The 72,089-nt window shown below is 47.7% G+C and overlaps 1 protein-coding gene across 2 annotated transcripts; it reads right to left on the reverse strand.

The window, feature by feature from the left end:
• Nucleotides 1-585: 585 nt before the first annotated feature.
• On the reverse strand, nt 586-34,651 carry TRAF6 (TNF receptor associated factor 6). Of its 2 annotated transcripts, none has more exons than XM_088459022.1 (7): nt 34,474-34,651; nt 14,538-14,871; nt 12,996-13,146; nt 11,822-11,980; nt 5,130-5,204; nt 4,603-4,680; nt 586-2,447 (listed from the first exon to the last, which is right to left on the reverse strand). In XM_088459022.1, exons 2-7 carry the CDS (start codon nt 14,837-14,839, stop codon nt 1,533-1,535), a joined length of 1,680 nt encoding a protein of 559 aa, XP_088315148.1. In that variant the 5' UTR covers nt 14,840-14,871; nt 34,474-34,651; the 3' UTR covers nt 586-1,532. The 2 variants fall into 2 exon arrangements, with proteins under 2 accessions (XP_088315148.1, XP_088315147.1); XM_088459021.1 differs by having other exon boundaries at nt 34,459-34,650.
• Nucleotides 34,652-72,089: the final 37,438 nt, after the last annotated feature.

A 72,089-nucleotide genomic window follows, 5' to 3' on the forward strand; every position in this document is an offset into this window, starting at 1 on the left:
CAGTCGTGCGCATGCGCGAGACCCGGGGAGCGACGGGCTTTCCATCGCTCCGGGTCTCGCACCAAGGGGGGCGTGCTGTCGATGTTGATTGACAGCACGCCCCCTTTGGTGGGTGTGCCTGCCAGACGGAGGCGTTCCCATGGGAACGCCTACCGTCTGAAGCCGGCCCCACTGACATCACTAGTGATGTCAGTGGGAGTGATTTTGGCTCTGATAGAGCCAAAATCACTCCTGGGCTTGTGGCAGGGAGACCCTACCGCAGGGTCTCCGTCGCAAGTCCGATGGTCGCGATGGTCAAGACCATCGCGACCATCATCATGGACGCTCGCTATAGCTGTGGGTGGTCACCCAAAGCTATACGAGCGTCCAGGAGGCCGCTCCATTTTCATGGAGGAGGGCCCTGATTCAGAGCGAGCGCTCTGGTCAGAGCGTTCAGCTCTGAATCAGGCCCTCTGTCTCCTAACACTGCTTAGTAAATCGACCCCTTAGTATTTTCCAGCTACAAGGAGTTCCTTAGACCCGGTAGACGACAACAACAGCAACAGTCAGCAGCTAATACAATATAAAACTTAGATTTAATGACACTGTACAGAATAATCTACAGGTAGAATATCAGGCTTTTCATGCCTCGAGCACTTGTTTATAGGTTCCTGCCACCTTCGCACAACAGGAAAATCCACATTGCGATCACCTCAGTTTCCCGGCACCGAGGCCAACGCAATAAGAATTAGGCATATTTATCCATGTAAGAGGGAGAGACCTAGTGATGTGTGTGTTATATAATGACACACTGATTGTGCCTTCTAATCCGTAACAACCCACATTTATTAATATAAAGCCTACTGAAGGAGGATACAGCTTTGCAGGGGAGGGGAACAAAAAAAAATGCAGAGAACAGTTTGCAATTTATAGTTTAGGGTTAGTGGTCCTTTAATATCGGATGGTTTGCTGTAGCTTACAGTAAAAATAATTATCATATGTGCATTGTAAGCGGCGTATTTCTTTGTATGTAGTGCGAAACGGGAAGACTGTGAAGATAGATAGGAATGAACAAAACAAAACAAGAAAACCTTTGGCATAAAAGAGCTGATGGTAACAACTGACGTCCCATACAATAAAGTCTATTACTGTGCCCGCCAATTATTACACTCACGGGATACTTCTGAGCTGAACCAATAATGTGACTTTCATGTCACTAGGAACTAGGGACACAACAGAAGCCATTAAATGCCTCCTGGAGAACTTTATCTGAACGTTCAGTCCACGCCATAACGGCCGCCACCAATGTCTGTAAAGCCGTGGGTACAGTGTGTACGGTTCCCCAATCATTTCAGTGCTAATCATCATATTAAATACATAATGTTCATATAAAATTTTATTTGGTTTTTCCCTGCTCGGGAATATCTTGAAGCCTTGTGTGTTCCCGGATGGGAAGGTTTAGCACGGGCGATATAATACGACATGTATCCTGTTCAGACTTAATAACATCTTATAAAGACAATGGTGGTCGCCAAGGTCCACTGCACAGCTGACTATAAGGTCGCTCCGTCACTGTTGCGTGGCTGGACGCCTTCACGACGTGGGCTGTTGAAATCCCCCTGAGTGGTTACGACGCAGCGCACGAGAAGCGTATTGTTTTTAACATACAGCCGCTGCTTTAGGGTGTGGAGGGGCATAAATGTAACATAACCAAAGCCCTTAGGGTTCCTGGGCAAGATGGGCCTCTGAAAGGCCAGCAAGTCTGGCTTGGTGTCCATAATTTCCTCCTGGTCCTGAGCGACGGAGCCTTCCGTCTGGTCCAGGATAGACAGCCGGATCGTTCCCTGAAACGGCCAGTGAAGTAAGTTGTCGAACTCGCCCTGCATGGTGTGCACAAACAGGGAGATGTAGTTGGAACAGCGCGGTGCGCTGGGGAGCTGCAGGTGCAGCCTCAGACAGAGCTTATATCCTGGTTTGCCAGTGTAAAACCCCGGACTGTGAATGACCACCGGCCTCTCTTCCTCCTGGTTCTTCAGGTAAGCATTGAAATTGTGGATCTTCCACACAAAGACGCCGTTGTGCTGCTGAGCCTCCACCTCGACCAGCTTCTCCTCCAGGGTTCGGATTGTCTGTTTCAGTTCCGAAACGTAGGTCGTCTGAGTCTCCATTTTGGCTATTAGCTCCCGGATCTGGTGGTCCTGCTTCACCAAACGCGCCTCCAGTTGTTCCACGGTCTCCTTTATCTGCTGGGTTTCCTGGCTGAGATCGTGGTGGGAAGGCACGAGGGAAGAGGGCGCCCGGAATACAGACTCAGGACCGGCCGCGAACTGGCTGGGGTCCAGCGAGATGTTGGCCATGTGGGAGACTGGCGTAATAGAGCTGCTCACGCTTCGCAGCGTCTGCGCCATCATCCGCATGTGAACCTGCGTAAACTCCTGCAGGTGCCGTGCGAGGTCGTTCCTCTGCATCTGGGGTGGGGAACAAAAATAAGTTAAATCTTCAGTCTCAAATAAGAAAAAAAAATACAAATCAAAGAGCTTATGACAATATGAGCATTTGCTTATGTAAATTTAAATGTGTAAAAACATAATGAATTAGAAAACAAGCAGATTAGCCTAGAAGTAAAGGAACCATAACAAAATCAATAGTCACATAAGACTGGAACTCAAAAAGAGATTCTCACCTTGACACAGGACTACAGAACTATCAGAGTGGAACAAGACTACTTTGTACGGATAAAATAGTGTACTGACCCTAACTGGACACACTACATTGGCGAGTGCGCCTGTTTTTAGAAGCAACACTACGGGTGTGTGTTATGGGGAGAGCTGGGCGGACCGGGAACTCAAAAGAAACTAATGCGCTAGATCAGCGCTGTCAAACTCGGGCCCTTCAGCTGCAGTGGAACTACATATCCCAACATGCACTGCCAGAGTTTTGCTATTAGGGCATGCTAAAACTGTGGCAGGGCATGCTGGGATATGTAGTGCCACAGCAGCTGGAGGGCCCGAGTTTGACAGCACTGCGCTAGATTAATTTGTGCAAATGGTCACGATTTGCTCTTCACGCGTTTCGCCGTTTGGTAAATGTCCTTTAATGTCTGGGGTTTACAATACTCAGCAGCTATAGGGACAGATAATTCCGTAACGCTGAATGAAACAACCGAATGAAACACATATTCCAACTCTATAGAAGATGCCGATTTTGTAGCATCAGACAAAGTAAAACTTTTTTGTGTGTGAAGTAGTTGTGCAAAATGAATAAATAAAAATGTAATACTTCATGTTACGATGTATCTATACATATAGGGAATGGATAGGAGAATCTAATGATTTCAGTTCTACAATCTCAGCACCTGGTGACCGTGATGCCTCTCACAACTGGGAACCCTGGTAAAGGGAAGATTTTGCCCCAATTACACAGTATAGACAAAGCACAACACATGAACAGGTCAAACAGGCGGCAGAAGACTGCCGCAGCATACATTGCGCTATAAACAGAGCAGCGTGTCTGTTGCATGACGGCAATGAGCATGTGTGAGCAGATATAGAAATATGGCAGTGTGCACGGTTTACCATCAGAAAATACAGTGGATACAAAAAGTATTCACCGCTTCAGCATTTTTCACATTGGAATTAAATTGGATTGATTCCAATGTCATCGATCAAGACCATAAAACAAAAACCTGAAATTCTGTTCTAGACAAGTCACAGTTGTGTTACGCTCTCTTCAATTAAGTAGCCCAACAAAAAAAAATAAAAATCTATTTAGTTACTAAGGATGTTTGAACGAATTTAGGGTATTTTGGGGTTGCGCAAATCAAAAATTAAAAGTTTTCTTCGAACTGGCTCTAGTTCTTGAGATAATGGATACCCTCAAGTAAAAGGGAACTTCACCATAATGCGTGCATATGGGATTCTATGGGAACATTCTAGAAAGTGAGATGCACGAATATCCTGAGTGTCCACTCCGCGACAATTCTAGAATACCCCCTTCCCATCCGTATACAAGTGATCATCCACCCAACCAGCAGACGGTTGTCTATTGCGCTTTTCTTGTTTCTCGTATTTGTATCTCAAAAATTACAGCCGGTCTAGCAAAACCGATGTCATATCCAGAATCAGCGCCACAAAGTCGCTCTAATGAGATTGCCAATACAATGAGCGTTGATTGGTGTTATTTACAACAGGACGGACAGTCCTCTGGGGATTGTTACAAGTCTTTCAAATCTCCTTAGATCCTAGCCCTGAATGGTAGTTTTCAGTAACACTTTCATGGCTTCACTTTGAATAATCTTTGATCTTCATGATGAAACAGGGCAACCAAATGAGCATAGTTACATGTATAGTCACAAAAGGGACAGAACACTTATGTAACTAATTAATTATTGTTTGTTCTATATTCCTAGTTAAGCAAGAAAAAAGCTTTAGGTGTTATAGGCAGCTCATGACTGACCACGCTGCAGCAGCCAGTAAGTCATCACGCAGCTTCTGTTTGTCGCCTCTAAAGCTGGGGAACCAGAGTCTCCCTTCCTGTGATCCGTAACATAAAATCACCATATCTGGTCTAAGTCCTACTGCAAAAGTGAGTATAGAAAGTGTGTAATAATGCAATAATAGTCACCATCTCCGTGCAACCAAACAGATTGTACATGCAGGGGATAGGGGCTTTGATACAATCCATGTCATAGTGGTCGGCCATCTGAAAAAGAGACCAAAAACGGATTATTTAGAGTCATTCACAGGTTCTCAAGTGGGAGAAGAAACAAATATTGGATTAAACGCAGTCTAAAACGTTGTCCCCTTCTTATACGCTTTATAACGTAACATTCACAGGACAGATAAAATTCGGAGCCGTCTATTTTTTTTTTCTGCTCTTTCATTCGCTCTCTCTTCTGTGCTCCCCCCCTCCGTAGACAAGTGCGCTATACATGGGGTTACTACCTTCACTCCATATTGATTTAATGACTTGTATATGCCCGCCTTCAAAGAATACTAAATAGATTGCATGGCTGAAGAAAACAAACGCATTTATAAAGAAAAAATATCCTCCTGCAACTTTACTAAAGTTATCGGACGGTGAAAAAGTGCAGGGTTCTACCACCTTCCTGACTGCGCCACGAGCACAGGAAACGCATAGGAGGCTGTTACCTGGTTTCGGACAAGATCGCTGGTCTGGCAGTATTCACAAGTCACGTAGGCCAGCGGGCACGTCTGCTCGTGTTTCTGTATTAGAAAATGGTGCAAAGAGAACGGGTGAAAGTTACATTAAAACATCTTCTAAAGAGGCAGAAATGGCAGCAATCAGCCAGGACTGTACGTACACCTAGGAGCAGACAATCATCAGGTTACGTTGTGATGTCACACTTCATAAAGCAGGCCACTCCCACAAATGAGGTGTTTTACATATGGGTAACGTGTGTTAGTGTAATGACTGTGTCAGTGTTACCAGCATGTATTAGTGTAATGACTGTGTCAGTGTTACCAGCGTTGTGTGACTGTAATGACTGTGTCAGTGTTACCAGCGTGTGTTAGTGTAATGGCTGTGTCAGTGTTACCAGCATGTATTAGTGTAATGACTGTCAGTGTAACCAGCATGTGTCAGTGTAATGACTGTCAGTGTAACCAGCATGTGTCAGTGTAATGACTGTGTCAGTGTTACCAGCGTGTGTGAGTGTAATGACTGTGTCAGTGTTACCAGCGTGTGTGAGTGTAATCAGCATGTATTAGTGTAATGACTGTCAGTGTAACCAGCATGTGTTAGTGTAATGGCTGTGTCAGTGTAACCAGCATGTGTTATTGTAATGGCTGTGTCAGTGTTACCAGCGTGTGTTAGTGTAATGGCTGTGTCAGTGTTACCAGCGTGTGTGAGTGTAATGACTGTGTCAGTGATACCAGCGTGTGTTAGTGTAATGGCTGTGTCAGTGTAACCAGCATGTGTCAGTGAAATGACTGTCAGTGATACCAGCGTGTGTTAGTGAAATGACTGTGTCAGTGTTACCAGCATGTGTTAGTATAATGACTGTCAGTGTAACCAGCATGTGTTAGTGTAATGGCTGTGTCAGTGTAACCAGCATGTGTTATTGTAATGGCTGTGTCAGTGATACCAGCGTGTGTTAGTGTAATGACTGTGTCAGTGATACCAGCGTGTGTTAGTGTAATGACTGTGTCAGTGATACCAGCGTGTGTTAGTGTAATGACTGTCAGTGATACCAGCATGTGTTAGTGTAATGACTGTGTCAGTGTTACCAGCGTGTGTGAGTGTAATGACTGTGTCAGTGATACCAGCATGTGTTAGTGTAATGACTGTGTCAGTGATACCAGCGTGTGTTAGTGTAATGACTGTGTCAGTGATACCAGCGTGTGTTAGTGTAATGACTGTGTCAGTGATACCAGCGTGTGTTAGTGTAATGACTGTGTCAGTGATACCAGCATGTGTTAGTGTAATGACTGTGTCAGTGATACCAGCATGTGTTAGTGTAATGACTGTGTCAGTGATACCAGCGTGTGTTAGTGTAATGACTGTGTCAGTGATACCAGCGTGTGTTAGTGTAATGACTGTGTCAGTGATACCAGCGTGTGTTAGTGTAATGACTGTGTCAGTGATACCAGCATGTGTTAGTGTAATGACTGTGTCAGTGATACCAGCATGTGTTAGTGTAATGACTGTGTCAGTGTTACCAGCATGTGTTAGTATAATGACTGTCAGTGTTACCAGCGTTGTGTGAGTGTAATGACTGTGTCAGTGTAACCAGCATGTGTTATTGTAATGGCTGTGTCAGTGTTACCAGCGTGTGTTAGTGTAATGGCTGTGTCAGTGTTACCAGCGTGTGTGAGTGTAATGACTGTGTCAGTGATACCAGCATGTGTTAGTGTAATGACTGTGTCAGTGTTACCAGCGTGTGTGAGTGTAATGACTGTGTCAGTGTAACCAGCATGTATTAGTGTAATGACTGTCAGTGTAACCAGCATGTGTCAGTGTAATGACTGTGTCAGTGATACCAGCATGTGTTAGTGTAATGACTGTCAATATAACCAGCATGTATTAGTGTCATGACTGTCAGTGTAACCAGCATGTCAGTGTAATGACTGTGTCAGTGATACCAGCGTGTGTTAGTGTAATGACTGTGTCAGTGTTACCAGCGTGTGTTAGTGTAATGACTGTGTCAGTGATACCAGCGTGCGTTAGTGTAATGACTGTGTCAGTGTAACCAGCATGTATTAGTGTAATGACTGTCAGTGTTACCAGCATGTATTAGTGTAATGACTGTCAGTGTTACCAGCATGTATTAGTGTAATGACTGTGTCAGTGTAACCAGCGTGTGTCAGTGTAATGACTGTGTCAGTGTTACCAGCGTGTGTTAGTGTAATGGCTGTGTCAGTGATACCAGCGTGTGTCAGTGTAATGACTGTCAGTGTAACCAGCGTGTGTCAGTGTAATGACTGTCAGTGTTACCAGCATGTATTAGTGTAATGACTGTGTCAGTGTTACCAGCGTGTGTTAGTATAATGACTGTCAGTGTAACCAGCGTATGTTAGTGTAATGGCTGTGTCAGTGATACCAGCATGTGTCAGTGCAACCAGCATGTATTAGTGTAATGACTGTGTCAGTGATACCAGCATGTGTTAGTGTAATGACTGTGTCAGTGTTACCAGCGTGTGTTAGTGTAATGACTGTGTCAGTGATACCAGCGTGCGTTAGTGTAATGACTGTGTCAGTGTAACCAGCATGTATTAGTGTAATGACTGTCAGTGTTACCAGCATGTATTAGTGTAATGACTGTCAGTGTTACCAGCATGTATTAGTGTAATGACTGTGTCAGTGTAACCAGCGTGTGTCAGTGTAATGACTGTGTCAGTGTTACCAGCGTGTGTTAGTGTAATGGCTGTGTCAGTGATACCAGCATGTGTCAGTGTAACCAGCATGTATTAGTGTAATGACTGTGTCAGTGTTACCAGCGTGTGTTAGTGTAATGACTGTGTCAGTGTTACCAGCGTGTGTTAGTGTAATGACTGTGTCAGTGTTACCAGCGTGTGTTAGTGTAATGACTGTGTCAGTGTTACCAGCGTGTGTTAGTGTAATGACTGTGTCAGTGATACCAGCGTGTGTTAGTGTAATGACTGTGTCAGTGTAACCAGCATGTATTAGTGTAATGACTGTGTCAGTGATACCAGCATGTGTTAGTGTAATGACTGTGTCAGTGTTACCAGCGTGTGTTAGTGTAATGACTGTGTCAGTGTAACCAGCGTGTATTAGTGTAATGACTGTGTCAGTGATACCAGCGTGTGTTAGTGTAATGGCTGTATCAGTGTTACCAGCGTGTGTTAGTATAATGACTGTGTCAGTGTTACCAGCGTGTGTTAGTGTAATGACTGTGTCAGTGTAACCAGCGTGTATTAGTGTAATGACTGTGTCAGTGTAACCAGCGTATGTTAGTGTAATGGCTGTGTCAGTGATACCAGCATGTGTCAGTGTAACCAGCATGTATTAGTGTAATGACTGTGTCAGTGTTACCAGCGTGTGTTAGTGTAATGACTGTGTCAGTGTTACCAGCGTGTGTTAGTGTAATGACTGTGTCAGTGATACCAGCGTGTGTTAGTGTAATGACTGTCAGTGTAACCAGCATGTATTAGTGTAATGACTGTGTCAGTGATACCAGCATGTGTTAGTGTAATGACTGTGTCAGTGATACCAGCATGTGTTAGTGTAATGACTGTGTCAGTGATACCAGCGTGTGTTAGTGTAATGGCTGTGTCAGTGTTACCAGCGTGTGTTAGTGTAATGACTGTGTCAGTGTTACCAGCGTGTGTCAGTGTAATGGCTGTGTCAGTGTTACCAGCGTGTGTTAGTGTAATGACTGTGTCAGTGTAACCAGCGTGTATTAGTGTAATGACTGTGTCAGTGATACCAGCGTGTGTTAGTGTAATAGCTGTGTCAGTGTTACCAGCGTGTGTTAGTGTAATGACTGTGTCAGTGATACCAGCATGTATTAGTGTAATGACTGTGTCAGTGATACCAGCATGTGTTAGTGTAATGACTGTGTCAGTGATACCAGCATGTATTAGTGTAATGACTGTGTCAGTGATACCAGCATGTGTTAGTGTAATGACTGTGTCAGTGATACCAGCATGTATTAGTGTAATGACTGTCAGTGTAACCAGCATGTATTAGTGTAATGACTGTGTCAGTGTTACCAGCGTGTGTTAGTGTAATGACTGTGTCAGTGTTACCAGCGTGTGTTAGTGTAATGACTGTGTCAGTGTTACCAGCGTGTGTTAGTGTAATGACTGTGTCAGTGTTACCAGCGTGTGTTAGTGTAATGACTGTCAGTGATACCAGCGTGTGTTAGTGTAATGACTGTGTCAGTGATACCAGCATGTGTTAGTGTAATGACTGTGTCAGTGATACCAGCGTGTGTTAGTGTAACGACTGTGTCAGTGTTACCAGCGTGTGTTAGTGTAACGACTGTGTCAGTGTTACCAGCGTGTGTTAGTGTTATGACTGTGTCAGTGTTACCAGTGTTGTGTTAGTGTAATGACTGTGTCAGTGTTACCAGCGTGTGTTAGTGTAATGACTGTCAGTGTTACCAGCGTGTGTTAGTGTAATGACTGTGTCAGTGTTACCAGCGTGTGTTAGTGTAATGACTGTGTCAGTGTTACCAGCGTGTGTTAGTGTAATGACTGTCAGTGATACCAGCGTGTGTTAGTGTAATGACTGTGTCAGTATTACCAGCGTGTGTTAGTGTAACGACTGTGTCAGTGTTACCAGCGTGTGTTAGTGTAACGACTGTGTCAGTGTAACCAGCGTGTATTAGTGTAATGACTGTGTCAGTGTTACCAGTGTTGTGTTAGTGTGAGGACTGTGTCAGTGATACCAGCGTGTGTTAGTGTAATGACTGTGTCAGTGTTACCAGCGTGTGTTAGTGTAATGACTGTCAGTGATACCAGCGTGTGTTAGTGTAATGACTGTGTCAGTGTTACCAGCGTGTGTTAGTGTAATGACTGTGTCAGTGATACCAGCGTGTGTCAGTGTAATGGCTGTGTCAGTGTTACCAGCGTGTGTTAGTGTTATGACTGTCAGTGTAACCAGCGTGTATTAGTGTAATGACTGTGTCAGTGTTACCAGCGTGTGTTAGTGTTATGACTGTCAGTGTAACCAGCGTGTATTAGTGTAATGACTGTGTCAGTGTTACCAGTCTTGTATTAGTGTAATGACTGTGTCAGTGATACCAGCATGTGTTAGTGTAAGGGCTGTGTCAGTGTTACCAGCGTGTGTCAGTGTCAGTGTTACCAGCGTGTGTTAGTGTAATGGCTGTGTCAGTGTTACCAGTGTGTGTTAGTGTAATGGCTGTGTCAGTGTTACCAGTGTGTGTCAGTGTAAGGGCTGTGTCAGTGTTACCAGCGTGTGATAGTGTAATGGCTGTGTCAGTGTTACCAGCGTGTGTTAGTGTAATGACTGTGTCAGTGATACCAGCGTGTGTTAGTGTAATGACTGTGTCAGTGTTACCAGCATGTGTTAGTGTAATGACTGTGTCAGTGTTACCAGCGTGTGTTAGTGTAATGGCTGTGTCAGTGTTACCAGCGTGTGTTAGTGTAATGGCTGTGTCAGTGTTACCAGCGTGTGTTAGTGTAATGGCTGTGTCAGTGTTACCAGCGTGTGTTAGTGTAATGGCTGTGTCAGTGTTACCAGCATGTTAGTGTAATGACTGTGTCAGTGATACCAGCGTGTGTCAGTGATACCAGCGTGTGTTAGTGTAATGGCTGTGTCAGTGTAACCAGCGTGTGTTAGTGTAATGACTGTGTCAGTGATACCAGCATGTGTTAGTGTAATGACTGTGTCAGTGATACCAGCGTGTGTTAGTGTAATGACTGTGTTAGTGTATTGACTGTGTCAGTGTTACCAGCGTGTCAGTGTAATGACTGTGTCAGTGATACCAGCATGTGTTAGTGTAATGACTGTGTCAGTGATACCAGCGTGCGTCAGTGTAATGACTGTGTCAGTGATACCAGCGTGTGTCAGTGTAATGACTGTGTCAGTGATACCAGCGTGTGTCAGTGTAAGTGTTACTAGCATGTGTTAGTGTAATGACTGTGTCAGTGTTACCAGCGTGTGTCAGTGTAATGGCTGTGTCAGTGTTACCAGCGTGTTAGTGTAATGACTGTGTCAGTGTTACCAGCGTGTGTTAGTGTAATGACTGTGTCAGTGTAACCAGCGTGTGTTAGTGTAATGACTGTGTCAGTGATACCAGCGTGTGTTAGTGTAATGACTGTGTCAGTGTTACCAGCGTGTGTTAGTGTAATGACTGTGTCAGTGTAACCAGCGTGTGTTAGTGTAATGACTGTGTCAGTGATACCAGCATGTGTTAGTGTAATGGCTGTGTCAGTGTTACCAGCGTGTGTTGGTGTAATGACTGTCAGTGATACCAGCGTGTGTTAGTGTAATGACTGTGTCAGTGATACCAACGTGTGTTAGTGTAAGGGCTGTGTCAGTGATAGTGATACCAGTGTGTGTTAGTGTTCTCCCTGATTAGCTTTTGTTATGTCTCATAGGATAAACGTCGTCATACACAGGATCCTATGTCCAATACGCAGTGGCCATATCTGGTACTTGGGACACACGGCCCTGTCCCAAGGGGAAGATCTAGTACGTATGGAGGGCTGGTGACTGTGTCGTATGCCCGGCTTATAACCAACATCTCAGTGGTGGCCTGGACTGAACAGTCTGTGCCAAAACAATGGCAATTATGCCCAGTCAGGACTATATCGGCCTCAGTAAGTGACTGGATTGCGTTATGTGAGGACAGCTTTAGTAACGGCGGCCCCTACGTTACATCTGAACTTACCAACTTCTCATCATACGGCATGGTCAGGACACAGTTCTCACAGGACACTTTACGTCTAGGACAGTCCACTTCCATGTGTTCCTGTAGCTGGCTCCTCTGGAACTGCACCTGGCACTGCGGGCATTCCACGCTGGCGAACTGACAGGTGGCTTGGTGATGCTGCAAAGAACGACAGGTAACAATAAAAGCAAATGGCCACTGTGCGCTATTAGTAGGAAAGAAAGGAAAGATCGGATCCCCGTATACACTAAGCGGCAGCTCTTAGGGCAAAAATACACCGTTTCCAAAGCTTAGCCGAGCACAGGGACGCCCACTGCTGCCTTCTCACATCTGTTCGATGACTTACAACAGCGTAAACATCGGTAACATCGATGCAGATCGGGCAGCCACGCAGCATATGCGGTAAGTGACCAGCCGCAAATACTGCAGCTCTCCTGACGTGCAGCTCTCTGTATAGGAGATTGCAATGTCTAATTTATACGCACCTATAAAATGGCCTTGAAACGGTCAGACACACCTGCATTTGCCTAGCCACTCCGTTACCTCCGCCAAACGCTGACTACCCGTCAATCATTTTGCGAATGGATCTTCTGTGCGGGCTTAATCGCAAAACAGTTGCTGTGTGTGCGCAGCATGGCTGACACGCATCGCAATGGCAAACAACCGCTCGATGTGCGCAAAAATTGGCTGTGTGCGCCTGCCTGAATCAGGCCCTTAGTAGATGTGCAGGTTAGTCAGCCAGTGAGACATCGACAACCTAGACACGCAATATGTATTCTGGCAGCGGATCTACAGGACAGAATGTTGTCGCAATCTAAGCACGCGAGACGTTACGCCAATATTTACTACTATTAAGTTGCCCTAAAAAAGAGTCAGATGTTAATGAGGTCATTGGTCAGCTCTATCGCTTTGTAGAACAATGGAGGCAATGAGACGGAGGGAGAAAAGCTACATAAGTAACTGGAGCCTCAACGTATAAAATAGGACGTTTTTTCAGAGAACAGATCAGTAAAAACAGACTTTAGTGCAAGATGTTATCTGGGCTAAAATTAAATGAAAAACTCCAGTTCTTTATTGCAGGATGTTTTACAGCTGCAGGAGGAGCTGATGAAGAGACTGGGTATTCTATAGCAAGTGCTGTAACGGTACACAATTATGCCGAATATCTGCTGACCTCCAGGTTCCTCAGCTCCATCTTGACGCAGCAACCCTCGCTGGGGCATTTCACCGTTAAGGAGAGAATTTCCCGTTTGGCAAAGTTGTCTGGGAACAGCTGGTTTTCGAGCAGGAGATCGTTATCCACCGGACATTTGGGTCCTGCATCCCTGGAAGACAAAGCAAATGAGAACAGGAAATTACATTAAACACAAATAAATATATAACACAAGCAAAAAAAAAAAAAATAATAATAACCAGAGCACAAACTACGTATTATCGTGTACGGATTTCAGGTCTGGATAGTGCCTACGTTTCTATCATTAGAGTTTATCATTATGGAATTTATGTGAAATACGATTTCAATTTTTTTTGTTTCATGGATAAAATCTTTTACATATACACAAAAAATGTCTGTCATTACTTTACACCGGACACTTTCTAATAATATCACTTTCAGTTGACCGTGGAATATCCAGCAGGGCACAACAACTCATTTGGTATCACAAATGTTTGCAAATGGACACTGCATGGCTAGGTGCTTAATTTTATACACCTGTGGAAACGGGTCTGAATAAAACACCCGAATTCAATAATTACCAGGTGTGGCCAAATACTTTTGTCCAAATAATGCACAGGTTCTCAAACGGTGCATGTTTTCCAGGTCTCCTCACAGAATCATAAGTTAAATGATTGGCTCCACCTGTGGATCTTTTAAAATGTGTCAGTGAGTAAATAATACACCTGTGCACCTGCTGGGTGACCTAGAAAACATGAACTATGTGGGGTCCTGAGGATAGAGTTGAGAACCACTGATACAGTGTATAAGATTAAAGTACAGTATGTTCTTCTGGTTTTCTGATTGCTTTGCTTTCACATTCAATAAACAGGGGCTGGGCGATTGCTTTTTGGCTATTGGTCCTAGTTTATAGAACCAGGGGTTGGACAGATACTGTAAGCACCATCACCGGGGTACAAAATGATGTGCCTGAATAAAATGCTTTTATTGCATTGCACTGACTATGCTTTCTAAATAAGTACTATTCTTCATATACTAGAGAGCATGTCGCAAAGAGTTGTCCCAGAGATAACAGGTGACATAGATGGATGGATGTAATCAGATCACCAGGGATGTCACTGGTTCCTGCCAAACACGTACACTGCGTTCCTTAGAATATTGAGCTTTTTTAGGGTCACCGGGTCCTAGTGACTTTACGGCCATGAAGGTAAATTGTGAATGTTGTGGTGTAATGTCCTAGAGCAGGCCTGGCCAACCTGTAGCTCTCCAGCTGTTGTGAAACTACAAGTCCCAGCATGCCTTGCCACAGTTTTGCTATTAGGGAATGCTAAAAAACTCTGGCAAGGCATGCTGGGACTTGTAGTTTCACAACAGCTGGAGAGCCACAGGTTGGCCAGGCCTGTCCTAGAGAGACGGGTAATGGAAAACACCCTGTGGAAGTCAGTCACAGTATCAGGAATATGACGAGGGGAACAAGATGAGGGAATGGGGGATGGGTCAGGATCGGCTAGCGCAGAGGACAGGCTCATGAGTGCTACCCACCTAATAGATTTCAGGATGCAAGCCTTACAGAAGCGGTGCCCGCATGGCGTCTGCAGGGGCTCCCTTAGTGCCATCAGGCAGATCGGACACTCATACTTGCTCTCCAGCATAGGCTCAAAGTCCACATCGTAGCCCTGCATGTCCTCTATGAACAGGCTGGAGGGGTTCCCGCCAGGGGTCTCCACCGTCGGGCTGGTGACATCGTCTTTGGTGTTCATGCAGCAGGCGCTCGCCATAGCCGCGCAACAAGCGTCGTCCAAATCAGACACCTCAAAGCTGCTCCTGGGATTGACTAAACTCATAGTAACGTGGCTGTTAGACGTCTCCGCACCATCTGAGTAAGAAAAATTAAATAAAATTAGTTTAGATTAGTTTTCCACTGCTTGTTAGTCTCATGTAACGCTTGCCTGTTTAACTACAAGTTCCAGCATGCCCCGTCAGCCTCATCCAACTCTCATTTATCATAGTGAATACAGAATCTTATTTTAGGGAGCATCGATCCTATCACTACTGCACTGGCTTTATTACTATAGCTATAACTAGAAATATCACATTATATCTATACATACACACACATACAGTAAATGATGTTATGTACGTGACTTATTTTAGTCATAAACCCGGAAGCCCTCACAACGTAAAAGGCAGCTCTTATATATGTATCGCATGCAAAAGCGATGCCACCCGCCCCAAGGCTTGATACCTCTCCCCCTAAATACCACCATGTGTACTTTACAACTGCGCTGGGACCATTGGTGGCACAGCATTTCTCAAACTTGTTCCTCAGGACCCAAAACAGTTCATAGTTTCCAGACCACCCAGCAGGTACACAGGACAGGGGCGGATCAATAATAGGTGCAGGGTGTGCGGGTTACACAGGCCCCTAAGTCCAGGGGGGGCCCACAATGCACCCATATTTTTAATACTTACCTCCCTAGAGTCCCATACCGGCGCTATCAGCAATGTAAAAATCTCCTAGAAAATGGCTATCGCTGTAAATTTCCCAGTTTTTTGCGCATGCACAGTAGGGAAATCATCTGGAAAATGGCTGCTGCTGCCATTTCCCCGGGGACCTGCGCATGTGCAGTAGACTCTGGGCACAGACTAGTGCCCAGAGTCTACTGATGCTGCGCTGCGCTCGGTGAGCTCTGCCGGCCGCCAGAGAGAGAGGAGGGGGCCCCGGACGAAGACTGCACAGGGACCCCTCCTTTGTTAATGTGCCTCCGACACAGGTGTATGTCCACCTGCCCCATGACCTGGAAAATATGTCCTGTTTGGGGTCCTGAAGACAGAGTGTGAGAACCACGGCGATAGTGACCACTGTGGGATTTATTTACGAAACCTGTAGAACAGGCAAAGGTCTCAGAAGTTCCCGTCAATGTCGTCCATGTATCCATCCCACAGGGAGGTATCGCACCAGCTGCTATGCTCGGAGGTGGTCTCACAGCCAGGTCTCACACACACTCTGCAAATGGTCTATATTGGCCCAGCTGGGGGCTTTTTAAACCAACTTTATAAAACAATGGTCCATAACTTCTGGCCGCCATCAAACTGGAAAACTGCAAAGTTTTCAAAAACGCAAACCACAGTTTTACATTATTTTTTTCTTTCTTTTAACTGAGATTTGATGACAGCGCCTTATTTCTGCAATACAAGGAATGACAATATCTCACTTTCAGAGCAGAAGTAAAATACTCAGAAAGATACATAATATAGGAGTGTTGTAATGGACCTAAAACTGTAATGCTGCCACCAAACCCTACAAACAGCGGGTGTGCCATTTATGTAGCTCATGCCAAGTCAGTGCAGGATAACAGTGGATATATAATAAGCACTCTGTGCCAGCCCCTGCAATAGGGTAATTCCATGCTGAGTTAGGCCGAGACCGTTATATAAACCAACAACCCATATGGTATGGTTATGGTATAAAAGATAAACCGTTAAAAGGTCGACAATGTCTACATAGACACCAGATGTTAGACAGGCAATAGGTCGACACACTAAAGGTCAATAGGGTCAAAAGGTCGACATGTTTTTTTTCTAACCTTAGTCTTCACCCTAACCGTCTCTTCTAGTGCCTGACCCTAACCGTCCCTCCTACTGCCTGACCCTAACCGTCCCTCCTACTGCCTGACCCTAACCGTCCCTCCTACTGCCTGACCCTAACCGTCCCTCACTGCCTGACCCTCCCTCCTGGTGCCTGAGCCTAACTGACCCTTCTAGTGCCTAACCCTCCCTCCTGTTGCCTGACCCTAACTGACCCTTCTAGTGCCTAACCCTCCCTCCTGGTGCCTGACCCTAACTGACCCTTCTAGTGCCTAACCCTAACCCTCCCTCCTGGTGCCTGACCCTAACTGAATCTTCTAGTGCCTAACCCTCACACTTCTTCCTGGTGCCTAACCCTAACCCTCCCTCCTGGCGCCGATACTAACCGTCCCTTCTAGTGCCTAACCCTTTCTCCTGGTGCCTGACCCTAACTGTCCCTTCTAGTGCCTAACCCTCCCTCCTGGTGCTGACCCTAACCGTCCCTTCTAGTGCCTAACCCTCCCTCCTGGTGCCTGACCCTAACTGACCCTTCTAGTGCCTAACCCTAACACTCCCTCCTGGTGCCTGACCCTAACTGACCCTTCTAGTGCCTAACCCTCACACTCCCTCCTGGTGCCTAACCCTCACACTCCCTCCTGGCGCCGATATTAAATGTCCCTTCTAGTGCCTAACCCTTAATCCTGGTGCCTGACCCTAACTGTCCCTTCTAGTGACTAACCCTTCCTCCTGGTGCCTGACCCTAACCGTCCCTTCTAGCGCCTGACCCTAACCGTCCCTTCTAGCGCCTAACCCTCCCTCTTGTTGCCTGACCCTAACTGACCCTTCTAGTGCCTAACCCTAACCCTCCCTCCTGGCGCCTGACCCTAACTGACCCTTCTAGTGCCTAACCCTAACCCTCCCTCCTGGTGCTGACACTAACCGTCCCTTCTAGTGCCTAACCCTAACCGTCCCTTCTAGTGCCTAACCCTTCCTCCTGGTGCCTGACCCTAACCATCCCTTCTAGTGCCTAACCCTTCCTCCTGTGCCTGACCCTAACTGTCCCTTCTAGTGCCTAACCCTAACCCTTCCTCCTGTGCCTGACCCGAACTGTCCCTTCTAGTGCCTAACCCTTCTTCCTGGTGCCTGACCCTAACCGTCCCTTCTAGTGCCTAACCCTAACCCTCCCTCCTGGTGCCTGACCCTAACCCTCCCTCCTGGTGCCTGACCCTATCCCTCCCACCTGGTGCCTGACCCTGTCCCTCCCACCTGGTGCCTGACCCTGTCCCTCCCACCTGGTGCCTGACCCTGTCCCTCCCACCTGGTGCCTGACCCTAACCCTCCCACCTGGTGCCTGACCCTAACCCTCCCTCCTGGTGCCTCACCCTAAGCCTCCCTCCTGGTGCCTCACCCTAACCCTCCCTCCTGGTGCCTGACCCTAACTCTCCCTCCTGGTGCCTAAGCCTCCCTCCTGGTTCCTGACCCTATCCCTCCCTCCTGGTGCCTGACCCTAACCCTCCCTCCTGGTGCCTAACCGTCCAATAAGTGCATAACCCTAACTCTAAAAAAAATAAAATAAAATTGCGTTGATCATTTTTGCATCAACCTTTGACCATGTCAACAATCTTCAATGTCAACCTTTAGTGTCGACCTTTTTGTCCCTGTCAACCTATTGCCTGTCTAACATGGGCGGTATTCAATTGTTATAGCGCGCCCGATCTTCCGTCTAAAGTGACGAAAGATCGCGGGGCGCTTTTCAATTGTTGCTGTTTTTCGCGCTGATCGCGCCTAAAGTGGTCAGGTTTAGCCACGTAAAACAGCTACCCCCGACCAAAGTGCTGGGCGCGATCGCGAAAAGTGATGTTTGGGCGCCCAAACATGTCACTTTTCGCCCACTTCAGCTCGCACCCCCCTGGGGCTGCGAGCTGAAATGGTGCGCTGGCAGCTGGTCGCGCCTGACAGGAGCAACAATTGAATAACTCATGTCGGGCGCGTACAGGGGCGCAACAATTGAATACAGTCCCTGGTGTCTGTTTAGTCATTGTTGACCTTTTAACGGTCTATATATAGTCTGGAACCGATATGGTATATCTACTGCAGCCCCTCATTATCTTGTGCCCAGGTAACTTCACCAGCAACCTCTGAAAAATATACGTAACATCTTACGGAGGGCAGTACCCAAGCTATATAACAGGGAGGGCCCAGAGAAATCATTGCTCTGCATTTAAGTGGCTGGGTTTAGAATGCGTCTCCCAAACAGCGAATTAGCATCGGATAACATGGCCAAGTGTTAGTGACTAGAGAGGGTATGGCTGGCTCCCAACATCAGAACGATGTGTATCCCAGCCTCCCCGACGCCCCATGGAAGGACATATTGGGCGGCTGTACACACTGCACGATCCGATGTACGACTGCGCGATACACACTTCCATCCCTCGTTCACCTGCACGCGGGCGTGTTTTCCCATCTGACGCGCAGCACGTTAAAGCATGTGGACATGCTATCGGGGGTACACACTGAGCGATATGGATGATCTTTTGTTCCGATCCACGTGTTAAAAATAAAATTAATAAATCAAAAGCTAGGCGTTAGGGGGTGATACACAGGTGGAGGGTGTACTCTACTCTCTCCTGTCCTTATCCATATCAATATCACACACCGTTACGTTGGCCCAGCTGCTCCTCCGTGGTCATCTCATTTATTATTAATATGTTTAAAAAAATGTTTTAAAAAAGGTAAATTAATGGAAAATACACAACGACACCATATAATTCAGTCACTGAAGCAAGAAGTAGATAGGGGAACCCTAACCACACCATTAGGGGGCCATGGCAGAGAACATACCACTAACCACTGCAGAAAACGTACAGGACCACCGAGCACTGCAGAGAACATACAGGACCAGCGACCACTGCAGAGAACGTACAGGACCAGCGACCACTGCAGAGAACGTACAGGACCAGCGACCACTGCAGAGAACGTACAGGACCAGCGACCACTGCAGAGAACGTACAGGACCAGCGACCACTGCAGAGAACATACAGGACCACCGACCACTGCAGAGAACATACAGGACCAGCGACCACTGCAGAAAACATACAGGACCACCGACCACTGCAGAAAACATACAGGACCAGCGACCACTGCAGAAAACATACAGGACCACCGACCACTACAGAGAACATACAGGACCAGCGACCACTGCAGAGAACGTACAGGACCAGCGACCACTGCAGAGAACATACAGGACTACCGACCACTGCAGAGAACGTACAGGACCAGCGACCACTGCAGAGAACATACAGGACCAGCGACCACTGCAGAGAACATACAGGACCAGCGACCACTGCAGAGAACATACAGGACCAGCGACCACTGCAGAGAACATACAGGACCAGCGACCACTGCAGAGAACGTACAGGACCAGCGACCACTGCAGAGAACGTACAGGACCAGCGACCACTGCAGAGAACGTACAGGACCAGCGACCACTGCAGAGAACGTACAGGACCAGCGACCACTGCAGAGAACGTACAGGACCAGCGACCACTGCAGAGAACGTACAGGACCACCGACCACTGCAGAGAACGTACAGGACCACCGACCACTGCAGAGAACGTACAGGACCACCGACCACTGCAGAGAACGTACAGGACCACCCGACCACTGCAGAGAACGTACAGGACCACCGACCACTGCAGAGAACGTACAGGACCACCGACCACTGCAGAGAACGTACAGGACCACCGACCACTGCAGAGAACGTACAGGACCACCGACCACTGCAGAGAACGTACAGGACCACCGACCACTGCAGAGAACATACAGGACCACCGACCACTGCAGAGAACATACAGGACTACCGACCACTGCAGAGAACATACAGGACCACCGACCACTGCAGAGAACATACAGGACCACCGACCACTGCAGAGAACATAAGGACCACCGACCACTGCAGAGAACATAATATACCAGATTTAATCCATTATTGATGCATGTATGCAAAAATAGGTATAATGTGGCTGAGAATAATAATAAAAATGAAGATGTAATGTGTTACTGGTACGCAGAAAACATGGAACCCTGGCTGGCTTAGTTAGAGGGCACTGATGAAAACATTGGGGTAACTTCATAATTATGCTCAACATCTCTAATGCGGCAGCCCAGACCTAATCACAGGCACTGGTGCTTGGGAGCAAAGAAATGACAGCAACCAAGAAAATACAAATACACTCTGAAATTACTTCTCAACATAATAACTTCATGGCCTCTCTATCTAATTACTTCCCCTCTTACAGTCCTCACATAACCTCATAGTTTCTCCTTCTTCACTTTCACATCCTCCCAACCCGAGGCCACCATTCCTGTGTGACTGGGTCATGCAGTCCACCAAGAACCTCTGCAATCTGGCTGCTCCATTATCCTATAGCTAGCGCCTATCCTTGTGTACCAATGCCTATTTCCCTATAGATTGTAAGCTTGCGAGCAGGGCCTTCCTACCTCAATTCAATTTGAGGTCCTGCTGGACTTTTCGCCTCCTTCACCTGTTTTCCAGGTGGAAAGGTATCACACGTGTGCCCGCTATTCCCCGTAGTCAATTCCAAAGTAGGCAAAAATCGGGAACACGCAAAACTTGGATCGGCAAAAAAAATACGGGAATTTTCGGGAAATAATTGTAGGACCCCCCTAAAGATGTCCAGACCTGGGGGATCACTATGGGTACCCCCGTTATAGCCTGCAGAAGAAAGTCGGGTTTTTAAATAGCCACGGCAGGTGCATAAATGCGGCTTTGAAGAAGGTGATGCAGAAGAGCATTTGGAAGTTTTTTTGGGGAAAAAGAACTGTGCCCATCAAATTTGGGGTACATGAAAATGAGTGCAAGCATATTTTTAAGTCCCTTAAATTATTTTTTACAATACTGCAAAAAAATGCACCTGCCGCTACTCCCGCAATGAAGAAAACACCTATCGCATATAAGGGAACCCCTCTGGACTCCATTCTGCTCATTTAGAAGTGTGATCCCTATTTTTTTTTAAACCCAAAAATGTAAATAATTTTTTTTGGGTGTCCCTATTTTTTTTTTTTGCTTAACACACATTTTTAGGGACCATTCTCAGGGGTGCAGGCTATTTCTTTAAGCCTGCACCCCTAAACCCCAATTCAGCACTTTTTTTCGCCTGCTAAAGGCAAGCGAAAAATTATCCCCGTTTTTTTACATTGACTTTTCACACCGGCGAAAAGTCAATAAAACTGAATACGGGGATAATGGAAAAAGGCGAAAATGACATCATCAACGGACTTTTCGCCCCATATTGAATATGGCCCAAGTCTGTCAGTTATTACCCAATCTTGTTCTATTACTGTTGTTTCCAACTGTAAAGCGCAATGGAAATAATAATAATTCTAACAACATGTTATGATTTCCAGCAAACATAACGCCTGAATTATATTACATCGCTCTCACTTGCTAGTATAAACCCTTCTACACTAACAAATCCCTGTTATATAAACACCAGGAAGACTTTGTAGCGATTTGCGGTGTATAAATGATACACTGTACACACTTATGCAGAAACACACATTCAACTTCCACACAAACACAGCATATGTTTTCTGCAGTGGTCGGTGGTCCTGTATGTTCTCTGCATGAGACTCAGCGGCAGATGATATTGGGGAATTCCAGGACCATTTTCCTTTTACATCAGGACTCTGGGAAACATTCAGCTTTCATGTGCTAAGCGCGTTAAGCTTTCGCCTTTGGAATGACAGTCCCATCACATGGCCTTACCTGCCGCGTTAATCAGTTACCAGCATCTAGCTCTAGAAAGACACATACTCCAGCTCGTCTCAAGGCAAATATCGTAAGACACCAGACGTGCGCATCCTGACATACTCAGGGTATATACAGTATATATATGGTTTGAAGGGAGTGGTACATTCCTACACACCATAAAACTGTGGTTAACGTGCACAGCAAATAAAAGAAACAGTGTCTGCATAGCTGGTACTTGTAGTTCAACAACAATTAAACAGATGCACATCACGACCTCTGCTCTACAGAACGATGTATGCCTCGGTTAAGATTTGGTTCAGGAGCTGACAGTCTTGGGAAACATTTACTCTCTGACTGATCCCAAAATGCAATTGCAAACTATGGCCCCTATTCAATTAGCCGCGAAAAGCCGCGATCCGTAAAAAAGTATCGCCGATTGCGACTTTCCACCTGTTGGAAAAGTATCGCCGTATTCAATTCCATCAGCTTTTCGCGTACAAGGAAACGCAATGCAATTTAATAGGCGAAAAAGATAGGCCTCTGACCAGGTGGAGAAAAGTGCAAAATTTGTTTGGGGTGCAAAGGTGGGGCAAGCACTTAGAACCCCCCAAAAAAGTACTTTGACTTTGGGGGCGAAAAAGGACAAATTTGCAAACTAGCAAAATAAGGTTCGGGGGGGGGGGGGCACTAGGAAGGAGTAAAGTGTTTTTGGGGATTGTAGGTGCATTTTTGGGGGTGGAATTTCACTGTATTTAAAAGTTCATTTTAGAGACATTGGGGTACATGTATGATAGCGGCACTTAACGTGCCGCTATACCGCTAACCGCTTCGCCTCTTTACATCTCATCGGCCGGAGAGGGGGAGTGTTAACTCCCCCCTCCGGCGCTACCCGTTAGAGACAGCAGCGCATCAGCCTAGTGCTGATGCGCTGTGTCTCTGACCCGGCCGGCTCCACTGAGCATGCGCGGGATCTCGCAAATATCGCGAGATCCCCGCGTGCAGCCCTGGAGCCGGTAGCAGCCCCAGCAGGGACAGCGCTGTCCCTGCTGTGGGGATAGGCTAGCGCCAGGCTGTAGCTGTTGATAACGACAGCTACAGCCGGTCGAACGGTCAGACGATCTGACCGTTCGTACATAGCCCAGGCTATCGGCGATGCTATCTTGTAGATAGCAGCGCCGACAATGACAGGGGCGCAAAAATTGCGCGATGTAGGCGAAAAGTCTGGCATGCGAAACTTTATCGCGGGTGCGAAAATAATTGAATACCGCCCTAAGTAAAAACAAAAATCCCAGCTCCTGCAAACCACATAGTTCCCTGCATAAGTGCAACGTAATAATGTTCAAGTATCACACAAGACTTCATTGAGAACACAAGGGCTGAACGTTATGAAATATCATTTAATCCTGACAAACAGGAGTCTGAATGCAAAGTATTTTTTCTTTATAAAAATAAATACAACGCAGAACTCGCGTGTAATCTGCCGCAGGAGGAAGGATATAAGGAGGACAAATCACTTTTTTTTTTACCTAGCTGAGCCCCCCCCCCCCTCCTATGGGACATCACTGACAGGTGTGCGGCTATGCTGACCTGTTTTACAGTAGGTTTATAGCCATTTCGTTAAATGAGAGGCCACTAAACATGGTGTGACCTTCTGTAACTATACATGTGACGCGTTATAATGATCCTATGGGAAGATACGTTATCACTATAGCTTCCTTATTAAGCCTGTGATGTCACAGACATTATCTGGTTACACGGAAATTCACAAAACATATTATGTAACGTTTTGCTATAATTAATTACGTTTCCTATAAGGAACCCTGAGCCTGACACACTTGCGTTCTAGACAAAGGCCTCTGTGTAAGTCCGTAACGCTCTTAAATGGGTGATAAAATGCGCTGGTTGCCCTTCTGTGACAACATGACAGGTTGGCAGGAAGCGGAGCCTCTGAATTAGGTCTGTCGCCTTCATTTGTCATGCCCTAGAATGTTTCAAAGAAAGTAAATTATTTAATAAAAAAATTAAAAATATATAAAAAAAAAAAAAACGCTAAAGAATTTAAATTTGGGCACAGGACAAAAAGTTTGCAGTCTGTCGCTATATGACAACCAGTCTCGCAACCACCAAATTACGGGCCTGATTCAGCTTGGATCGCAGTTTTTAATATGTATGCAATCGTCCGATTGTTGCGTTCTGCGCATGCATCACAGTGCGCGAGCCGGCCACTGCGATCGGGACTGTGATTGCAGTGACAACGCAGACCCATCGCAGAGTGATTGACAGGTAGTACCGTTTGTGGGTGATAACCGGCGGCTGGTCGGCGAAACGCAGGCGTGCCAGTGCATTTGAATGCCGTTGCATGGTCGTGCATTAATTAGTCACAGCCTGCACGCAGCCTGAGGACTCATAGCGTGCGCTGAAGTTAGCTGCAATGGTGCTCGATTGTACCGATGGTTTCACAGTCTTGCTAAACATTACGGATATGTGTAGGGTAAATGGGGCGTCCCCTTGTTGTGCTGCGGCTGCATAGCGATCGCAATGAATTAGCATACTATCGCAGTTGAACTGCGAGCGTAACCGCTATTGCATTCGCAGTTGCGATCGGTAGTGAATCTGTCCCAATGTACAAACTCCCCTCCGCCTAGGGCCAGATATATACTTGCCATAAGCTAGATACATGTAATATGATAAACAAAGGGTTCAATTCAATAAGACGCCATTGGGCATGAGTTGCCATTTTAACAGCATGGAAACGCCAACAGCACTGCATACCGCTCCCCTTCGCGGCCCGATCTATATTAACCCCTTGCTATCTTCTACACAGAGACCTGCTAGAAAACAAGTCAATTGAGATGTTAGAATATTTTATATGGCTTACATAATTACAGCGTATAGGAAATTATCATGACACCCTCCATTTATTAATATTTGCCATCTTTTGTTTGTTAGGGGAGAAACATCCCAGGTAAATTAAGGTGAGCCTAAAAAGATATATCCACTCAATACGACCATTCTTACAGGAGGAACCCAGAGCCCCTGCCTAGAAGAACCAGCGTGGCATTGTATACACCAACATGACAACTGTGCGCCCACATGTAACAGTACAGGCAATATTGGGCATTTAGCGTCCCATGAAAGGCAGCAAGCCCAGAAAATGTTCCTATCAAAAGCACTTTAATCCTTTTCAGAGAAGAAGGTAGATGGGTGCTTTTGGCCTGTGCATGCCGTGCGCTTTCACAGGTATTATCCACAATCTAACAAAGTGCGATCTGGCTGATTGTATATTAGGTCCAACAGCTCACGTGTTTCCAAATACTTAACAGAGATTCCTCTCCTCACATCATGTCACTGCCCCTGTCACATGCAGCCCTGTCCTCACTAACACATCACTCATCTCCTGATATACTCTGTGCTGCTGGGGACCCTGCTCCTCCCACTATATAACTCTCAGTCTATGGCTTCCTGCTGCCTCCATTCCCCTCCTCACATCATGTCACTGCCCCTGTCACATGCAGCCCTGTCCTCACTAACACATCACTCATCTCCTGATATACTCTGTGCTGCTGGGGACCCTGCTCCTCTGACTATATAACTCTCAGTCTGTGACTTCCTGCTGCCTCCATTCCCCTCCTCACATCATGTCACTGCCCCTGTCACATGCAGCCCTGTCCTCACTAACACATCACTCATCTCCTGATATACTCTGTGCTGCTGGGGACCCTGCTCTTTCCACTATATAATTCTCACTCTCTGGCTTCCTGAGGCCTCCATTCACCTCCTCACATCATGTCACTGCCCCTGTTATATGCAGACGTGTCCTCACTAAGGCTGGGTGCACACTTACCAGATGAAATGGCCTATCGGCCTTAGCACCAACTGAGCGGCTGATTTGGTAAGCTATACAGACCTATCCAACTGCCCGTGCGATATGTCTGGGAAGAGATCACAACTGGGTGGGTCTTTAAATAGACCCACCCAGTTGTGAAGTCAGTGTCGGCAGTCCCTGCAGCAAGTATACAGGTGGCTGGCGGGTCACACAATGCAGATATATCAGCAAGATATATTGGCATCAGTTGTGCTGCAGGGCAGACCTGACGTGTGTGAACGACGTGGCTTACAGACACATCGGGTGTAAACATCCGCTAACGATATATCACTCATCGTTCGAAAAAATATAACGACAAATGTGTACCCAGCTTAATACATCACTGATCTCCTGACATACTCTGTGTTGCTGGGGAACCCTGCTCCTTCCAATACAGAACTCTCAGTCCATAGCTCACTGCCCCCGTCACCTGGAGCCCTGTCCTCTTCTGCTAATGTGATCATTCCGCACGTGGACGAACAGTTGATGAAGATACACTATAATTAGTGACTCAAAATGTAACTTTGTTCCTGGAACAAACCATGTTGCAATGCAAGTGGTGCAAATGCGTTAATGTATTTTGCATGTAGGGTAAATACTGGCGGCTTTTGAATGTAGCCCTCAAATGCTGGTCAGCTATTTATTGTTAGGTGCGTACACACACAACGATGTAAGTAATGAACGATTTTCGTTGATCGATTTTCGTTCAGTTTTTCCCTTGAAAAAGTGAACGAAAATCGTTTTACAAAGTAATTAATAAAGATTTTCTGTGTGTTAAAGGAAAAATGTTGCAACTTCTATTGCAAATCGTTCAGTTGGCCAGTCTGACTGAACTACAAACTGCAATCGACAAACGTGAACGCGCATGAATGATAATCGTTCATCGTTTATCACTGAACGATTTTTAGAACGAGTGAACGATAACGACGTCGTTATAGTTAAAGCGTTCAAAAAATCGTGTGTGTACGCACCTTTACACTGCAATTTAGATATGAGCTAGGACACACCCCTCACAAATCTAAAGCTGGGTACACACTGGAACGATGCGGGGCACAAGTTGCCGTTTCATAATGACAAACCGCCTCCTTACTCAGTGCGTACCGGTGATTGTGCGCGGTTGCTAGCTTTGATGTGCTGCACATCAAACAGTGATATTGCTAGCGACCTGTAGAAAGTTAACGAAAGACGGAACAGCTATCGTTCCGTTGTTTATTAACTCGTTCCAGCGCGTACAAACAATCCCTGCTCAAGGGCATTTGGTTCGATGTTGGAAAAATGCCCATCGCTTCAGTGTGCACCCAGCATATCTCTCTCTCTCTGCACATCTTACATCTGCCCCATGGGGTTACCAAGGTGCAAAAGCTACTTACTCTTTTTTTTTTATTTGCTTTGCTCCCAACTCAGAACCAGCCAAATTATGGTTATTTTTCCATTAACTGCTGAACATCAAGAAATAATACCAGGACCTCAGCAATAAAACATCTGCACTATCTGGCATGCATTTAATTTTTGTGCTGTGCTACTATCATTTATTGCCAAGTGTTCAGGAGGTCGACAGGGACGATGCCAGCCTCAATACACCGATGCTGGGATCCTACATAGGTATTATGCTACTTGCAGTATTTTATCCCTGCGGGTGATAGTACTTTAAACATACTGATTCCCAGCACCGACATACTGTAGTGACTGCTGACAGTAAGTCCTGAGCTTAGTTTATAGCCGGCTAGATCATTATAGAAAAACACAACATAAACATTCATCTCGCTTCGGTTAAGTAGAGGCTGATGCCGGATGAGCGGACATGAAGAGCACGCCTGCAGAGCACGCTTTGTGTGACTTCGCATTTGAAAACAACATCAAAGAAGGGAGCTAGTTCAGCTGGTTTATCCAAGCTTTGGATAGAAGGTTCTAAACAATTAAGCAGTGTGTAACCCTCCAGAACTACAGATGCCAGCATGTCCTGCCAAGCAGCAGTTGCCAGCTTCTGTGCTACAAGACAGTGCTTCTCAACCTCATCTTTTCAGAAACAGGTCATGTTTTCAGGATTTCTGTCTGAAAGCAGGTGGGATAATTACTGACCCAGCAAAATAGGTTAACGCACCTGTGCACTGTAAAGCTAATAGGAAAATGTTTATTTTACCTCTGTAGTACGAGTTGGACTTTGAAATCAAATGCCTGACTAGTTGCTGTGCTTTAGTGGCCTATTTATCACTGAATATTTGTTCCGTAATCCCCGAAAACACCTGAAGCGGTCCAGAGTTTGGTCCCTGCGGCGCAGCCTGTGGGCTACTCTCCCTGGCAATGGGCGCCGCACATGCTTCGTCTGTCGACCACACATGCGCAGTAGTCCTGATAGAAGAGGGACAAGACCGCTGATGCACTCACTTTCATGGCCGCTAATATCACACCCATACTGCATTGTATTAAGCAATTATTTATCATCATCTCCAAAAAACTAGGAAAACCTACGGAATTGCAATTTGAGCACAGGACATAAAACGTTTGCAGCCTGTCCCTATGTGACAACCAGTCTTGCAGACTTCTCTCTGTGATTGGCCAATCACACCACAGGACACCAAAATATCTACAAGCTGTACAAACGCCCCTTCCCCCTGGGCCAGACATACAGTGCATCCGGAAAGTATTCACAGCGTTTCACTTTTTCCACATTTTGTTATGTTACAGCCTTATTCCCAAATGGAATAAATTCATTTTTGTCCTCAAAATTCTACACACGATACCCCATAATGACAACCTGCAAAAAGTTTTTTTGCGATTTTTGCTGATTTAATTTAAAAAAAAACAAATAAAAAAAAAAAACACTAAGAAATCACACGTACATAAGTATTCACAACCTTTGCTCAATACTTTGTTGATGCACCTTTGGCATCAATTACAGCCTCGAGTCTTTTTGAATATGATGCCACAAGCTTGGCACACCTATCTTTGGGCAGTTTCGCCCATTCCTCTTTGCAGCACCTCTCAAGCTCCGTCAGGTTGGATGGGAAGTGTCGGTGCACGGCCATTTTCAGATCTCTCCAGAGATGTTCAATCGGATTCAAGTCTGGGCTCTGGCTGGGCCACTCAAGGACATTCACAGGGGTGTCCTGAAGCCAATCATTTGATATCTTGGCTTTGGACTTAGGGTCGTTGTCCTGCTGAAAGATGAACCGTCGCCCCAGTCTGAGGTCAAGAGCGCTCTGGAGCAGGTTTTCATCCAGGATGTCTCTGTACATTGCTGCATTCATCTTTCCCTCTATCCTGACTAGTCTCCCAGTTCCTGCCGCTGAAAAACATCCCCACAGCATGATGCTGCCACCACCATGCTTCACTGTAGGAATGGTATTGGCCTGGTGATGAGCGGTGCCTGGTTTCCTCCAAACATAACGCCTGGCATTCACACTAAAGAGTTCAATCTTTGTCTCATCAGATCAGAGAATTTTGTTTCTCATGGTCAGAGTCCTTCAGGTGCATTTTGGCAAACTCCAGGTGGGCTGCCATGTGCTTTTTACTAAGGAGTGGATTCCATCTGGTCACTCTACCATACAGGCCTGATTGGTGGATTGCTGCAGAGATGGTTGTCCTTCTGGAAGGTTCTCCTCTCTGCACAGAGGAATGCTGTAGCTCTGACAGAGTGACCATCTGGTTCTTGGTCACCTCCCTGACTAGGGCCCTTCTCCCCCGATCGCTCAATTTAGACAGCCGGCCAACTCTAGGAAGAGTCCTGGTGGTTCCTAACTTCTTCCATTTACGGATGATGGAGGCCACTGTGCTCATTGGGACCTTCAAAGCAGCAGATATTTTTCTGTACCCTTCCCCAGATTTGTGCCTTGAGACAATCCTGTCTTGGAGGTCTACAGACAATTCCTTGGACTTCATGCTTGGTTTGTGCTCTGACATGCACTGTCAAGTGTGGGATCTTATATAGACAGGTGTATGCCTTTCAAAATCATGTCCAATCAACTGAATTTACCACAGGTGGACTCCAATTAATCTGTAGGAACATCTCAAGAATGATCAGTGGAAACAGGATGCACCTGAGCTCAATTTAGAGCTTCATGGCAAAGGCTGTGAATACGTGTGATTTCTTAAGGCCCCCATATACGGCACGATATGCGTGCCGATCCAACGGATCGGCACGATATAGGTACTATATCATGCCGTGTATGGGCACGATATCGTACCTGATATCGTGCTGCGCGCTCCTGCAGGGTCGTACATCGCATCCCCAGGTCTTCCTGCAAAACCATCTGACCTGGGATGCGATGTACGATCCCATTCACATGAAGGAGGGGGAAGCCGGCATATCGTGCGGTCTGGGGGGACCGCACGATTGCCGGAGGTGACAGCACGATCTGTCTGCCGACGGATCGGCAGTCGCCCTACACTGTGTTTTTTTTTTTATTACATTTGCAAAAATCTCAAAAAAAACCTTTTTACACATTGTCATTATGGGGTATTATGTTTAGAATTTTGAGGACAAAAAGGAAATTATGTGGAAAAAGTGAAGCGCTGTGAATACTTTCCGGGTGCACTGTATATTTGCCATGAGCTAGCAATATGTAGTGTAATATATAAACAATGAAGAAACTCGAAAAATACAATAATGCTATAATATGCTAATACCTAGTGTTCACTCTAGCAACCCGTGCAGTTCCTCTTTCCTGCCTGGGGTGTCATGCTTTGCTCTGGTGCTTCTAGCACACTGTGGTCTGTTGTATCTCAGCAGTTTGTTGCATCAGCTGAGGGTGCTAGAAGCACCAGAGCAGAGAGCGACACCCCAGGCAGGAGAGAGGAATTCACGGGTTGCGACAGGTACAGGGTGCTAGAATGAACACTAAATACCTACAGAAGGCGTCTTGTGTAAAGAGGCACCCCATGCCGACTTCTGCGATCCGCCGTTGGATTACTCTGAGTGACCATCGGCCATAACCTCCAGGTTACTCAGGGTGGCCGGTGGTTTCACGCCGTTGAAGCCAGTAAAGCGGCATACAAGGAGGCAACCATTGGCTTCAGCAGCGCCAGAAAACTGGACCACCAGAGACCAGTTTTTTGGGACGCTGCCTGACGCCACCCACAAATGGTAGCAGCCTGTCGTTCAGGCTGTGGCGTCTGGGCACTGCGAGCATTCAGATCCTGCTATTTGCAAATGGCAACCACCTACGTCGCAAGTTTTGCCTCGCACCCTTTAGAGGAGGCACAGGAAAACTTGCAATGTAAAAGCGACTGCAATTGGCTGATATGTGTGCAGCAGCAATTCAATTCCCCCACACAGAGTTTGCAAGCGGCATGTTTATCCGTCATTGACAGACAAAATCAGGGCACAATGTCCCTGTCTATTTGCCATCACTTGAATAAATGTCTAGGTACGCCTTAATAATGGGCACAGTCAGTACAGTAAACAGGCAAAAAACCCCACTGTAACCTATGAGTATAGGAGGCAATCGTGTCATGCTAAATGGTATGTTCCAATAGATTATTTAGCATAGAGAACTACTAAGAGTGACTTTCTGTAGTAGTTCTCAGCATCTGGTTTATATGAGGGGATTACGGACCTCATTCAGAGCCGGTCGGTCAGAATGAGGGGAGGACGTCTTGAATTTTCAAGATGTCAAGACCATCGGGGCTTACGACGAGACCCTAGGGTAGGGGCTCCCTTGTCGTAAGCCCCGGAGAGCTTTCGGCTCTGTCTGAGCCGGAAGCTCTCCACTGACATCACTAGTGATGTCAGTGGGTCCGCCCCCGAACGGTAGGCGTTCCCATGGGAACGCCCCCGTTTGGGCTGCCACCCCCACGGCCCGCAATCCAAACGGGGCGAGCTGTCAATCAACATCGACAGCTCGCCCCCTTTGGATCGAGACCCGCTACGACCGGCGCTGTTGGTCGTAGCGGGTCTCACGCATGCGCACGACGGCGCCATCGTGCGCATGCTCTGTGGGGGGCCATCGACCCGGTCCGAGCGCATCGGCGCTAACGACCGGGTCTGAATGACCCCCTATATCTTATTATAAACACTTATCTAGGGGGAGATGTATCAAATCTTAGAGAGAGTCAAAGTGCCAACTAATCAACTCCTGTCAGTTTACAGGCTGTGTTTGATATGTAACAGTTAGAAGCTTGGTTGGTATTTTATCTCTTGATACATCTTCTCCCATAATGACTGCTGCAGTTTCCCTTCTCTTTCTCACGGACATAACCAGACTTTAAGCCCTACAAACTATTTTGACCACAGCGACCAGATGGAATCTCATGCCCACACGCTATTCTACTGCCGCCCTGTCAGTGATGCACAGGAACCAATATATAATACTTCCACTCACATCCAAAGTCATTAATAACACTACACCAACGTACAGTATATATCCAGCAGCGCAATCTGCGCCTCTCATTCGCGCTCATTACTCGCTGGCTCTTCTCCGGATGATACTGACGAGGATAGGGGGGTGGGCGCTGCACAGCAAAGGTGCATACAACTCTACATGTGGGCGAATAAAGCCATTAATTCCCATGCACGTAATGTGCGAACTATTTGTGTTCCACTCAACATCAGGCCTTTCGCGTTCCCTGAAAATACAGCTCTCCAGCTGCGTTCACCATATTCCTAAACCGCCTAGTTCTTCTCTGTAGCTATTCCCACCCTACAACATACCCCAAACTTCTGTACTCAAACAACTGACGACCACAACACAACATTGCTGGGTGACCGGATCATATACCGCTTCCATCGCAATCTGGCTGGACCAAAGTTCGCCCCCGTGATACGTAACCTCATGTATCGCACTGTTATTTCAGCTGTGTCTGCACATGTGCACTAAGGCTAGCGTTGCATAAACAGATCTCATTAAAGAACAAAGGGGTCTATTTACTAAGCCTTGGAGGGAGATAAAAAGTGAACGGAGATAAAGTTCCAAGCAATCAGCTCCTAACTACCATGTCACAGGCTGTGTTTGAAAAAGGACAGTTAAGGGCCCCATACACGGAACGATATAGCTGCCGATCCGATGGACTGGAACGATACAGCAGCTATATCGTTCCGTGTGTAGGCACAATATCGTCCACTGCGCGCTCCCGCGGGGTCTGTCGCTCCTCCGGGTCTTTCTGCATGCACAAGAGATCTGGAGAAGTGACGAACGATCACATGTGAGTCTATGCAGGGGGGGGGGGTGTGGGGGCTGGCACATCAGGCACTGGATCGCCCCGTGTGTGGGGACCGCCCGATATGTCGTCCGCATCGGTGGGTACACATCGTACAGTGTAGGGGGCCCCTTTAAGAGCTTGTAGGCTTAGTATATAGACCCCAAAACGTCACATCCAGAGATTGTGCATTAAAACCACAAACAGTCCATGAAACCTTGTCCATATAAACTCCTTATTATAGAGTGGTAACAGGAACAACCAGCAGATGACAAATACTGACTCTCACTCCCCATTAAAGGTATGGGACTGCATGCAAGCTATACGGCACACGCTAACATTATACTGTACATGTAATAATAATGACCAGAGCTCTACATTACTCCCACAACACCGACGCTGAGGATACGGTCAGATGTCTTCCATGGTACTAGGGGTCGATTTACTAAGCCTTAGAGGGAGATAAAGGGCGGAATTCAATTGTTTCCAGACCCCATCGCGTCCAACAGAGCTATTCAATTGTTGCTCCTGTTGGGCGCGATCAGCTGCCAGCGCACCATTTCAGCTCGCAGCCCCAGAGGGGCACTTTTCGCGATCGCGCCCAGCACTTTGGTCGGGGTTAGCCGATTTACGCGGCTAAAACCCGAACCACTTTGGGTGCGATCAGCGCAAAAAGCTGGAACAATTGAATAGCGGCCTGCGATCTCCCGTCACCTTAAACAGGAGATCTGGGCCGCGAAAACAATTGAATTCCGCCCAAAGTGAACAGAGATAAAGTACCAGCCACTCAGCTCCTACCGGACATGTCACAGGCTGTGTTTGCAAAATGACAGTTAGGAGCTGGTTGGCTGGTACTTTATCTCCATCCAAGGTTTAGTAAATAGACCCCTGGGATCCTTCTAGCAGCTGAGCACCACACATTATAATACAGGATACACAACATTACAGTAATAACAAATACATGAGCTGTAATATCAGTAATTGTATCACTCCTAATGAGACATGAAGGTGGTGACACTATAGCTATAGTATAGAACACCCCAGTAACACAGGCAGGCATATTAGGGGGCACTCATTAGGAATCATAATGCAATAACTTAGTGTATCATGAATATAAGGGTCACCTGTCACATACTGACCCCGATGTCCTCTCTCCCCCTCTGTCTGTCCGGTCCTGGGCACCCAACTTCCAGATTCTCCTTCTACGTCACCGGCTGCTGCTGCACGGTATACCGGAAACTTCCAAACTACAGCGAGTGACGCCTATGCCCTGCGCGCATGCGCACCGGCGCACTGATCAGACGGGGGACGGGAAGAAGGCGCTGTGCGCATGCGCAAAGTCTTAGCGGCTCAGGCTGGGAGTGGCACTGTGCGCATGCGCAGGATGAACTCGGAACGTTCTCTTTCGCTCTCTGTTACATTGTATCACTGGCGTAACGGTTGATGCTAGATCCTATGTGGCTAAAGGACCTCGGTGACGTATCAACCACGTGACCGCTGCAGGAGGCTGGACCGCTCCTGCGTTACCATCCACTAGGGCATAGAGAGGGAATAAAGATTTGTGGCAAGCGTAGCGAGCCACCGCGCCCGAAGCGTGGCGAGCGCAGCGAACCCGCCAGGGGACACTTTGGGCCCCCCGTTCTCATACTTGCCCCTCCCCCTTTCAGCACCGGTCACGTGGATGTGACGTCACAGGTACACTGTAGCCCCCTATTCTAGTCATAACCCTGGCGTAACGGCGTTCTGTCTGCGTCACACACAGTGTCTGTGCTCCTGCTCAGCACCCAGTCCAGTGACGTCCTCGTGGCGGGATCATCCCCTCACCTGCTGGCAGCCTATCGCAGCCAGCGACGAGCTACTCTGTCATGCGTATGTGCAAGGGTCATTTTGCGCATGTGCATGACCTGATTGACCCGGCAGTGGCTGGAAGGCTTTGCTGATGGACAGCTCCTGGGTCCCCATTATCGGTAACGGGAACCGCATCGCTCTCGCCATCTAAAAGTGGCGAGAGCGATGCCGTGGCAATCAGTGGTGATCTCAGCTTACCGCTGTTTGTAAATAATGAAAGCAGTAATAATAATAACAAATAATAGTTGTAGCCGTAATAATTATACTGTGGTGCACCTAGGTCACAGGAGACCAAGGCGAGATCTCTTAAGCTAGTGGAGAAGTTGCCCATAGCAGCCAATCAGCTTCTACTTATCATTTATCACGTACATTCTGTAGGAATGATAGGTACAAGCAGGGGAGTAGCGAGTGTGGCTCCATGGAGTGCCTGCTCAGGCCAGGGCGCTGGAGATCAGCCACCTGACCTAGGGCAGAGCACCTGCTGAGCATGAAACATAAAGAGATTAGTACCTCCACACAGGGGGCATAGTATGTATGGAGTGGCGCTTGTGGCTCCGCCCACACCACGTCCTCAGTATGGACGCACTGATCTCTTTATGTGCTTCAGGCTCAGCTCATCAGCAGGTGATTCCCCCCTCGCCAGTTGAATGGCTGATCTCCGGCACCCTGCAACAGTAAGGAGGGGGGAAGGAGATCTGATTAAGGGGGAATGTCTGTGTGTGTGAGTGTGTGCGGGGGTTGGTCTGTGAGGTGGGGAGATCTTTGTGAGGGGAGAACTGTGTGTGTGTGAAGGGGGGGATCTGAGTAAGGAGAAGATCTGAGTGAGGGGGGAGTGCTGTGTGTGAGAGGGAGAGCTGTGTAAGGGGGAGCGCTGTGTGTGAGGGGGGGATCGGACGGGGGGGGTTAGGTTAGGGGCTCCCGGGGGGGACTTAGGGTTAGGCACACCTCCAGGAGGTTAGGGTTTGGCTAGGGGGAGGGAGGGTTAGGGTTAGGCACCCCCCCAGGGGAATTAGGTTTAGGCAGCGGGGAAAGGGGGGTTAGGTTTAGGCACTTAGAGGGGGGATTAGGGTTAGGCACCCTAAAGGAGGGTTAGGGGGTAGAATTAGATTAGATTATACTTACCTTTAGCACAATCGGGATTTCCTCTGTCGGGCTGCCGTTGCCGGGATTTGAACCGCCGGTCGCATGAATCATACCGAATGCGTTCATCATGACACCCAGGGTTTGGCTATGTTACATACTGTTGTTTGCTATTGGCTACAATTTGGTTTGTTTATAGTTGCTATGGTATTGTGTGACAGTTCCTAGTGAGGAACGTCATTTCCGCCTTCTTCCCTGTAGTTTAAATGATGTTGCATTCCACTGGAGAGTTAGCGTTCTGTGCGGAACGCAAATTTCGCCCTTCTATGGAGCGTCACTTCCATCCTTACCCAGCAATGTCATACAGGTGCGGGTGCAGGTGAGATCTATTAAGAAGACCTGTGGGTATATAACCTAGTGTGGGAGCTATATGCACTATGCTCATGATGAAGGTGTTTGAATAGCACCGAAACGACTGCAGTCGGGCGTTATTGCTTCAAGGGACCTGGGACTTAGCCATTTCTGATGAGTACTTTTTGGCTGATATTATTTATGCACATGTTGCTGCTTTTACCCAGTGTTGCCATGCCCTTTCTTTTTCTTTTAAGTTTGCAAACAATTTTATTGGCGTTAAGAGCAAAAAAAAACCACATTTGTACAAAGTCATGTTATCCAGAATGCCTCCCTCCTCAGTGGCACAGAACCTCTACCTCTGTCTTCTCCTACATCTCCTCATCGTTCCTTCACCGATTTCTCCTTTCCTCACCTACCCTGTTTGCCCCTTCTGCCCCCTCCCTCAGACGCTGATTCTCCTTCAAAGCAAGGGAGGTATCCACATGGAAACAACCTAGTATAAGTCCTTACACAGTGGCAACTCCAGAGTTGAGGCTGTAGTGCAGTCCAATATTCAAATAGGGGAGCCACACCAACTGCCACCCCAACTGCTGCCAAACATCACTGGCAGTTGGGGTGGCTCCCCTATTTGAATATTGGACTGCACTACAGCCTCAACTCTGGAGTTGCCACTCGACCCAGACAATGAGCTTACAGTCTCACAGGACTTGCTGCTTTGTCACCAATCACTTCGGTTGAGAGAAAACATGTTACCACTTATCAACCCTTAAAAGGTTGAATTTTGAAAAATCCCTGCTTAGTGGATGCTTAAGTCGTGGAAGGAATGTGCTTCCCGAATATCATGTTTCTAGGTCAATGGGTTTGGGCTGGACATTGATGAATCAGTGAGTCAGGACACTACACAGGGGAAGGAAACATTTTAGCTCTTTTCACCCCCTTAGATGTCGAATTTGGAAAAATCCCTTCTTAGGGCCGTATTCAATTAGAGTCGAAAAGCCGCGATCGGTGAAAAGCGGTCGCTACATTCCCGCTTATCGCCCTCTTCAATTCCAGGACGTTTTCGCATGTGCAAAATGTCCATAGGACAAAAACAGGCGTAAAAGTTTCTCCACTCAGAGGCAATAAAAAAGTTGTGCAAAATCTCTATTTTGGGCTAAAAATGTTGGGACTTGGGGCCTCATTCAGAGCCGCTCGCAAGCGGCTCGATGTTTATGGTCTGCATATGCGCATCCGGCATGCGCATGCGCGAGCCCTGACGAGCGACCGAGCTTCAGTCGCTGCGGGGCTCGCTAGAAGACTGGGTGTCTGTCGATGGTGAGTGACAGCGCGCCCCGTCTTGTAGGCGGGGAGGGGGGTTGGTTGGGCAAACGCAGGCGTTCCCAAAGGAATGCCTGGCGTTTGAGGGTGGACCTACTGACATCACTAGTGATATCAGTAGTAGACTTCCTGCTCTATTAGAGCAGGAAGCCCACTTGGGCTTGCGGGAGCCGAGACCCTACCACAGGGTCTTGTCACAAGCCCGATGGCCGCGATAATCGCGACGGACTCCAGGCCGCTCGCACAAGCTGTGGGTGGTCATCCACAGCTTTGCGAGCGGCCTGGAGAAATAAAATGAAAAAAATACCACGCCCTGATTCAGAGCGAGCGCTCGCCATCAGCGAGCGGCTCTGAATCAGGCCCTTGGCTCAGAACCCTTTGGACACCCCCCTTAATGAATAATTAGGCAGAAAAAAAACTTACTTCTCCCTAAGAAAAAGGCATGGAATTTTTGGGGTGAAAATTTAAAAAGTGTTTGAAAATGGGTATATAGTACTGGGTCTGGTATTTTGGGGGGCTGTATGGATGCGGCAGGTGTTTTGTTTTTTTTTAGTTTTATAAAAGGCCCTTTAGAGCTCCAAAAATATACTGCTACCCATTTAAATGTACCCCCAATTTAACTACAACAACTATTTTTCACAAAAGAAATTGCTTTATGCCTCAATTTAAACAGCCACAATACTTTTATTAGGGCTATAAATACACTTCTATAATGATTTAATGGGTTAGTTAGGCTTATAATGGGGTACAGACTGATTTCCCCAAAATAAGCATTCGCACATCAGCGTTTTCGCCTGTTTTTGGAATTGAATAGGGCAAAAAGCAGGAGCGCGCATACAGAAAGTACGCTATACCTTCGCCGCCAAACAGGCAAATGAGGCGAAAAGATTGCAGCAGCGAATGCTTTTCGCCGGCCGCAAATTTTCACCTCTAATTGAATTTGACCCTTAGTAGGCACCTATGACATGGAAAGCATATACTCCCCGATATTCTGTTTATTACATGATCTGCGCCCTCCTCGTTACACTCCATACTGTATTTCATTTATACTCAGGGAATGACTATTCCAAATTATTGTAATGATTTGTTAAACTGGCAGTGGCATAACTTTAAATTTTGCTCCCCCTGCCAAAAATGTTTCTGGTGTCCCCCCACAATGGCATTTTGGTAAAACAAATACAGGGCCGTTTCTAAGCAATTTGGCTTCCAGTGCGAACAGTTAAAATGCACCCCCACCCCCCATAGATAGTTTACATTATTTGTCATTAGCCCTCCTTATAGTAATGCCCATTACACATTATGCTACACACCGTAATGCCCCTTACACATTATGCCACACACCGTAATGCCCCTTACACATTATGCCACACTTCGTAATGTTCATTACGCTACACACTGAAATGCCCCTTACACATTATGCCACACTCTATAATGCCCATTAAACATTATACCACACACTGTAATGCCCATTACACAATATGCCACACACCGTAATGCCCATTACACAATATGCTACACACCATAATGCCCATTACACAGTATGCCACACCCTGTAATGCTCATTACACATTATGCCACACCCCGTATATACCCCTTACACAATACGCCACACACCGTAGTGGCCATTACACAACATGCCACACACTGTAATGCCCATTACACTTTACTCCATACATCGTAATGCCCATTACACAATATGCCACACACCGTAATGCCCATTACACATTATGCCACACAAGTAGTGCCCCTTACACAATACACCGTGACACAATATGCCACACACCGTAATGCACATTACTCCAAACACAGTAATGCCCATTACACATTATGCCACACACCGTAATGCCCATTACACAGTACTCCACACAACGTAATTCCCATTACACATTATGCCACACACCATTATGCCCATTAAACATTCCACAAACCCTAATGCTCATTACGCCACACACTGTAATGCCCATTACACATTATGCCACACACCGTAATGGCCATTACACATTACTCCACACACCATAATTGCCATTACACATTATGCCACACACCGTAATGCCCATTAAACATTCCACAAACCCTAATGCCCATTACACCACACACCGTAATGCCCATTACACAGTACTCCACACAATGTAATTCCCATTACACATTATGCCACACACCATTATGCCCATTAAACATTCCACAAACCCTAATGCCCATTACGCCACACACTGTAATGCCCATTACACATTATGCAACACACCGTAATGCCCATTACACATTACTCCACACACCGTAATTCCCATTACACATTATGCCACACACCGTAATGCCCATTAAACATTCCACAAACCCTAATGCCCATTACGCCACACACTGTAATGCCCATTGCACATTATGCCACTGACACCATTTTATGCCCAACAGTAAGGATTCTAATTACTTTTAAGTTACCTGCTCGTTGTCAGGGGTTCTATGCTCTGCGTTGAATGGTCATTGCCAGGGGTTTCATGCTATGGGTTTCCATGCTCGTTGTCAGGGTTTCCATGCTCATTGCCAGGGGTTTCACAGCAGACGATGCAGCTTTCTGCATCTTCTCCCGTTGGCACCAGCATTACCGGCACTTCCGGGTAACGCTATGTACGCTGCAGTGATGTTAAGTGATGTAAATGGCTGGGGAGGCCACTGGCTAGTATCAGAGACAAATTTATACATACATATATGAACCAGAGGGTTCATGTGGGCATTATACAAAGGTGCAGAAGTATATAATGCTGTAAATTTGGTGAGTTTTGATCAGGGATGTGCTCAAAAGTTAGACAGGGGAGGCAGCGCCTCACCCACCATACACTTTTTACACCAGAGTTGTGACTATAAAAATGATTAGAATAATACAAAGAAGATATTTTAAATATTTTATTTACATTATTCTTATTATTTTTATAAAAACTGTGGAGTATACCTAAGTATGACAGGAAAAGCTCTGCCTCACCTGACCAAACATCATTGGTGTGCTATGCTTCCCTGACAGATGCTAGAGGTGGCGGACATTTTTGGAGGGACATTTTCAGCAGTTTTCATGTGGACTGCTAGACCACATGGCATCTGCATAAACACTGTCTCCAAGCCACCGCGGGGTCTGCGGGTGCTATTGTTACGCCCCTGAAGTTGCCCAACTCCGTCATGGTCTTCCCTACTGGCTGGTCCCTACACTGACTTACAAAGACATGAGAATTGCTCTGATTTCCGAGCCTGTATGATATGTTTTTATTTAAATGGTGTGATCACATACCCAGAGCCGTGACTAGACTTTTTGGTGCCCTGTGCCAGAAAGAGCATTGGTGCCACCCCATTTTTCAAATAGGGACGTAACACACCCCAAAAAAAGATGAATGGCCTCATGGGGAAGGGCCAGGGAAGAGATAGGGGAGGTCAGGAGATGCTGGGGATAAATAGGGACATAATGTAATGCACATGAGAGATGGCCATGGCCTCATGGGGAAGGGCCAGGGAAGAGATAGGAGAGGCCAGGAGATGCTGGGGATAAATAGGGACATAATATAGTGCACCTGAGAGAGGGCCATGGCCTCATGGGGAAGGGCCAGGGAAGAGATAGGGGAGGCCAGGAGATGCTGGGGATAAAATAAGAGGAAGCTACAAGTGAGAATGATTGTAAACAGAAAATTGACAGACCTGAACAGTGCCCGTTGTCCTGCGGTGCCCTGTGCCATGGCACTAGTCGCACTACCCTAGTTATGGCCCTGCACTAGCCTCTGGCAATGGAAGTAGTTGAGTGCTATGGATAAAAAAAGCCTATTGTTTATAATAACATTTTGTGGTCACTACATTTTCCCAATTCTTGTTAGCTAATTCCCCAGGTACCCATTTATTGATATGCTGGGGGGAGGTTGTGTCTCTTTAAGCCTATGAGCTAGCATTAGACAGCCCATTAGACAAAGCATAGTTTGTGTATAAAATCTATGTGATACCTGGTGACAAATTATGTGAAGCAATCTTATGTTGTTATTTATTTATTACCAGTTATATATATAGTGCACACATATTCCGCAGCACTTTACAGAGGATATTTGGCCATTCACATCAGTCCCTGCTCCAGTGGAGCTTACACTCTATATTGCCTACCACATGCTCACACACACTAGGGTTAATTTTTGTTGGGAGCCAATTAACCTACCAGTATATTTTTGGAGTGTGGGAGGAAACCCACGCAGGCACAGGGAGAATATACAAACTCCACACAGTTAGGGCCGTAGTGGGAATCAAACCCACAACCTCAGTGCTGTGAGGCAGTAACGCTCACCATTACACCGTCTGTGCGGCCCACAGTGTTGTGAGTCAGTGTAGGGTCTGGCCAGAAGGGGAGCTTGGACGGAGTTGGCCGGCTTTACAAATTATTGCTATTATGTGAGTGCAGAGCATGTGTAGTCATAGGCCCTCATTCAGAGCCGGACGCAATTAGCGCTCGCTCGTCCTGAAAATAGGGGTGGCTATTCAAATGAACCGTTCGCTGTTTGCGGTCTGATCACGCCTCTAGGTCTGAACGAGCGAACAAAACTTGCGGTCGTTTTTTGGAAAAATACGCCCCCTGGCCGCTCGCATCCTACGTCATGTCCGCTATTTATTAGATTAATCGAGTACATCGACAAGGGTATGAACTGCTCGCTATTCTTGTGGTCGATTTTTGCTACCACAATCTTGCGAGCAGTTCTGGCTATAAAATAACCCAGTGACGTGGTCAATGACGCTGCTGTTTTAATTATGCACACCCATAAAACGCCCGTTTTGACCTTTAAGCACGCCTGCGATCGGATCTCCACTCCCCGTTTTCAAGCACATTCCCCTGTTACCACCCACATACGTCTCCTCCTGTCACTCAAATTAGCAGGCATTCGCTATTTTGCGAGCACATGAATTTTGACCGCACTGACTGGTTCGCGCATGCGTATAACGATCCGTACGCATGCGCAGTTGGGCAAACATCGCTCGGAGCGAACGAGCTGCCGGTTACGAGTGGCTCTGAATCAGGCCCATAGTCACATACCTCTGGCATTGCAAATAGTTGAGTGCCATAGATAAAAGCCTATCGTGTGTGTGTGTATAATTATACTGTATATTAAAGTACTTGATAACATCTTGAAATTCTTTATTTGGCCACCCAATGACACATTAAATGTTTTTTTTTTTTTTTTTATTAAAGCAGAGTAAAGCTAAACTTTGTTTTGAAGTTTAGCTTCGCATGAGAACTTATCAGACTCTGGGGCTTATTTATTCATTGATTTTGCCTTAAAATATGCAGAAACTGTCGTAGAATTAAGTATTCCTTCATTACGCTAATATAGAAAGTCTGCTTTCTGGCCAACAGCTGTCGGCAAAGTTTTCTATGCTGACGGCATTTAACAAGATCAGCAGAGCAAATCTTTGCGGTTCTTGCATGCGTGGGCCCATCTGTGTTAGCCCAATAACTGCAATGAGGTAACCCTATCGGAGACGGATCTTACGACCCCTCTCTGGCGGGCTGGTGGGAGATCCAGATGTGCATCATGCCCTTCTCCACAGCTGGAAAGCCACCCATGCGCAGTAAACGCCCGGCGTCCATAAGTGGAAGTAACGGGATTGCACATGCAATTACTTTACTTCTAACTGATTGCTGGGACGAGCTCTTATCGGAGCCCATCTCCCAGTGATTTAAATGAATACATTTCAGTGAAAAAATAATCTTTATTGCTGATATATATATGGTGATAAGGATTCTTAATATTCGGGGGCTGACCTCATATTATAGTAAATATGCCCCCTCTATGTGGAAGGAGGTCAATTTGATTTTATTGATGTTTTTCAACAACTGATCGAACCTTGCTTGTATTATTACAGATCACAATTCAACATTCAGAATCTTAGAATAAATCTACATAAATGTGCTTGGAATATATCATATGCAGTCATGGGCCATTCCAAAAGGATTCTATAGGGAAGTAACAAAATTCATGAATAATAATAATAATAATAATATTACAAACTAATGGATGCCAACATTTAATGAACACTGCGGGCACGCACAGGACGCTTGCGGGATAGTTTTCTTCCATCTTCAATGTGCATGTTGAATACTATGAATGTATCTGTTTAGCTAATTTATTTATTATTGTATGTGTATTATATATTGTTCATATACCTTTTACCATGGATCGCTGCTTTACTGTTCATTATTGATGTATCTGTACAAATGTCATTTTGTCTGTTGTGGTGCATACACACGGTCAGATTTGACAGTAGAACGATTTTACAAACGTTTTGAACGATTGAACGATATTTGACTGCATTAAAATGATTGAAATCGACCAAATCTGACTGCAAACACATCAGATGTCAGATATCGTTATCTGACCATCGGGAACGCGCATCGTTCATTGTTGAAGGCTCACACGACAGATTTTCCTTTAGATATGATCGATTGAACGATTTTTAAAATCGTTATCGTTCAGATCTGAAGGAAAATCTGACCGTGTGTAGGCACCATCAGATGCGTTTGTGGATGACAATAAATTCGTATTCTTATTATTGGTATTCATACAGAGTGAGAAACCCAATAATATTTCAAAAATAGTCTTTTATTAAGTTTGGCTTCTTATACCAATGACAGTTCACTTAGTTTTGCACAATTTCATCTATTTGTTGACTTTTTTGCAAAACAAAGCGCATGGGGTATATTTTTTAGGTAGAGCCTCCATAGAAGTAAATTTGGGAACCGTTTCCATTTATAGGACAGCCCTTCTAAATACACTTCACAACTTAATATGTACCCGGATAGTGCTAGAGTTGCACTGTGGGCCTGATTCAGACCCGCTCGCGATAGCTGAGCGCTCGCAAGCGGGTCGATGTTGGACCAGTGCGCATGCGCACAACAGACCCGACTCCGTCGTGCGCATGCGCGAGACCCGGATAGCGATGGGCAAGCCGTCACTATGGGTCTCGCAACAAAGGGGGCGTGCTGTCGATGGTGAGTGACAGCACGCCCCCTTTGGTGGGCGTGCCGGGGGCGTGGCTGGCCAGACGAAGGCGTTCCCATGGGAACGCTTTCCATCTGGGGCCGGCCCCACTGACATCACTAGTGATCACTAGTGATGTCAGTGGGAGTGCTTTTGGCTCTGATAGAGCCGAAAGCACTTCAAGGCTTGCGGCAGAGGAGACCCTACCACAAGGGTCTCGTCGCAAGCCCGATGGTCGCGATGGTCTTGACCATCACGACCATCTTTTTGGCCACTTGCTATAGCTGTGGGTGGTCACCCACAGTTATGCGAGCAGCCAGGAGGCCGCTCTTAAAAAACAGAGGGACGGCCCTGATTCAGAGCGAGCGCTCTGTCAGAGCGTCCGGTTCTGAATCAGGCCCTGTGTGTGTTGCACTGAGTGTATGCTCACCCAAATACAAGTATCCTCTACCAAAATTACCAGGGAGTAAAGAAACATGTTAGGAGATTGCCGGGACCCACTTAGGAAGCCTGCGGATTCCAGCTTGCACCCCTCTGGTGGACACAGCTATTCCGCCTTGCTGCACCATAGTACTTCTGGTGGACTTGGAAGTTCATAGCGTACAGCTACCTGCTTACCCTCCCACAGAAATTGCAGGAGTTACAAGAGCTCCGGCTGACACACATGCCTGGCGCACACCGCTCCCTGCCGGGTAGAGACATCGGTCTATGTGAATGGAGCCGCTGGCAATCAGCACGGATAAGAGAGCCAGCGATAGCATCAGAACGGCTCCAATACTACATCTACACACGCTGCATTGGTAAGCAGCCTTACATCATTCACCTGCTTTTGGCAATCATTCTAACGGAATCTATGTGACTACTGCAATTGCATATTCATGGAGACATTGGGCCTGATTCGGACCAGCTCGCTCGCGAGCGGATCGATGGTCCCTCACTGCGCATGCACACTCCGGAGCCGGCGTGCGCATGCACAAGACCCGGCCAGCGACGGGTGCTCCATCACTACGGGTCTCGCACCAAAAGGGGGCGGCTGTCGATTTTGATTGACAGCTCACCCCGTTTTGGAGGTGGGCAGGGGGGGTGGCTACACAAACGGAAGCGTTCCCGAAGGAACGCCTGCCGTTTGTGGGAGGCACCACTGACATCACCAGTGATGTCAGCGGAGAGCTTCCTGCTCTATTAGAGTAGGAAGTTCTCTGGGGCTTGCGACGGACGAGACCCTACCACAAGGGTCTCGTCGCAAGCCCCAATGGTCACGATGGTCGCGACCATCACCTGGCCGCTCGCAAAAGCTGTGGGTGGTCAGCCACAGCTTAGCGAGTGGCCAGGAGGCTGCAAAAAAAAAACAAAAACGCCCTGATTCAGAGCGAGCGCTCTTCAAGAGCGTCCGGCTCTGAATCAGGCCCTTTGTTTCTTATTTGAAGGAGAGTTTTTTCCCACATAAATTCTATTAATTGGATGTTACAATCTCTCCCTCTCTGCAATACATGTGGAACTTTGGGGGTCATTCAGACCCGCTCGCGAGCGCAGGACGCTCGCAAGCGGGTCGATGTTCCCCCACTGCGCATGCGCACGACGGAGGGAGCTCCATCGTGCGCATGCGCGAGACCCGGCGAGCGACGGGCTCTCCATCGCTCCGGGTCTCGCACCAAAGGGGGCGTGCTGTTGATGTTGATTGACAGCACGCCCCCTTTGGTGGGCGTGCCGGGGGCGTGCCTGCCAGACAGAGGCGTTCCCATGGGAACGCCTACCGTCTGAAGCCGGCCCCACTGACATCACTAGTGATGTCAGCGGGAGTGATTTTGGCTCTGATAGAGCCAAAATCACTCCAAGGCTTGCGGCAGCGAGACCCTACCGCAGGGTCTCCGTCGCAAGCCCAATGGTCGCGATGGTCAAGACCATCGCAACCATCATCATGGACGCTCGCATATGCTGTGGGTGGTCACCCACAGCTATGCGAGCGGCCAGGAGGCCGCTCCATTTTTATTGAGGAGGGCACTGATTCAGAGCGAGCGCTCTGGTCAGAGCGTTCGGCTCTGAATCAGGCCCTTTGTTTCAATACTTTTCATAATAGAGGAATTTTTTTGGGATCATTTATCTGTGTCATTGGGACAATTTAATACTATTTCCCGCATAGGAAGTGGTATGTTTTTATTAGGATGTTTAACTCGATCTCTACATGAGTATATTGGTTTTATTTTTTATATGTAACACTATATTGGTACCTATACATTTATGATGTTGTATACTACAGATTTAATAAATGATCCATTTTTACTTTACTTGTGTATATACATATTGCGATTCATACAGCGCAGTTCCTTTTATAAGTTTTTGTTGCTACCTCTGCACAGGGTTTGTGGAGGGAACCAGGCTCTGTGACTGATCTCTGAATGACATCCACTTCCCACGGGATGTAGTTTGGAAGCCGACGGTCTAAATGCCGAGCGCCGGCTTCCAGACTGTCTAATCCTGGCGTGGTACCAATGACAGGCGTTGAAAAGTTGACGCCTGTCATTAACCAAACACCGGAAGACCGATGCCTGGCATACCGAATGAAGGCAAGCCGGGCGCTGACAGCCGCGGGGGGGGGGGGGAGGGTTAGGTTTAGTGCTCCCGGGGAGATTAAGGTTAAGCACCCCCCCAGGAGGGTTAGGTTTAGGCTAGGGGTAGGGAGGGTTAGGGTTAGGCATCTCCGGGGGAGGTTAGGGTTAGGCACCCCCCCGGGGGACTTAGGTTTAGGCTGCGGGGAAGGGGGGGTTAGGTTTAAGCACTTAGAGGGGGGATTATGGTTGGGCACTTAGAGGGAGGTTAGGGTTAGGCACCACTAAGGGAGGGTTAGGGTTAGGGGGGGAATTAGGTTAGCGATACTTACCTTAGGGACGATCGGGATTTTCACCCTTGCCGGGCTGCTGCTGTCGGGATTTGAACCACCGGCCCTGCTTCCGGCAGTAATACCTACTACAGCCCTTCCCATCATCCTCAATCTCCAACCCCTATAAGTCATTTATCTCATTCTGCAATGCAAAATCTCAGATTTGCATTGAGGACCTAGAAGAGGCACATTCCATACGTTTAAACACCCTGCCGTCACCTTCATCTGACCACAGGTTCGTTATGGAGACGGATGATACAGCAGAAGAGGAGGGAAGTATAAGAAGTTCTATTTCCTACCGGTGTGTGGCACTGCCAGCTGCATAACGGGGCGGTCATGTAACTGCTGATGTCATCAATGGCACCAGATTTGAATGTGCTGGCTCTATAATAGGCAGCTTTGTGCTGAGACTTGTGCCAGAGTATTAGGCTCGCAGTCACTACCTGTGCTCCAGCTGTGTCCTGGTTTCCTGTGCCCAGTGATCTGGCACTGTTTCCAGCTTCATTTTGTTCAGACTCCAGACTGTGTTGCCTTTTACTACTGGCAATCCCACTTGGTTTATATGCAGTCCACAGGTGCAGCAGGCATGGACTTTTCTCTCTGTGCACTGTACAAAAGCAAGCCACATCTGGGGGCACTGCAGAGGGCTCCCGCTGCTGCCAGTGCAAATCCAGATTGGCACAAACAAATCAACTTGGAAAGTCTTGATGGACAAAATCAGGACACAACACACCTGTATTTTTGCATCACTTGGATATATTTTCCATGCGTGTTGGACAGAACCATCTGCACTTTCTGTGCGGCGTGGTATAGTGTATACAGATAGAAAAGCACATTGATATGTCATGATATCAGGGGTGGATTGGCCATATACCCTACTGGTACCTTTCCTGGTGAGCCAATGGCCTAATGGGGGCGCTGAGTTCTGTGGTCCTCTTTGCAGGGACCAGCCACTTCCGTTTTTTGGCCCTCATTCAGAGCCGTACGCTCTGAGCAGAGCGCACACTCTGAATGAGGGCCGGCCTCCATAACTATGGAGCGTCCTCCTGGACGCTCGTATAGCTGTGGGTCACCACCCACAGCCTATACAAGCGTGCAGTTTGATGGCCGCGATGGTCTTGACCATCGCGACCATCGCCACTGCGTGCCGGAGCCTGCGGTTGAGGTTTTTAACCGCAAGGCCTGGAGTGATTTTGGCTCTATCAGAGCCAAAATCACTCCCACTGACATCACTAGTGATGTCAGTGGGCCGGCTTCTGACGGTAGGCGTTCCCTTGGGAATGCCCCGTCAGGGAGGCACGCCCCCGGCACGCCCACCAAAGGGGGCGTGCTGTCAATCAACATCGACAGCACGCCCCCTTTGATCAGACACAACGAGCGAAGGAAAGTCCTTTGCTCGTCGCGTCTGGCGCATGCGCACAACGGAGCTCCCGCCGTCGTGCGCATGCGCAGTGCACAACATCGACCCACTTGCGAGCGGACAGCCGCTTGCGATTAGGTCTGAATCAGGCCCTATGTTCACTGGATCCCCACAGCCCCTACCAGAGGCTCTAAACCAATAGGAACACAGGACCTCATTCAGAGCCGGTCGCTATTTGCGCTCGCTCGTTCAGAAAAAAGGGGTGGCTATTCAAATGAACCGTTTGCTCTTTGCGGTCTGTTCACGCCTCTAGGTCTGAAGGAGCGAACCAAACATGCGGTCGTTTTTTGTAAAACTACGCCCCCTGGCCGCTCGCATCCTATGTCATGTCGGCTATTTATTAGATTAATCGAGTACATCGACCAGCATATGAAATGCTCGCTATTCTTGTGGTTGGTTTTTCCTACCGCAATCTTGCGAGCAGTTGTGACTATGAAATAACCCAGTGACGTGGTCAATGACGCTGCTGTATTAATTATGCACACCCATAAAACGCCCGTTTTGACCTTTAAGCACGCCTGCGTTCGGATCTCCACTCCCCGTTTTCAAGCACCTTCCCCTGTTACCACCCACATACGCCTCCTCCTGTCACTCAAAATAGCAGGCATTCGCTATTTAGCGAACAAACGATTTTCGGCCGCACTGACTGGTTCGCGCATGCGCATTATGATCCGTACGCATGCGCAGTTGTGCAAACATGGCTCGGAACGAACGAGCGGCCGCTTACGAGCGGCTCTGAATCAGGCCCCCCAGAGAGGTGACGTGAGGAGAGGGGAAGGGGGTGCAGCACTAACAAGTGAGACAATGCTCTGCAGGTGAGTAGATTGAGTAGACTGAGAGGGGGGCTACACTGGGGCAGTGTTTGGGCTGCAGGGTGAAGAAGTGAGGTAGTGTTGGGGCTGAAGTGTGACATTGGGTAGTATTTGGAGGAGTGAACAGAGCTATGGTGGCAGTCACAGTCAAATAGAGGTGTATTTGGAGGAGGGGAGCAGTGCTTGGACAATATTTGAGGTGAATTAGAGCGGTATTTGGGGAAGGAGCAGTTTTTTGGGGCAGTATTTGCAGGTGGGGTGTAGCAGTATCTATGTTGAGCAGTATTGTATATCAGTCATTGGGATACTTTAAGTTTTGAGCTCAGTTAGGCAAAGTGATGTGATTTACATTTTCTTTTATACTGGAAAATAGATTTTTTTTTCCCCCCTCCTTACTTTTGTTGGCCCCGTTGGCAGTTAATTTGTCCCCACTTACAGGAAGCCACTTTCATCGATGGTTTCATCCACCGATGGTCATCCCTGTTTGAATACTGGCCGGGCAGTGGGCCAATCAGGGAGTGGGGGCGGGGTATCGTAGGTTGTGGTGGGGAGGGCGGAGCCAAGCATGCTTTTCATTGTATGATCAACAGTTTATTATTCCAATATATTATACATCATATAGAAGAAGAGCTGCTAAGAATGACCATCGATGGTGTTGTACCATTGGATGTCTGCCATCGATGGCAAAACCATCAGCTATTGGTGGTTAACCATCGATGGTTGATGGCAATCCCTAGCCCAGTCACATTGTCAACTCTCTGACAGATCCTATCTGTTTCTATTGCTACCAGATCCAGCGATTCTGTATTGATAGGTATATAGAGGCAGCATGTATGGACATTTCTGCAATATAGTGGATGACTGAGTCTGCAGCTGTGGAGCTCTGCTGATGGGCCACCACACTCTATCCACTCCTGGGGTGAACGGAGACCGTGTGATGTGTAATAACAGGATTAGTGTGTGGTTTTGCTATGAATTTCAAAATGAATGGAGTTCCCTTTTAGTAAGAATCTTAAAATAATTGAGTTCCCTTTTAGGTTTTAGGCTGTGAGAATGTAACGATCCTGGGGAGGAAGCTCTTTGGCTAGTCACCTGGACAAAAGCTGGGCAGCACGACTGGCGTAGTGGTTAGCATTACAGCCCTACAGGACTAAGGGCCTGATTCAGACCCACTCGCGAGCGGCTGTCCGCTCGCAAGTGGGTCGATGTTATGCACTGAGCATGCGCACAACGGAGGGAGCTCCGTCGTGCGCATGCGCCAGACGCGACGAGCGAAGGAAAGTCCTTCGCTCGTTGTGTCCGATCAAAGGGGGCGTGCTGTCAATGTTGATTGACAGCACGCCCCCTTTGGTGGGCGTGCCGGGGGCGTGCCTCCCTGACGGGGGCGTTCCCACGGGAACGCCTCCCGTCAGAAGCCGGCCCACTGACATCACTAGTGATGTCAGTGGGAGTGATTTTGGCTCTGATAGACCTCAACCGCAGGCTCCGGCTCGCAAATTCGATGGTCGCGATGGTCTCGACCATCGCGGCCATCACAAAGCACGCTCGTATAGCCTGTGGGTGGTGACCCAGCTATACGAGCGTCCAGGAGGACGCTCCATGAAAATGGAGCCCGGCCCTCATTCAGAGCGTGCGCTCTGAATGAGGGCCTAAGTCCCAGGGGAGGAGGGGAGTATATGTAATGGGCTGCGGACTTCAAGCGAGTCCAGTGCGAGACAGCTCAATGCTATAAAGCAGCAGTCATTTAAAAGGCAAAGTCAACCTGTTTTTATTTTTGTGCAGCCAGTCTCGCATGGAACCCCCCGAAGAACGCAGCCTCTTACATATATCTCTATGAATTCAATTCCTGGTCATGGCCAGTCTGTGTGTAGTTTGTATGTTCTCTCCATGTTTGTGTGGGTTTTCTCCCACAATCCAATAACGTACTGGTTAGCTAATTGGCTTCTGCACATAAATTAACCCTGAAGTGTATGTGTGTACATGTGACAGGAAATATAGATTGTAAGCTCCAGGAGGGCTGGTGCTGGACTGGAATCGGTATGAAATACTGCCAGCCGCATGCTCGGCGGTTCGATTCTCGTCAGCGGCAGCCCGACATGAGCAGAGTTCCGAGCAGCGGAAGCCCGACAGCGCTGGAAATCCCGATCGTGGATAGGTGAGTATCTACTAACCTAACCTAACCCCCCTAACCCTCCTTAGGGGTGCCTAACCCTAACTTCCCCCCCAAGTGCCTAACCCTAATCCCCCCTCTAAGTGCCTAACCCTAACCACCCCCTTCCCCGCTGCCTAAACCTAAAGTCCCCCGAGGGGGTGCCTAACCCTAACCCTCCCTCCCCGTAGCCTAACCCTAACCCTCCCGGGGGGGGGTGCCTAATCCTAAGTTCCCCCCGGGAGCCCTAAACCTAACCCTCCCCCCCCCGCGGCTGTCCGCTCGCGGCGCCCGGCATCACTACTATCGGGATGCCGTGCGCCGGTCTCCCGGCCTCGGGGAAATTCAGGCGTCTACATCTAGACGCCCGGCATTTCACCCTTGCCGGGATATGACAGTCGGGAAGCCGGCTGCCGGTATTTAGGCAGTCAGCTTCCCGATTGCATACCGCTGGAGTGGTTGACTGAAATAATTTCTGTACAGCGCTGCAAAATATGTGAGCGCTATATAAGTAACTAATAAATAAACATGTAACAATATTTTCTTGTTCCAATTATGTAAGCAAGTAATGCAAAATGGTTTTCAAGAAGTTATTTTCCTTTGTATCTTATAAAGGAGCAGTGGATTGGTATACTTGACCAAGTTACCCTATTGCCCCTTTAACCACTTTCCTGGTGTGGTCACATGACAAAAATGATATTTAATGGAAGGTGGAAACTTTAGACAATTGCATTCTTCTCAGTAAGGAAAACTACCGTATTCGTACTGGATAATGCATTTGTGACATGAATAAAACAGGTAATGACATCTCTTAAAAATATAAACAACTGACATCACCCAAATTATTTCCAGACTATGGAAATCATTGTAAAGCTGCTGGCGCCACCTTGTGTTCGTAATGGATTATTTTCTTACATGAAACAACAGTTGCAGATAATGATTATAATAATAATTAATAATAATAATATTTATATAAGATTTGTCTGAAAATGGACTCTACGGGCTCTATCCAATTAACCGCGATGATCTCGCTGGTGAGAGTCATTGCAGCAATGGCCGCACATTACGACAGCCGGGATCTGCTGATAATTGCTCGCAGCCGCATAGGGCTCCGAGCAAAGTTCAGCAAATTCGGGATCAGAGTGGGCCGCAAAGGGTGCGAGGTGCCGGTCTATTGCCGGTGTTTTAACGCTATTGCAACAACAACTCACACCCTTCGCATGGAATAGGATTGACCCTGAAGCGTTTTACATTTGCAGTAAAAGATCCAAATTACAGGCAGCCATCTTGGGCGGGCGCACTACAATAGTTACAGTGGATGAACAGGGCCATAACTAGGGCTGTGGGACCAGCAGGGCCGAATTAAAGGGTGCCCCTCCCCACACTACCTCAGATATTGCCCCGACCTGCAGTGTATTACACCACAACTGCTGCTGGTAGTTCTGTATGTGCAGTTATCAACTTCAGTGCATGGAGGCGGAACTACACTCCCCAGCATGCACTGTGGTCACAGCTCGGTCAGTGATACAGCTGAGTGTTGCTGGATGGTGCAGATAGACCCCCGAGTTGTGTGCTGCTGGGTCTGTGTCCGGTTCCCTGTTACTCACCAGGGGATAAGTACCCACCAGCCACCTTAGCCAGAACCGTGCTGCTGTGTTTGCAGCGTTGTCATGGATGCGGGCTGGGGCTTGCAAGGAGGAGATGTGTAAGTCACAAAACGCATACATTTCTTTTTTTTTTTTGTCAAATACGCCATTAAAATACATTGGAGCACCATCCCCATCTCACATACAAATTGATTTGAATAGTAAACACTATTACCATTTATAGCTACATTTTCACATAGCTTAGCATAGTGGCGTAGTGCACGTGGTGTCAGTTTTATTGGTAGCATAGTTGCGTGGCATGGGAGCGGGTGTGTCAATTTTATTGTTGGGACCCCCCACAACTTAGTTGCCCGACAAACCTTAATCCTGCCCTGACGACCAGTGCAGCCGCACAGAGCACCGGGTTCTGTGGGCACCATTGCTGCCCCATGGCCCCTGCTTCTGGCTGGATGGGTACCTGGAACGGCACCCCGCAGCCAGTATCACTGGGGCAGTGCTGCAGTCCAGGTCCGTGGTTCGTTTCAGTCAGTGTAGTGTGGACTGCAGTGAGTGCGGTCCGCACTACACAGTAAAACAAACACTCCGCCACTGGCACCGTTTGTTTTAGCAGCCAATAAGAGTCAGACAGACTCTCATTGGCTGCTGCACCCACTGCGGGAGCCGGGCTGGAGCTCACTCATGAGCTCCGCCTCCGGCTCCCGCCGTGGGTGATGGGAGAGACGTCATGACGTCTCTCCCATAGTGCCGAGATGGAGGTAGGAGGGAAAGTTATATTTGCCCTTCAGTATCTGTACCTGGAAGTGATGTAGAGTGAGGGCGAAAGTACGTTTCCATGCCCATTAATTCCACAAAAAAATGTAATTTGTCCCCTTGTGGGCTTGCTTCGCTCGCCATGCTTTGGGCACGGTGGCTCACTCTGCTCGGTTTGTATGCCCCTTCTATGGCCACGTGGATAGTAGGGAATGGCGTTGCACTACTGGGGGCACTGCATAGCAGGGACCACTACTGGGGGCATTGTATAAGGGGCACTACTGGGGGCACTGTATAAGAGGCACTACTGGGGGCACTATACAAGGGGCATTTTATAAGGGGCACTACTGGTGTTTTACTACATGGGGCACTACTACTGGGGACAATCCATAAGGGGCACTACCACAGTGGGCATTGCAAGAGGGGCATTAAGGTGCATATGGAAAGGAATGTTCCCAGAGTGACAAGAAACGGTAGTGTGTCATGTTGACACTCCCCCATTCTTCAGTGGTCATGCCCCTTGTGGCATGTGGCCACACCTATTTTGTTCTCGCATGGGGGGGGCTCCATTTTTCATCTTGTCCTGGGCTCCAAATACCCTAGTTATGCCACTTGGTGTATAGGGAGTAAAACATTCCACCCGCATCCTTATGAACAGAATGAACAGAAGTTTATATTAATCATAGACCACCAACCCCTCCTGTCTATATTCAATCCTAAGTAAGTATTTTCTGAAATGACAGCTGCCAGACGACAAAAGTGTACTTATTCTTGGCAATTCACAATTATAAAATTGAATTAACACCGTCAGCGTTCTTGGGCAACACAGATCGAATAATGGCGAACCACTTCTACAATGATTTGATGGGGTCAATTTACTAAGGTTCGAGATGGTCCTGATTTTCAATGAGATTAATCTCGCTGGAACTCGCCCAAACTTGGGTGATTTATTCACAGTTTATCTCTCAAATTTACTAACAGGCGATTTGAGGCAAATTGAGTTGGCCGATGGTGAAGCAGAACGAGATATCTCTCCTGAGTGTCTCGTTTTGCAGGAGATTACTCACCCGAGATTGCAATGTTTTCTCTCTGCAAATCTCTCCCGAGCTAGCAGCCTGCACATACCTGCTCACCCGTCACTGGCATTCTGGGACATTGGGACTTCCTGTGGGAGAAAATAAATGGCACCACAGCTTGTAAATATGGCGATGGGCAGGAGTGGGCAGGCGCCGTCAGATTAGACGATGCCGGTGGGGTGACTGCGGCCGCATCCTCTGCCCGTAGTGCCCCAGCCGATGGCCCTGCTTGCCTGCCCCTAGAACAGCCACTGCAAAATATGGCAACTCATTGTAACCCAGCAAATAAGATCAACTGTCTGTATATGACGGAGCGTTACTATGCGGTTCTAGAGCAAAGGTGCCTACCTAGCTTTGCAAAAATTGCTTGAAGGCCATCATGGCACGGAATCGGTATGAAATACCGCCGGCCGCATGGCCGCTGACGATTCCCGTCAGCGGCAGCCCGACAGCAGCAGAGTTCCGAGCAGCGGAAGCCCGACAGCGCTGGAAATCCCGAACGTGGGTAGGTGAGTATCTACTAACCTAACCTAACCCCCCTAACCCTAACCCTCCTTAGGGGTGCCTAACCCTAACTTCCCCCCCCCAAGTGCCTAACCCTAATCCCCCCTCTAAGTGCCTAACCCTAACCACCCCCATCCCCGCTGCCTAAAGCTAAGTCCCCCGGGGGGGGTGCCTAACCCTAAGTCCCCCCCGGGGGTGCCTAACCCTAACCCTCCCTCCCCCTAGCCTAACCCTAACCCTCCCGGGGGGGTGCCTAGCCCTAAGTCCCCACCGGGAGCCCTAAACCTAACCCACCCCCCCGCGGCTGTCCGCTCGTGGCGCCCGGCATCACTACGATCGGGATGCCAGGCGCCGGTCTCCCGGCGTCGGGTAAATGCGGGCGTCTACATCTAGACGCCCGGCATTTCACCCTTGCCGGGATATGACAGTCGGGAAGCTGGCTGCCGGTATTTAGGCAGTCGGCTTCCCGATTGCATACCCATGGCACAGTGAAAATGAAGGCTTTAGCCAGAACGTAAATATAGTGGGCTAAAATCTATGGCCAAATACAATCAATAACTAAAGATCGTGAGTGATGTGTAGAGATTAAAATGCACCACCACCAGTACCTCCACCAGTACCTCCAACACCTTTGGGAATGTCCCTCAGCCACACAGCAAAGTGGTCATATTGCCTTCACAGGTCCATTCATGGATGATATGTGCGCCTGTGTCATAGGTAAAGGGCCGGCTGGCTTGACCGTTAAAGGGTGCTGTAACCCCCAAAGTGCACTCCAAAAAAAAGAAAAATATATATTTTTTGTGTTTGTGAATTGTGTGCGCAGTAGCCACACGTGCATCAACAAAGTAGTGCCAAGCGTGCGCCTGTGTCCCATGAGTAAAGGGCCGGCTGGCTTGACAGTTAAAGGGTGCTGTAACCCCCAAAGTGCACTCCAAACAAAATAAAAATATATATTTTTTTGTGTTTGTGAATTGTGTGCGCAGTAGCCGCACGTGCATCAACAAAGTAGTGCCAAGTGTGCGCCTGTGTCATAGGTAAAGGGCTGGCTGGCTTGACCGTTAAAGGGTGCTGTAACCCCCAAAGTGCACTCCAAACAAAATAAAAAAATATTTTCTGTGTTTGTGAATTGTGTGCACTGTGGCTGCACGTGCATCAACAAAGGAGCAGCGCCAAGCATGCGCCTGTGTCCCATAAGTAAAGGGACGGCTGGCTTGTCCGTTAAAGGGTGCTGTAACCCCCAAAGGGCACTCCAAACAAAATAAAAAAATATTTTCTGTGTTTGTGAATTGTGTGCACTGTGGCTGCATGTGCATCAATAAAGGAGCAGCGCCAAGCGTGCGTCTGTCTGTTAAAGGGTGGTGTAACCCCCAAAGTGCACTCCAACAAAAATAAAACATTTTCTTCTGTTTGTGAATTGTCTGCACTGTACGTGCATCCTCAAAGCAGCAGCGTCAAGCGTGCGTCTGTCTGTTAAAGGGTGGTGTAACCCCCAAAGTGCGCTCCACAAAGAATAAAAAATTCTTCTTTTTTTTTCTGTCTTTGTGAATTGTGTGGGCTGTAGCTGCACGTGCATCAACAAAGGAGCAGTGCCAAGCGTGCGCCTGTGTCCCATAAAGTAAAGAGCCGGCTGGCTTATTTCTTAAAGGGTGGTGTAACCCACAAAGTGCACTAGTCTCCAACAAAAATAAAAACTTATTTTCTGTGTTTGTGTGCGCCTTAGCCGCACGTATATATCAATATAACATAAATGGAGGACCAAAATTTCTCCAATAAAAATAAAATAGAGAAAGATCAAGAACCACTTCCTCCTAGTGCTGAAGCTGCTGCCACTAGTCATGACATAGACGATAACATGCCATCAACGTCGTCTGCCAAAGCCGATGCCCAATGTTATAGTAGAGGGCACATACAATCCCAAATGACAAAGTTCAGGAAAATTACCTTGAAAAAAACATTTAAATCATCTGAAGAGAAACGTAAACTTGCCAATATGCCATTTACGACACAGAGTGGCAAGGAACGGCTAAGGTCTTTCACTATGTTCATGACTAGTGGTTCAGCTTCACATGATGATGGAAGCCCTCCTCCCGCTAAAAAAATCAAACGAGTTAAGCTGGCAAAAGCACAGCGAAGAACTGTGCATTCAAAAGATATCACAAATCCCCAAGGAGAGTCCAAGTGTGGTGGCGGTTGCGATGCCTGACCTTCCCAGCACTGGACGGGAAGAGGTGGCTCTTTCCACCATTTGCCCACCCCCTGCAAGTGCTGAAAGGAGCACCCACAGTCCACTTGCTGATATGCAAATTGAAGATGTCACTGTTGAAGTACAACAGGATGAGGATACTGGTGTAGCTGGCACTGAGGAGGAAGTTGGCGAGGAGGATTCTGATGGTGATGTGGTTTGTTTAAATCAGGCTCCGGGGGAGACAGTTTTTGTCCGTGGGATGAAAAAGCCCATCACGGTCATGCCTGGGCAGAAGACCAAACATTCCACCTCTTTGGTCTGGCAATATTTCTATCCAAATCCGGACAACAACTGTTGTACCACAACAACTGTACCATATGTAAAGGTGAAATAAGTAGGGGTAGGGACGTTAACCACCTAGGAACTTCCTCCCTTATACGGCACCTGCAGCGCGTTCATAAAAAGTTACTGTCAAGTTCAGAAACTTTGGCTAAGCAGTCCAGGGACACCTAAATCCCGTTGTCCTGTTGTATCCAAGCGCCTGCAAACCACACCGTCAACTCCCTCCTCGTCAATTTCCTCCTTAGTCAGGATCGGAAGTAGTCCTGCAGGCCATGTCACTGGCATGACTGACTCTCCTATCCGGGATTCCTCCGGAGGATCCTGCATTGCTACGCCTCCTGCTGCCACTGCTGCTGTTGCTGCTGCTGGGAGTCGTTCATCATCCCAGAGAGGAAGTAGGAACACCACTACTTTTACTAAACAATTGACCCTCCAACAGTCCTTAGCGAGGAGGATGAAGAACGACAGCAGTCATCCTGAAGCAAAACGTATAACTGAGGCCTTGACTGCTATGTTGGTGTTAAACGTGCGTCCGGTATTCACCATTAGTGCAGTGGGATTTAGACAATTGATGGAGGTAGTGTGTCCCCGGTTCCAAATCCCGTCTAGATTCCACTTCACTAGGCAGGCAATACCGAGACTGTCAGAAAAAGTGTCTTCAGTGTCCTGAAAAATGCTGTTGTATCCAATGTCCACTTAACCACGGACATGTGGACAAGTGGAACAGGGCAGACTAAGGACTATATGACTGTGACAGCCCACTGGGTAGATGTATCACCTTACGAAGCAGCAACAGCAGCGTCACCAGTAGCAGCATCTCAGAAACGCCAGCTCATTCCAAGGCAGACTACGCTGTGTATCACCGGTTTCAGTAAGAGGCACACTGCCGACAACCTCTTAGAGAAACTGAGGGAAATCATCGCCCAGTAGCTTACCCCACTTAGACTCTCCTGGGGATTTGTGATATCTGACAACGCCACCAATATTGTGCGGGCATTACATCTGGGCAAATTCCAGAACGTCCCATGTTTTGCTCACACAATAAACTTGGTGGTGCAGAATTTTCTGAAAAGTGACAGGGGCATGCAGGAGACGCTTTGGGTGGCCCGAAAAATTTCTGGCCACTTTCGCCATTCAGCGACTGCGTGCCGAAGACTGGAGTGCCAGCAAACACTCTTGAACCTGCCCCGCCATCACCTGAAGCAAGAGGTTGTGACGCGGTGGAACTCAACCCTCTATATGCTTCAGAGGATGGAGGAGCAGCAAAAGGCCATTCAAGCCTATGCATCCACCTATGACATAGGCAAAGGAGGGGGTATGCACCTGACTCAAGTGCAGTGGAGAATGATTTCCGTGTTGTGCAAGGTTCTCCAGCCCTTCGAACTTGCCACACGTGAAGTCAGTTCAGACACTGCCAGCTTGAGTCAGGTCATTCCCCTCATCAGGCTTTTGCAGAAGCAGCTGGAGAAAGTGAAGGAGGAGCTAAGACGGAGCGATTCCGCTCGGCATGTGGGACTTGTGGATGACGCCCTTCATTCACTTTGCCAGGATTCCAGGGTGGTCAATCTGTTGAAATCAGACCACTACATTTTGGCCACCGTGCTCGATCCTAGGTTTAAAGCCTATGTGGTGTCTCTCTTTCTGGCCGACACAAGCCTGCAGAGGTGCAAAGACCTGCTGGTGAAAACACTGTCAGCTGAAGCGGAACGTGACACATCAACAGCTCCTTCTTCATTTTCTCCCGCAACTGGGGCTGCCAGGAAAAAACTTAGGTATCCTAAGCAACCCGCTGGCAGTGATGCAGGGCAGGCAGGACCAAGTTTGGACATCTGGTCCGGACTGAAGGACCTGGCAACAATTTCTGACATGTCTACTGTCACTGCATATGATACTGTCACCATTGACAGAATGGTGGAGGATTACATCGGTGACAGCATCCAAGTAGGCATGTTAGACAGTCCGTACCTGTACTGGCAAGAAAAAGAGGCAATTTGGAGGCCCCTGTACAAACTGGCTCTATTTTACCTGAGTTGCCCCCCCTCCAGTGTGTACTCTGAAAGAGTGTTTAGTGCAGCCGGGAACTGTCAGAGTTCAGCCGGGGATCGGCCGTCCCTTACCGTCCCGCCAGCTTCCTCTGACTTCCCGAGCAGTCAGGTGGCTGGCGCGGCGACGTGGGAGGAGCTGAGCATTCATCCTGTAGCTGTGGTGTCAGGCGACCCGGTGAGTGGGGATTGCATTTTCCGTCATGGGCGCCGCCATGACACTTTCCCTATGTCAGTACTTCCTTCCCTGAGTGGCTCGGCTGGTCAGCTGATGCTGTGGGCCTATCAGCAGGCTTCCAGGGGTATATATCCGGCTCCTGTGCTCCAGGTAGTTGACTGAATAATCATTGTTGCCGCTAGTGTAACTAGAGGAGTCTCGTTCCAATGTGTTTCTTCCAGAGCTTCTGAGCTATCTCACCACAGTGCCTTTACTATCAACAGCCTGTGTGCAAGTTTAATCTCCATCTCTCCACAGTGCCTTTACTAATCAACAGCCTGTGTGCAAGTTAACCCTCCATATCACCACAGTGCTTTACCATCACAGCCTGTGTGCAAGTTAACCCTTCATCTCACCACAGTGCTTTTACCATCACAGCCTGTGAGCAAGTTAACCCTTCATCTCACCTCAGTGCTTTTACCATCACAGCCTGTGTGCAAGTTAACCCTTCATCTCATTGCAGAGATTTTACCATCACAGCCTGTTTGCAAGTTAACCCTTCATCTCATCGCAGTGCTTTCACCATCATAGCCTGTGTGCAGGTTAACCCTTCGTCTCATTGCACCCTAGTGCATGATCTCCGGCCGGCAATCCGGTATATACTTCGTGGGATATCCAGCTGTTACCTCAGCCTACCAATAAATCTCCACACCTCTCTAGCTAGCACCTCAAGTGCCTTTCTCCAGCCAGGAGTTCTATCCCACTCCCCACAGGCCTATTCCAGGCATTACCCTTGGGCCACGGGTGTATTGACTCTCTTTTCCCTGCAGGCCTTGGTCACCAAGTCAAAGGACCGCGACCTGCTTACAGGGAGCCGCACAAGCCCATATCCCACTTGGAGGGGTCACTGGCGAACACCTCCTTGTGAGTTAGACTCCGCACCATTGACTAGGTCTAGCCAACGACCAAGACTTGTGGATGCGGAGATCAAACGTCCAGGCCCCTCGCCTTCGCCTCCTCCCACAGCCTCAGACCTCGGCTTTCAAAAACCCGCATTCCAGCGTGACAGGAACCTTGTCAGCGAAAGGCGTAGGAGGTTGCTTCCACAAAATGTGGAGAAGATGATGTTCATAAAAATGAATTATCGACTCTTCCAGGGAGACCAGCCTCCAGAACATACAGAGAGACCTGTGGTGGTGGATTCCAGCGGGGACGAGTTAATAGTCTGTGAGGATGAGGATGTACACAACACTGAAGAGGGTGAGGAATCGCTGGATGAGGAGGATGAGGACGACATCTTGCCTCCGTAGAGCCAGTTTGTGCAGGGACAGATTAACTGCCAGCTTATTTTGTAGGGGCCCAAACGAACCAATCATTTCAGCCACAGTCTTTTGGCAGACCCTGGTGCTGAAATGATTGGTTTGTTAAAGTGTGCAATGTCCTGTTTATACAACATAAGAGTGGGTGGGAGGGCCCAAGGACAATTCCATCTTGCACTTCTTTTTTTCTTTGCATTATGTACTGTTTGGGGCCTAGTTTTTCAAACTGACATCCTGTCTGCCACTGCAGTGTCATTCCTAGATGGGCCACGTGTTTGTTGCCGCCCACTCGTATCGCTTAGCATAGTCATCCAGCTGCCTCGGTGCAAGATTTTGGACATAAAAACACTATTGTGAGGTGTTCAGAATAGACTGGAAATGAGTGGAATTTAAGGTTATTGAGGTTAATAATAGCATAGGAGCAGAAAAACCCACAAATTCTGTGATTTTAGCTGTTTTTATGCTTTTTAAAAAAAAAAATACAGATCCAAAAAACAAAACCCAGAACCCAAAACACGGAAGGGTGGTTTTGGCAAAACCAATCCAGATCCAAAACAAGAAGAAAGATCCAGATCCAAAACCAAAACACAAAACACGAAAAGTGGCCGGTGCACACCCCTAATGTATATATAGGTGTGATAAAATGAAAAATAAAAGATGGAGTTGAAGTATCAACAAATGAAAGAATATGTATATGTGTGAATAAAAAAGTAGTATTCCAGCTGTCAGTCAAGAATAGACCTCTTTAATATATAAAGTTATAATAAAATCAATAATAAAACATGACAGACATCAATGGCCAATGATGACAATGAAAAATACAATAAAAAAAAAATACAATAAAAAAAAAATATATATATGTGAATACAAATAAATATAAATATAACAATTGTATTACATCAAAAATACATATATAATAAAATGAAAAAATATATCTCCAACTGATGTCAGTCAATGAATATAATCATGCATATGAGAGCACCACAATTTTTAAGATATAGCTGCCGTGTTGGTCACTGCTGATTAACATCCAATAAATGAGGAAAAAAATTAGGAAAAATTAGGAAAAAAATTTGTACTGTGTTGCCAGCAAAATTGTAAATCCTGTATGGGAAGAAACGCGTCGGGTAGTTCTATGCTTAGCAGTCACCACTGTGAGACTATCCCGGATCCAGCCTTGCCTCCAGCAGCCTTATTGAATTCACCCACTCACCACACTCGGTCATCTGGTGTGGTGCAGGACGGAGTGAGGTAAAGTTCTGCCCCCCATCAGGCGGAGCCGCACTGTCGCAGGTCACCGCAGACAGTCCCTGGATTTACATGCTCGGACTGAATACCGCACTGACCAGCGTGGCAGACACCGTGCGGCACAACAGATCCCGCTTTTTGAGGAGCGGCGTATGGAGCCTGCTTTAAGCTTTTGCCCAGCTGTATAGATCATATTGGGCTAACCCCTAATTTAATGATCCAGTTATTCAGACAATATTAGGCTTATTGCTTAGCACGGCGACAACCAAGAACATATTGGAGCACACTGCTTGCTCCTGCCATTCAGGCTTCGGATATTCTGGAGGAGGCTGGTGAGTGATACAATATCGTACCAATATTGGTTATAAACAGCGAGACATTGCCATTTTTTACACTTTGGGAGGTCATATCCATTAAGGAAATTAACCTGAGGATTACTGCAGCACGATTAGATTGTTCAAGTTGTTACAAGCAAATTCTGTGGATTCTAATTTTCATCTTGATTGACATTCTTTGTTACAATTTTGCTGGCAACACAGTACTAATTTTTATTCTAATTTATTGGATGGGAATCAGCAGTGACCAACACGGCAGCTATATCTTAAAAATTGTGGTGCTCTCTATTCATTGACTGATATCAGTTGGAGATATTTTTTTTTCATTTTATAATATATGTATTTTTGATGTAATACAATTGTTATTTTTATATTAATTTGTATTCACATATATATATATTTTTTTATTGTATTTTTTTTATTGTATTTTTCATTGTCATCATTGGCCTTTGATGTCTGTCATGTTTTATTATTGATTTTATTATAACTTTATATATTAAAGAGGTCTATTCTTGACTGACATAGCTGGAATACTACGTTTTTATTCACACATATACATATTCTTTCATTGGATGATACTTCAACTCCATCTTTTATTTTTCATTTTATCACACCTATATATACATTCACACATTTATTTATTTACACCATTGTTATCATCATCTTTATTCATAATTACATATTATTTTCGTCACAGATACTGTATTTCTTTAATAGTCTCAGGTGCTTCACAAATGCTGTCATTTTTCTTTTTCTTGTCTTTAGAAATGTGTTGCATGAATATCGAGATAATGGAGGTCAATCCGTTCCAGAATAATTCCAAAAATTATTGAAAAGTAGATGGCATAAGGCACTTCACAACCACCATACCACACAGCCACCAATAGATTAGCTGAAAGGTTTGTGCGGACATTGATGCAGGTTACTAAGGCCATGAGCAAGTTATTCTACAACGCAAAATCCCCAATTTCTTATTGGCTTACGGAAACGTGGAACAGGGAAAACACCAGCAATGATGTCCCCCAGCTGAAATAATTGAAAATGATTGAAACCAGAGATATGGGAAGAAGTCCATAACAAACAATCCATACATACCGTATGTATCACACACAGACTAGAAATGATGACATTGGTCAGGGAGTGTTAGCATGGGATCATCGGCAAGGCAAATATTAACCAGGTAAAATAGTTTCAAGATCTGGTCGCTGCTGTAGGCTGCTTATGGCGTCATCATGTAGGTTACATCCTTATTGCCGACGGGGGCGAGGTTGCAAGCTCAAATGTTCGATTCAAAAGGACTCAAGTGTTGAATTAGATCAAGAACCTAATGTGATGGGGCAGTGCCAGGTTTAAGTCTGTGCCCAATAACGACGGACTCCTCTGGGCGCACCGGTTTCCTCGCACAGTCCAGGAACAAACCAGTAGGATAATTGACTGCTGACAAAATGGACACAAGTGTGGGTGAGAACTTAGGGCCTGATTCAGAGCCGGATGCTATTTGTGGACGGTCGTTCCAAAAAAGGGGCCGGCTATTTAAATTGAGCGCTCGCTCTTTGCGGTTTGTTGACGCCTCTATGTCTGAGCGAGCGAACGAAAAAATGCGCTCGCTATTTTGTAAAGACGCCCCTTTGCCGTTCGCATCACACTTCATCTCCGGTATTTATTTGATTAATCGGGTACATCGAAAGGCATCTGAATTGCTCGCAGTGCTTGTGGTAGGTTTTTCTTACCGCTATCACTGCGAGCAGTTCAGGCTAAAAGACAACCAAGTGACGTGGTCGATGACGCTCCTTTACTAATTATGCACTCCCATTAAACGCCCTTTTGACCGTTAGGCACGCCTGCATTCGGATCTCCACTCCCCCGTTTTCAAACTACTTCCGCTGATACCACCCACAAATGGTACATTCTGTCAATCAAATTAGCAGCCCCTCGCTGTTTTGCGAGTGCAGATTTCCGACTGCAATGACTGTTTTGCGCATGCGCATTACGACCCATACGCATGCGTAGTTGTGCGAACATTGCTCAGAGCGAACGAGCGGCTGCTTACGAGCGGCTCTGAAACAGGCCCACAGACTGTAAGCTCCAGGGGGCAGGGATTTATGTGGATGATTCTCTGTAAAGCGCTGCATAATATGTCATTATTCTGGGAATGGTGCAGAGCTGGGCCTATGCCTCTTTGCAGAGCGTATCTTACGTGAATTCACATTGCACGTGCTCAGAAAGCGAAGGTCTGTATATGTCGCTATGCAGATCAGCACGGATGTTGTACCTAGTAAACCTTATGGTCAGATAAGGAATTGGGGTGGTTCTCACGTGGCAATGGTCAGTAATGGCGTTCACGCAAATGCAGCCCAGCACGTAAACGCATATACGCCTATGAGGAAGCGTGACATTTGCACCTACTATAGGGGTTCCCGTACACACACTGTTGAAGGTGACCCATAGTAAACCAGATGCTTATAATACCAATGGGGAGATGTATGGATTACAAGATGAGAGCAGCTCTGCTTAATGGCAGAAATACGCTATTTTATACTTCAGGGTCCATAGGGTTCCACAGGATACCTTGGGGTATAAGTGATGGTGGTAGTCATGGGGCACCTCAGAGCTAATTTTTGCTACCAAGATGCCCTGGGGTCCCTCTCTTATACCCCGCCCCCGAGCAAAGGCACCTTCAGTTTCGTAGGTGCTCGGCACAGAGTTGGGGCACTGTTCAGAGGGGGGTTGCTTTATGCTGCAGACTCAGAGCGTATAGCACGGACAGTCCTATAGGATGTCCGTGCTACCGCTCCTCCACCCCGCAGGGCCAGGACGCCGGTACTGATCCGAGGATCCTGGTGGGAATTCCGGGGTCTCTGCTAGCGGGGACCCCGGAGAATCCCCGGACTGTAGACGGATTTACGGAGGCTCAGGTAAGCAGTGGGTTCCCGCAGTGGATGGCCGCCGATTCACAGTCTTATTGTCCCCAGGGTAGCGGGCTCCCTGGGGATGGCCTACAGCAGGGTCAGGCACTGAGTCATGCGCACCCACTGAACCTCCACGGACACAGGGCTGGAGCTGATACGGACGCTTCAGCGTCCTGGGGGTTAAATGTAGACCAAGGGAGTGCGCCTACCCTGTCTCACAGCCGACGGCTCCCCTGATGCACACAGCGCCTTTCCACAGTGGTCTGGAGGGCTATGTCAGCGCTCCTCCCCTGGACCTGCCGCCACTGGCTGCACACTCTGACCTGCTGAACGCTGGTCAGAGTGTGCAGCCAGTGGCGTAACTATAAATTTTGCTCCCCCAAGCCCATCAAGTTTCAGGCACCCCCCCTTACACATTATGACACACTAAGTAATGCCACTTATAACACAGTGTGCCACACTGGAATGCCCCTTACAACACATTATGCCACACAGCAATGCCCCTTACACATGCCACACAATAATGCCACGTATAACACATAATGACATACAGTAAAGCCCTTAGAACAAATCTATGCCATGCTGTAAAGACCCTATTTCACATTATGCCCACTGTAATGCCACATACAACACATTATGCCACACAGTAATGCCCCTTACACATTATGCCACACAGTAATGCCTCTTACACATTATGCCACACAGTAATGCCCCTAATAGCACATTGTGCACACAGTAATGCCAAATACACATTATGCCAAGCAGTAATGCCCATTGCATCCCACCCTGACAGATCTACTTCACCAACCCTCCTCTCTGCTCCTGCCAGTCTGTCACCTCAGCTCAAGACAGGTTGCACAGTTTTTATGTCTGTGTAGAACCAGATTATTGGGAACATAGTTTATAACCTGTAAACTGTGTGTATCAAGTTAGTGCCCCTTATACAGTGCCCCCTGTAATAGTGCCCCTTATGCAATGTCCCCTGTAGTAGTGCCCATTATGCAGGGCCCCCTGTAGTTGTGCCCATTAAAGTAGTGCCCCCCTGTAGTTGTGCCCCTTCAAGTAGTGCCCCCTGTAGTTGTGCCCCTTCTAGTAGTGCCCCCTGTAGTTGTGCCCATTTTAGTAGTGCCCCCTGTAGTTGCCCCCAGTAGCGAGCCCCCTGTAGTTTCCCCCAGTAGTGAGCCCCCTGTAGTTGCACCTAGTTGATCCCAGTAGTGAGCCCCCAGTAGTTGCCCCCAGTAGTGAGCCCCCTGTACCAGTAGTTGCCCCCAGTAGTGAGCCCCTTGTAGTTGCCCCAGTAGTTAGCCCACTGTAGTTGCTCCACCCCCCGCGCGCACACAAACACACACAAAGAAAAAAAAAACACTTACCTTTATCCCCGCTCCAGTGCTGCTGCCGTCCATACCCCGGCGTACGCTCCTTGGCACTATGGGAGTGATGTCATGACATCACTCCCATAGTGCCCTGCGGGACCCAGAAGACGGAGGGAGCTCCATCCTCTGGCTGCCACCGGGGGTTTGAATAGGAGCCGGGCGCCTGCTGGTAACACTCAGCGGGCGCCCGGCAGATGGAGGGTGCAGGGGGTGCGACCGCACCCCTTGCACCCTCCGTAGTTACGGGAGTTCCACCACTGAGTGACGTAACTACTACCCCCCATCGCCCCCAAGCTACCCAGCGCCTCCAAGCCACCAAGGGGGCTGCGGGGGCAGTAGTTACGCCACTGTGTGCAGCACTATTTCCTACCAGACTCAGGTCTGTGTAGTTGATCATAGTGCCATTAGTGCAGGTGGAATTTTCTGCATTGTATGTGACTATATGCTAGCGCTGTCTGACTGTATTCTCTATATCTCTGACTGTCAGCCATTTTACTATCCCTGTACTTTTCTATTTACAAAGCCCTTGTGGTGCAGTACTGTCAGGGTGCAATTTACCACACAGTAAAAGTTGTTTTTCTGTGGGGGGAGTCACATACATCCTATTTACTCTCATGTCTGGGAGTGAGGATTCTTCTCATAATGATGTCCCTATCCACCTGTCCTGTGCCAAATGTAAGGTGCGGATAGGGGAAGGAGATGTGGTCACTGCGGGTTTATGTGCTTCGTGTTATGTTATCTCACGTCCACTTACTGTCTCTGCCTCTGTGCAGGTACCTCCCTGGGCTTGTTTTGCTCAGGCACTTACAGCCATTGCAGGATGGTTAGCACCCCCCCTGCTTTTCCCCAGTAGGGGTTCTCGCAGCAGGCGTTGGTCCCATCCCCCATGCAGGGGTTCCCCAGACAGTTGATGGTACCCCAGTGCACTTGACGGACATTTTACAGGGGGAATCACCACTGTGGCCTTCTAAAAGGCCATTATTGTCATCTCAGGCTATACGTTATGATGGTGACCTGATGTCTGATGACGGCGAGCTCCATGACTTATCTGACTCTGAGCCCCCCCTAGGGAAGCGGAGTCTGAATCTAAGGTTTATATACCTGGTCTCAAACGGGCTGTCCGTGTGGCCTTGGTTATTGAGGATGAAGATCCCCATGCCGCTAAATTCAAATATTCCTTTTTTAAGGATGTTAAAGGTGACACCACTGTATTTCCTCTATCTGGCCAATTAGTGGATCATTTGGAGGAGGCGTGGAAATCTCCTGGTAAGCATTTCCAACCTCAAAGGCGCTTGGCTTATGCATACCCTTTTGTGGAGGATTATTTCACCAAATGGGAAACCCCCCCCAGGTGGATTCTCATGTTACACGCCTAGTGAAGAGTGCAACCTTGCCTATGTCGTCCATGTCCTCGTTGAAGGATGTTACGGATCGCATGGTGGAACTTTGTTTGAAGTCTATATACTCCCTTGCTGGAGCAAATGAGCAGATGGAGCTAGTGGGCAATCTCAGGGATTCAGCCACATACATTAATGAGGCAGATTTGGATATCAGCCTCCTCACTTCTAGAATTTCCACTGCGGCAGTTGTGGCTCACCGCTCCCCGTGGCTGCGCTCTTGGAGAGTGGATGCAGAATCCAAGAAGGGATTGGAATGCTTGACTTATAATGGTCAGGTCCTGTTCGGCCCTGATTTGGGCAAAATTGTGGATACGTTGGCAGCAGCAAAATCTGCGTGTTTGCCCTCGGCCTCTGTTCCATCAGGGTCTGAGACTTCATCCTTTCGGCCCCAGGGAAAGCCCAAGGTACAGTCCTTTCCTATGCCATCAGGTGCCAGAAAGGTTACCAAGCCTAAGAAACAGGAGCACCAGATGTCTTGCTGCCAAGCCTGATAATAAGCCCTCAGCATGACAGGACGGGCCTCCACTTGGGGGATCCCACCAGGGTGGGAGGCCGACTTCTACAGTTCACCCAGTGCTGGTGTCTCACGGCTACGCTCTCTCCTTTCTCAGAAGGCCTCCCCATCAGTTCTTCACCACAGGCCTTCATTCACACCAAAAAAAGGCCCTGGAAATCCAGAAAGTAGTGCAGTCTATGCTCCAATGGGGGACGGGGTATTATTCCAACCTTTTTCTGGTACAAAAACCAAATGGCTTGTACCGTCCTATTCTCAACCTCAAGTCCCTCAACAAGTTTCTGAGGGTTCCTCGGTTCAGGATGGAGACCCTGCGTTCCATTATACTGGCTATGGAACCTGTGGATTTTATGGTGTCTCTGGATATTCAGGATACCTATCTGCATATATTGATTGCTTCAGCTCACCAGCGTTTTCTCAGGTTTGCAGTTGTTGGTCAACATTTCCAGTTTCAGGCCCTGCCATTTGGCCACTCTAAAGCACCGCTGGTGTTTACCAAGGTCATGGCAGTTATGGCAGCCCACTTGTGGATGCAAGGGGTTCACCTATTACCCTATCTGGATGACCTTCTATTATTGGCTGGGTCTCTGGAGGTGCTTTACTGCCAACTGCAAATGACGATATCTGCATTGCAGAATCGTGGATGGCTGATAAACTGGAAGAAGTCCTCCCTGATTCCCAGAGGATGATCAATCTCAGGGCCCTGTTGGACTCTCAGCAGTAGAGGATCTTTGTGACAGAGGAAAAGATCTCTGTGTTGCAGGCAAGAATACGCAATTGCCTGCACAGTTGCCAAGTGTCCATACACTCAGCGATGAGGTTGCTGGGATCCATGGTGTCGATGTTCAACATGGTGGAGTATGCCCAGTTTCACTCCAGACCTCTGCCGAAGATTATCCTCTCCACATGGAATGGGTTGCCCAGTCGGATAAAGTCACAGACGATGGTGCTTTCTCCGGAGGTATGTCTGTCTACAGACGTATCATCTCAACAAGGGACGCCCCTTTTGGGTCCCGGACTGGATCCTCCTGACGACGGACGCCAGTCTCCGAGGTTGGGGCGCTGTGACGGATCCTCCCCTGTTTCAAGGAAGGTGGACGACAGCAGAATCTGCTCTTCCAATCAACATATTGGAACTTTGGGCAGTTTTCAGAGCTCTTCAGCAAGCAAGACGCGTTCACCACAGAAAACCCATGTAAGTCCAGTCAGACAACGCCACCACAGTGGCTTACATAAACCGCCAAGTCAGGCGGCCTTGGTAGAGGAGTCCCGCATTCTGACTTGGGTGGAAGGAAATCTCCCAGCCATATCAACAGTGTTCATTCCAGGAGTACTCAACTGGGAAGCGGACTTTCTCAGTGGTCAAGACATGCATCCAGGTGAATGGTCTCTTCACCAGGAAGTGTTTCAGCTCCTAGTGGACAGGTGGGGCCTTCCCGAAATAGACCTCATGGCCTCCCGACGCTATCACAAGCTGCCAGTGTACGAGTCCAGAACAAGAGATGCAGAAGCTCTCCTAGTAGACATTCTTGACCTGATTCAGAGCCGGACCCTCTGACAAGAGCAATCGCTCTGAATCAGGGCCCTCCTACCTATTATTGGAGCGACCTCCTGGCCGCTCGCATAGCTGTGGGTGACCACCCACAGCTTATGCGAGCGGCCAAAAAGATGGTCGCGATGGTCAAGACCATTGCGACCATCGGGCTTGCGACGAGACCCTGTGGTAGGGTCTCGTGGCCACAAGCCCCAGAGAGCTTTTGGCTCAAACAGAGCCGAAAGCTCTCCCGCTGACATCACTTGTGATGTCAATGGGGCCGGCCCCAGACATTAGGCGTTCCCATGGGAACGCCTCCGTCTGGGTAGCATGCCCCCGGCATGCCCACCAAAGGGGGCATGCTGTCACTCACCATCGACAGCACGCCACCTTTGGTGCGAGACCCATAGCGACGGCTTGGCAGTCGCTATTCGGGTCTCGTGCATGCACATGACGGACTTCCCTCCGTCATGCGCATGCGCACTAGGGTACCATCAACCCACTTGCGAGCGCTCAGCACTCACGAGCGGGTCTGAATCAGGCCCTCTGTCGGTCCGATGGACCTTCCAGTTTACATACCTGTTTCCTCCGTTCTCCCTTCTTCCTTGAGTGCTTT

Source organism: Taudactylus pleione, unplaced genomic scaffold (assembly GCF_031769625.1).
Source record: "Taudactylus pleione unplaced genomic scaffold, aTauple2 ptg000887l, whole genome shotgun sequence".
NCBI classification, from domain to species: Eukaryota; Metazoa; Chordata; class Amphibia; order Anura; family Myobatrachidae; genus Taudactylus; species Taudactylus pleione.

Bases quoted from the DNA above. Each gene is read 5' to 3' on its own strand.
- TRAF6 (XM_088459022.1), bottom strand. From the start codon at position 14,839: ATGAGTTTAGTCAATCCCAGGAGCAGCTTTGAGGTGTCTGATTTGGAC. The intron at 5,205-11,821 runs GTAAGTTCAGAT...TTTCTAATACAG, and splicing joins TGCCGTATGATGAGAAGTTG to AAACACGAGCAGACGTGCCC. The intron at 4,681-5,129 runs GTAACAGCCTCC...TCTCTTTTTCAG, and splicing joins GCGATCTTGTCCGAAACCAG to ATGGCCGACCACTATGACAT.